The sequence below is a fragment of the Tympanuchus pallidicinctus genome, unplaced genomic scaffold, assembly GCF_026119805.1.
Source record: "Tympanuchus pallidicinctus isolate F22 unplaced genomic scaffold, pur_lepc_1.0 scaffold13, whole genome shotgun sequence".
Lineage (NCBI taxonomy): Eukaryota > Metazoa > Chordata > Aves > Galliformes > Phasianidae > Tympanuchus > Tympanuchus pallidicinctus.
The window spans coordinates 1299318-1371406 of record NW_026294648.1 but is presented as its reverse complement, the minus strand read 5'-3'; the positions used below and the strand labels follow the sequence as shown (position 1 = coordinate 1371406).

Below are 72089 nucleotides of genomic sequence, written 5' to 3'. Positions count from 1 at the left end.
TCTGCGAACTGGACATGACATTGGGTAAGCTACTAGAGCTGCCAAATTGCAGACGATACGTAAAGCTGACAACCTAATCATCTGTGGCATTAAAGATCCTGTGGCACTTGTTGTAAAAGACAAGGAATTAGCCATAGTGAACTGGCCTAATTTCAGTCTGCATAATTACATTCTGCACACCTATGATTCATTGACAGTTTCTTGGAGAGGGGAAAGAAGGCGTTCTTCCCTTGCTGTGACCATTTTCCTAGCACATCTCAGATACAGATGCACTTATCTTGCACTTGTGTCTGATGTAAAACTGTTAAATTTGCAGCACACTTTGAGATTTATTCTAAAAGGCAAGATCATTGCTGCAGACATCTCAAAGGACTGCATACTCTACCCTACCTGCTTTGGTAACTAGGCAAAAAAAAAGAGAAAATTGAGAATTTGATTTCTGATTCCTCCCCTTTCTTTTCCCTGCCTGTTTCTATGCTTTCGAAACATAAGTCATAATGCTGTCTGAACATTTTTTTCGTGGTTTAATAAACATAACATGCTTGCACTTGTTTTGCATTTTAATAGCGATGCAGAGGCAGTAAGACACTTCCACAGATATAAATGCATGCAATTACACAGGTATTTAAGTGCTAACTTTTTGTCAGACACATGCATCAATTAAAATTCTCTCCCGGTTGCTCCCCATGGGCTGCATGGCTCTTTGTCTTCTGGGTGGGCACACACCATCTCTGCAGCTGCAGCTGGTGGGAGCTGTTCCCCTATGCTTGTAGGGGAGCTAGCTCCAACAGAGACTTAACTTGTGGTGCCTGAGAACTGCCTGTGGAAAGGGTCATGCTGTCAATCTGACGGCTTTTAGTTCTTCCCTTTGCTTTCTTACAGATGGCTTCAAGGGTCCGATCCTTAAACCTGCCTACATACCAGCTGTGTTAACCCATGAGTTAACCCTCTTCCAACACAACCCAAGAACTCTGCTCCAGTAGGGGGCTGTGACAGCACTGCACCTTGTGGCTGTGACCGCTGGCAGCATCAGTTCTAAGAGCCAGAATGTACAAATATTGCAAGCACATGAAGTTTGGTTCAGGATTTTAAAGCGCTGAAGTATTGTGGTGGTCTGTCTAGGGTCTGTGCTTGACCCATTTTAAATACTTTCTGTCTATCACAGAAGTAGACCCTCATTAACCTGCCCTGAAGTCCTTAAAAATTACATTAAATCTCACTAGGAAAGACTCAAGTAGCAAAGTGGCCGTTCAGCTTTATGGGACATAGCTGTGCAGTGATAGTATTTCTGATTTTAGTCCACTACCCCTTTTTCTCTCTTGCCAGACTCAGGGTGACATTTCTACCACTTTTTGTTCAGAACCAGATTGCACAACCAGAATTGGTGTTAATTCCAGGGTTTGGCTCCAAGCGCTTTGTAATGAAAAGACTCTTATTAACTTTGGTAACTCACCTACAGTGCTCAGCAGAGTTCTGAACCTAGTATGAGCCACAATATGAATGTGAAAACATCATGTCATGGGCAATCCTGAATTGGCCTGTGTTCACCTTGTGTGCTTCATATGTCAGTACCCATAAATCAGCAGCATGATTTTGTATTCAGCTCTATCATGTTGTTACCCTGATGATCACTATTAAACATTTTTAATAAAATATTTTTTTCAATAAATATTTTGTTATGATTTAAAGAGAAGTTTTCTGCTGCAGCCTTCACTACTGTAGGAAGAATGGACACAAATAACTTAGCTTATATAAGGAACTGCCAGAGGACATGAGGTAGAACACCAGCTCTGTTCAGGAATCCAATTGGGTGCATTTATTGCGTGCTAGCATTAGTCAGTTATTACGTTATTAAATCCTCTCTAATCATTAACTGAATCTTTTCATAAATACCTTTTTGCAAGATGGATCTTACCTAAAAATTTAATTTCTTGGATGTTTACAGGCTTAAGAAAAGTGATTTTATGATAGAAAATCAGAATGACTTCCTTTCTAAATAACCCCAATTCAGAAGAGCAGGCTATATTTTTCCACACAATAATCTGATACGGGAGTTTTGTTTCTCAAGAGGCTTGCTTGGTCTGCTCTTTATAGACATTCAGTCTCTGTAAATACGCTTTTGGTTTCTTTATCAGTAATACTATTAGACCTGAATGCTTTCCTATGCAGTATAACGGAATACAAAAGTGTTTTATATGAAGTTTTAGGCAAGGTAGTTTAATAGATTGAAATGAACATAGACTGAAGGATACTCTTTACAAGCAAACTGCTATTTACAGAGATTTCCTTTTATTGCTTAGTTCTTATATTTTTAGAGAAAATAACATTGTTTACTCTGTTGTTTTTTTCTTTGCCATTGTTTTCCTTTTCTTCCAGCTTGTACTTCACTACAGAGCCATCTGACTCTGTGCTGCCACGGGAAGGACTGTAATGCCATAAATTCAGGGAAGTTAGTGTCCTTTTTTTCATTTTACTCTTGCACAATCATTAGTGCAGATTAGCTCCTTTCGTAAGGGTGTTCTGGCACTAGAGCAGGGCTGTAAAATGTTCCATTTTGGAAAACATACAGCAAAAACATTTTGCATGTTTCACAGCATGGCACCAACTGACACAAGCAAAAATCAGCGCTCCCAGACTTGTAGACACCTGACTGTTGGAGAAGTGAGCCAAACTGTGGGCAGTTATCTATCCTGCTTACAGTAGCTAATGGAAATTCTGGAAAAGTCAAAAAAAAAACACAACACCAAAACACCTGTGCCACAAAAAGCCTGCTGCATGCCTCAGGGGATTTGTAATACAATACAGAGATTTTCATTTTTGAACTGCTGGTTAAATCCACAGCAGGCTAGTGGCGACTGAAGTTTGCTGCCTTCTAAATCTGCAGTGCGCTCTATCTGAAAGCAGCCAGCAGTCTCAGCTCAGCTGCTGGTGCCAGCTCTTTCCACCAGACAAAGGAGAGCTTCCTTCCACAGACACATTTCCAGCCCCAAAATAATTGTCTCCGGAAAATGACCTCCAGGACTCACATCCACTGAAGCTAAGAAGTCCCACTTGAGCACGGGGCAGGCAGGATCACACTCTGTACCCAAGTTCCCCAGCAATGCCAGGCAGCACATCTACATATTGGAAGAGGTTTCCCCTAGCCAGCTGGCAGGGCCAGCCACTTCCCCGTGTTAAGGCAGCCGTGGCCCAGCCCCAGGACGAGGATGGTCCCTCTGGATGCAGCTCCAGAGCAGCACAAGAGGCAAAGCTGCATCCTTAGCCGGGAACTTGCAGCGAGCATCAGCTAGTCCTACTGCATTCGTCATCCAGCGTTGACAAGGGTAACAACTTAATTGACCAGTAAACAACAGAAAGACGATTCAGAAGATACAGGGAGCAGGCGTGCAAAGCTGAGAAAGCCAAGAGCAAGGAGTTGCTGTCCTGACTGCAACCACGTGTTAATCTCGCTTTTGGCTGGTGGCTGTGTGCTGCGCTGCTCTGCTCAGTGTTTTGCATGTTGATTGGCTTGTTATTCACTTCTCCCTCTGTTGGAAGCCAGACTAACCTGTGGGGGAAGTGTTGGAAAACAATTACAGTGTATTGAAATGGCCATACAAGTACAGCACACTGCAATACTCTACATAATTTATTAGGTGTTACTACATTTGCTGGCACTCACATGACAAAGATTTTAGCAAGACCGACAAATAAGACAACATCTGCATTTCTGGGAGGACGCGTGCGATGAAAATTTAAAATTAAACCAAAAATGCACTCACTCCAGTGCAAACACTGCAGTTGTGGTCTGTCTGGACTCTCAGTGTATCATGTTAACGCAGCATGGCTGCCAGGGCATAATAGAAATGTTTGTTACAGCAGCAATTAATTGCTTACTATTTTTGAAAATTAACATTTAATGTACATTTCCAAACCAATCCAGTATTACCCTGAATTTTCATGCATCATTTCTTTGTTTCTGTCCCTATTGTGCACGCAAGGTCAATTAACTGGCAAATACAATTATTTTACAAACATAGCAAGCTGCAGCTATTATAAATAACAACTTATTTGCATGTTTCCTTGTTTCTGAAGAGAATGACAATGTTACAAGACTGAAAAATCTTTGAAAATATAATACAGGGGGACAATAATTTAAGGATTTTTAATTTTAATTCTGCTTAAAGATATATTCTAGTAAATATGCTATTTCTTAGATTAGAATCAGTTAGTAGAAGCCAGTTTGCAGATTCTAGAACTCACTTCATTTGCATCTTGAAAAAGGAAGGGAACTGAAAGCTTTCAAGCTTTATTGTTCAACTCTGTAATTCTGTTGCTCTTTGTAAATGGAAACAGGAAAGAGATATATGTGAATATATCACACATTTCAGCTTAAATGAGCTTTTCAAGTTGTAAATGAATATAATTGTAGTCACCTTCACAGTATTCCTGAAGTTCAAGCTGCGACAGAATTTTGTGAAGGATTTGGGAAAACATGACTCACAAGATTTCAATGCTGGCAGACAAAGACCACTTTCTGATTCTATTTTTGAATCCCAGGGTCTCTTTAGATAAAGAAGATATTCAGCACTGAGGGACAATAGAGAACAGCTGTAAGGATGATTTCTTTCAAAAGGAGAAATCAAAGGGCAGCACTTCTAATGCGCAGTATATATGGCAGTCCCTTTGTCTGAAGATTGAATAACTGGTTGGTACTAGCATGCTGTGCTGAAACTGCATGGCTATAGAGGTTTTCCTAGACATATTTCTTGATGACAACTGCATGCTGTTGGATTCGTTTCAGTGACTGTGAGCCATGCATATTGTGTTCCATTTGCTACTTCACAAGAAAAAAACTATTTAGTGAGCTTATGGCCAGCAGAACAACTCCTTCAGGCTGACTGGGGCACAAGGGGCGATTTGTAGATTCAGACGTGCTGACTTCCAGGCACTTTGAAAAAGCTGCGGTGGGGGAATTTGAGATTTATCCCCCAGCACAATTAATGCATTGGGGGGCTCCTACTGAGACCTACCAACGGGAGCTGACAGCTGCATACAAGGCACTGGAAACACTTTAAAGCTTGCTGCAAAGAAAATAGAGCAGTCTACGCCTGGCAGGGAGGAAAATCGATGACTCGGCACTTGGCAGTGGTGACCAGCAGGATGCTTCTGATGAGTGCTGAGTCATTGATTTCCCTCCCTGATAAGCAGCAGCTGCTCCATTCACACCGCAGAAAGCCTTCTTGCCAGGACTAACTGTGTCAGCAGGCTTTATTGTCGTTGAAGCAAGAGGTATTAGATGACAAGACATCCAATTTCTGTATTTTTGGTCTTGATATCTCTTCTTACGCTTTCAAAGTTGCTTCTCAGCTAGCACACCTAAGAGGACACACACATCAAGTATGAAGTTCAGTAGCACAAGCAGCTTCACAGGCAGGAGTGATATTTGTGTGATGGATATGTGAATGCAGCCCAAGCTTTCACTTCCTTTCCTTACTGGGATGCACACATTTCATGCACTCAGAGACCAGTCAAAGGTTAGGATACCTTCTGAGAAAGCAGGCTACAAGTCAGCAGAGAGCTTAAGGTAGGAAAACTTCCATGTTCAAAGTTAGAGCTGTAAATATTTGGCTAGACTGAGCTCTTCTTACATGTTATGTCTTCAATGTATGCTGTGTTGTAATATGGAATAGCTGAAAAGTGAAGCATAATTGTAGTTTATCATTTTATGAAAATAAAAAGGCAGCAGGTAAAACAGGTGAGACTGCACTGGATGACTGCAATAAAAGCACAGTTGGAGCAGGTTATTACAAATCTCAGCATTTTTATGAGTATGTATTTATTTCTCAACATGTTCTGTTGTTTATTACATTGTTTATATTACTGTCATATATTACTTAATAAGCTAATATTTTTGCATGTCTGTTTGAACTGATCTTTGAGGATGCAGTTTACAGGAGTCAAAAGAAAAGAAGGGGCTGTCAGGAGATAAAAGCTATTTGTACAGACTAAAATGGACTGAAGCATGCTATCTACAGTCACACACATCATGTTGGTCGCAGTGCTGAGTTTCTTCATTTTGGGTTCCCTTCATCACCGAATATACATGACTCTGCCTCTGAGCTCCTCACAGAATAGACCACAGCTCAGGCTTCCTTGCTGGAGCAGTCACACCAACCATTTTCTCTCAGCTCTTTGTTGTAACCAATAAGCCGCATTTTCCTGTTCAGTGCAGCCACACACGGGCTCCCCTCCTTTGGCAGGCGTAAGCCCACTTCTAGTCATTTGTTTTTCTTTGTGGCATCATCTTATGGCTCCAGTGAGCCCTTGCTACAGTTATGCCAACTCACTGTTTTGGTTGATTGTGCTGTGTACATCAGGTACATACAACATCCACTCAGGTTTTAGTGCTGCAAGTGCATGAACTCTGGAACTGAAGATAAAATCACTGCCAGCATCTTTCCTTTGCCTTATCTCCCTACATTTCTGCCAGCCCTCCTCCACTCTCCTATGCCAAGGGGCAGCTGAGGAGGCTCCTCCTTGCACTTACAGTTGCATTAGCAGAGAAGCTTTCAAGGATAACTGCTGCTCCTCGGGGAGGACGGTAACAAGAGCAGGAGAGAGTGCCCTCATTCTTTTATTCCTTTGCACATCTGGGGTCTGAAGTATCTGAGGCTGTGCTAAAAAACTGCTAACTTAAGAAACAAGTCTTTGAAATCCAATTGTCAGCTATAGTGCAGTTAATGAGCCATGTAACATCTTAAATCACACACATATCACTTTCTTCAAAGTTGTTGACCAAGGGTATAAAGAGTACAAAAGAGAAATAGCAAGTGAACTCCAAAGTATGATGTGACCCCTGTCCTGTGCCTGGGTTTCCTCGGCATAATTCACATGAACTGAAAAGAATCTCATAAGCGAACAGTTGAAACTGGTGCTGTTCTTAAAATTCTCTGTTTAATTTTCCAATCGTTTTGGTAAAATATTAACTTTGTGAAATGCAGGCAAGGTTCCGGTACTGACTTATGGTAAGGTTACATCTCAAGTGTTGTGGAGTAAAAGAGAGATCAAATGAAAAACGAAACGACTACGACAGATACGAGATAGTACCATCATCAACTAGAAGCTGAAGAGTGTGGTAATCATCATAGAATTCAGAGAGAATTGACTGTTTAGTGTAAAACATTTAAAGTTCCTGTTAAACTGATCAAGAAGGGAGGAATATGCTACTCATAAATAATGAATGTTCAATACAAATGTTGCAGTTTGGGATGCAGTCCAATTTTTGGATAAAAAAGAAGTTCCATTAAAGAGCGTTCCAATGAACAAGATCCTGCTGTATTTAGATCATATCTGGCTAATAAAATTAAGGGTTTAGTCATAATTAATGGAGATTCAGGCATTTACCTAATTAAAATGAACTAGGTAGAAATAATTGATTATACATTTCTGTTATGAATGAAAATAAACATAAAAACTAGTGTTCTTCCAAAGATAATGTATAACTTTAATGCTTTGATGACAGAAATCTCACATTATTAGAATGTAAGATTCAGCACTGATTGGAAAAAATGTAATGATTACAATTAGTAAGTCAGATCACCTAAAACAGCGAATGAGTTGGTAGAGCTATGACAACTTAAAGTATCTGAGAATGTTCTTTCTATCTCCAACCAATGAGAAACAGAGAAGCAACACTCCTAAAGAGGAGAACTTCCTTCAAGCCGCTATCAAACACAATCTTTTTCAGATGAAAAAAGACAACAAATGACAACACTGCAATGACTGTCACCATTACTGGTACACAGAAAGCCTCAGTGTATGCAAAATAACAATGTTTACATGAACCTAATGATGATGTGATGTTCTGAGAGAGGTGTTAAAGTTTTTCTGAAGGTCTGAAATCAGAAAAAATTCCTTGAAAACAGTCTTTGTTGCAAGACTGTCAATATTTCTTGGGCTTTTTAGACAAGGAGTATTAGAAAGCTTTCTCTTTTTTGGTCTGATGATGGAAAGTATCGCTGCGATGCATCTCTTCCAGCATTCCAGCTTCAACAGAGAACCGAGTGCAGGACGTTGCTTGCTTAGATCACACATCCACAGGGGCTGAAGGGAACTCTGGAGATCCCCCAGTCCAACCCCCAGCTGCAGCAGGCTTCCTACTGCAGGTTGCACAGGAAAGCAACTGAGTGTTTTCAGATGTCTCCAGAGAAGGAGATTCCACAGCCTCTGATGTTCATAAAGACCTGCAGTGGATATGACTACATGGTTAGAACAAAAACAAAAGGAATGCATGAGTCTAGCATTTTGCAAGCCTCCTTTAATGCTTTGTTTGAATCTGGGGGAGGAGATTTGGGTTATTTGATTCCCACCGGTGCAAGAGATAACTTTTGCATTCAGCAGTGGTCAAACTGCAAAATCAGAACGGGAAAAATCTGTTCATAAAATTTCTAGGATCCCAGTTCTGGTATGGCAAACAAGACGCTCTGTTACATACAAGAGCTCTGAAACCAGAATATTATCTCTGTTGCTGTACCTTTGTTACAGTACCTTCATTTATAAGTAGAAGACGCAGAATGGAAAGTAGAAAAATAAATAGGAACCACAGGGAGCACACCAGCCTGCTTCCAGACAGTAACATTTGGAGTTGTCGTACTGTATTGCATGTAACCTTTCTGTTACATCCCTGAAAATTAAAGCAGAATTTTCAAGAACAACACTAAGTAGCCTGCCTTTTGGACACAGAAGATGTTCTTAGCTTATATTCCACTAGCTTTCAAATGCTCAGAGAAACAGCTGTTCAATTTTATGTCATATCACTACACTATTCTTACTGCAAAAGACAGAAACCTTGCACAATCAACATAATTTCCTGGTGTGTGTTCCTATTGCATCCATTCTCACACCGCTAATGGTAACTGCTGCATTAACAGCACTTCTGTTTTGCCAAATATGCTGAAGATTATGTTCTAGAATAGACTCACAGGCAAATCTTCATGAATACAGTGGACCGGAGCTGTGAGGTACTTTCCTTCTTGAGGACATAATTTTATTTGTACTAAAGACATCTGGTCAATATTTATTAAAGCTTGTAGATTGGTTTGATGATACAGAGCTAGAAATATAGCTGATGTAAACTGGTATGGCTATAACATATTCATCAGAGAGATGCCAGATTAACATCAGCACAAAATCTCTCCCTGAAAACTACAGTACAGCAGCACACTAAGCAAGTACGTGCCTTTCAGAAACTGATTTGAACTTGGAATCTTCATTTTCTCTAGATGTAGCCTGGGAATTCTCTGGCCCTTAAGCAAAGCTATTTGAAGCTAATGTCCTAGTGCAGATAAGAACTGAATTTAACTCAATGTGCATTCACTTGATACGCTCCATCCTGTAAAGCCACCTCTTCCCATCCAGCAAGACAAATATGTAGGGCAGACAGTACAGAGTACTATTGCATTTTCTCTCCTTTTTAAAGCGTTCTCCTTTACGTGTGTGCATGCACATATTTCTACCCCTACCCCTCCTCCTTCATCTCATGTCTCTGTGGGCACCAGAAGTGCTTTTCAGATGCAAAGGCAGAGGTATAAAATTGACTACCATTCTAGTCAATTTGCTTCAGTAGCCATTCCGTGCTTAAAGCACTTTATACAGAAGGAAGCTTTATAGACACTATGAACAAAAAAAATATATCCTTTTTAAAAAAATTATTATTATTATTATTATTATTTTTTATTTTTTATTTTTTTTTACAGCTAAGAGGTTCCTGTGAAATCAGGAAGGTTTCAAGAATTCGTGTGAGGACAAAATTTGTCAGGGAACATATAAAATAAAACACAAACAACAAAAAAAAGCCTATTAAGCTCTTGCAATCTGTTTCCCCTTGTTTTTCTTATTAGCACAGGAAACACTCTCTGGAGGAAAATCATTCGTTTTAGAGAAGAAAGTCTTAGCCTAGGAACAAAAGGCAGATTGTACATAGAAGCACTTCTCGCTGCCTCCTACTGTCAGAAACCAAACTATAGTGTTCTTTTAAAATGAGAAAGCCAAGAGCAAAAAAATTACATGGCTGCAACAAGCTAAAGTGTCCCATGTTTGATATATTTGCTATACCATCCACAGATAAGTAGCATTCATTTTGATCTTCTAGTGTTTACTCTTTCAGAAAATTTTTCTGTGGTCTTATATTATTTACTCCTAACCCGTAACTTGAATCAGTGCTGTGCCTTTAAACTTTAAAGATGTCTGGGAGGAAGAAGTTGGTTCTACTTGGTTTGCTGAAGACCAGTCTTGAGGACAAACATACTTGGTTTTCTTTAGATGTTCCCTGCAAAGATGCAGCTGCTGCTTGTGTGTAGGGAAATCCAGCAGCCCCCCATGCAGCCCAGGTGACATCAGGCTGGCACAAGAAATTAATCTTTGTAAGATGCAGAAGACTTATCAGTGCATACAGGGGTGCACAAAGGCTGTGAGGCTACCCTTAAAACAACTCAGACAATGGAAGATTACGATTAATTTCTAGTATCAGAGGGTTTATCTGACTTTCAGATATTATCCGTGCTATTCCCTCTTGTTCGCATACTGGTAAGGAATACCTGTATTTCCATGTTGATTTCAATAATCTTTTATATAAAACGACAGATTTTAGACCTCAGAGTCCTGTAGCCTTGGAAGAATATTTAGGTAAGGTTATATTAAGAAAAAAATATATATGTCAGTATATATGTTGTGCGTGTACGTATATATTTGTGTTTGTTTTTACTGGAATGAGAGAACTAAAATGTCACCTTGGGACTACCTCTCTGTGACCATGCAGCTTGCTGGGACCCCAGGAAATTACTGTCTGAGATGCTAACCAAGGGAACTAGCAAAATACAGCCAAGTGCTAAGATACTTGTGTAATACTAGGCAAGATGTAAAGGGGGGATCTGCATTGCTGTGTAATGTGTAATGTGCCATCCAGAAAGAGCCCACACACTTTGGAAAATGCAGAATGGAGGTTCTTACATCTCAAGGAGATGGTTGGAGCCCTGGGAAACTCTGAATGCTGACTGGAAGCTACTAGTCAAAGTCAGGCCCAGGATGAGAGGGGAAATGAGGCTACTGCTGAGATTCCCAAAGCCTCTCAATATCTTTAGTAACAGATCAGAGAATATTACAAAATATGACAGGAGGGCACTTCAGTCTCGTCCCTACACCTCCGGACATGATGATGAGACCCTTCTAATTCCCGATAGGCATTTTTCTAACCTCAACTTTAAGGAAAAATTGAAAGGTTCAACAGAAATCTGTGGCTAACGGTCTGTATTGTTCAAAAAGCTCCTGCCTGAAGTCTGCTCCAACTTTTTTGCTGTACTTTAATCGCTTATTGTCTGTCCTGTCCACAACATTACTCCCTGTGGATTTGCATCAGATTTTTATGTATTTGAAGACAGCTATCATGTTTCTTTTCAGTTTTTTATAATCTAGTCTCAACAACCACAAGTCTCACAATGTTTCCTTATATGTCAATATACTGCTCTGTTCTGGTCTCCTGTAAAGTGTGAGACTCAAAAATGAACTTTGCTGAGGCCATCCCGGGGCTGTGAAAATGAAGAGTGCTTTATGCCTTTTGCAGGCTGTGCTCCTGTCAGAACATCTCAGAATGACATTTCCCCCTTTTTTTACCATAGCGCAGCATTGCCCATTCATGTTCAAACTGTAATCAACTTCAACCCCGGGTTCCTTTTCCACATGATAATAAATTAGTCAGGTGTTTCTCACATATTTGATGCTATGAATGATTCTTCTTGTCTAAGTGCAGAAACTGGACTTGTCTTTAATTCCTTCCTGCATTTTTTTTCACACTAATTCGTCTCTCTAATTCGTCAAGATTCCTTTGGATTCTACTCATGTTCTCCTCCATTATTTGAGCCTCCAAATCTTCGTGGCATCTTCAAATATAATAAACACACTATTTATTCTATCATTGAATTCACTAATGGAAAGACTGTTAAACCATCAGGCTCAGGACAGACCCTTGTGGAACCACGTTTGGTATGTCCTTCCGTATTTACAGTAAACCTGTATACCATTTCTCTTGGAGATACAGTAGACTGTTCTTTCAGTTGGGTTTTCCAAATTATTCTGCCAACACTCCATAGCAGCTTTTTCTAGATCCTGTTTTTCCAGTTTGTTTAAGACAATGTTAAGTAATAATCTTTAAAAGCAACTGTGGAGTTAGAAAGTATATCTCCAAGAGAAATGGTATACAAAGACTTCTGGATACCTTCTCCAATACCTTAATGCTCTCAAAGAGCACAGCTCCCCAGGTAGTTTGACACCTGTGGAATATCATCTCACTGCTGCCCCTGGCTTTCTCCCAGCTTTGAGCATGCAAGGAAAACACAGAGTTGATACAGAAATTCATGGGGTTTGGACTTTTACTCAGTCTTGAGATCACTGAGTTATGGGGATATGCCACCTCTGAGCTTCCTCCTTCACATCCTGGAAAAAACTCTTTTTATTTGGAGATCCCTCTTCCCACTTGTAATTGCAGAGAGATTCTTCAGGCATGTGCAATAAAAATTATTGCCCCCCAACTAGTTCATCCAATCTAGCCAGTTCCATCAGCTTTAACTCTTTCACCTCCACCAATGCTTGAGAAAGGGAGTATCCAGACCCATACCTGGTGTGCTAACTTGTCCTAGCTGGGGATCAAAGGAAGGAATGTTGGCCTGAATTTCCTCAGTAAAGTGCATTAGACTCTTATCGTTACTTTGATGTTAGTTTTTGTGGTTTAATTATATACTGCAAAGAATTCTTAGGTAAGCCAGAAAGAGCTATCCTTATGACTCAACCATCCACTTTTTGGCCAGTTGACTACAGATTTAATTAACATCCTAGGCATCAGTTCTGCAGGTCTACCTACCCCAGGCAAATCTCCCATCAAAGTGAATGGGAGTTACCATCTGTGAAGGGTTGAGCACAGAGTCAATAGTACAGCACTACAAGTTTGGGCAAACAGTCAATAGCTATGAATTTTTTAGTAATGCTGTTAAAGTGTTCTGAGATTAAAATATTCTTTTTTTATTTAAAGATAGTTGTACTCTCTTTGTCTGATACATTTGAGAGTCATTTGTAAGCAGGATATTGGTGAAAATGTTAAGAAAGGTCAGTTTCATTCAACCTTATTGTTTGTATCCCTTCCTCTATGTTGGGAGATTTGAGCATCTTAGAGGAATCTGGTAAATATGCATATATGTATATAGTGTATACTATACTATAGTATAACGATTCCAGGAAGTCCACAATACTATCAAAGATTTTGGAATTCTCTGCGTATCTGGAGGAGCTGAATCCCATCTAACCTCTTCCTCTCCATGGACAATCTCATGTTGCTGCACCAAAGATGCAGCTTCCACAGTGGTACCGTGTCCCTTCTTTAACTCTGCTCACCTCAAAACCAAGTCAAACCCCCACAGACTCGCAGACCCCCCTGCCAGCTGTGCCTCCCTCCAAGCTGTCTGGGTGACAGGGTGGAGCAGTAACTTTCAGCTTTCTGCATGTCATCCACCAGTAGTGCATATGTAGGACTGAGTGTTTCTTTTAAGAAGCCAGTGGAGTCAGACTGCATACCCTGCCATACCCAGAAACAACATTTAGACTGATAGAAATCAACGTGCTTTGCCAAAAATGCAATCAGCTTACTTATCCAACCACAATGGCCACAAGAAGCAGCAATAAACTGCTTCCTTGGTTCAGGGGAGAGTTTCTGCAGAAACAAAAGATGCCGTTTCATTTTCTGGAGCAACAGATAGAAAAGATTTTCTCTGCTTAGATTATCAAAAAATAAATTAAATTTCGAGTCTAAATTTTTCTTTGCATTGTATTTAATTTTTGAGGGGGTGGTTGATGGGGAAGATCTTAAGGGATCCAGCTCTCTGTGAAGGTGTTCAGTCTAATGCTTTAAGCACTGAACTGTGCTGGGCAGAAATCTATCTTGTACTTGTCACATCTATATTAAATTATCAACTTTTTTCATTTTACAAGGGAAGATGTGAGCAGAACATTACTCAACTGTCAGGACACAGGACTGTGCTGCTGAGCAGAGTACAAGTGAATATATTCTACGAAGCTGCAAATCTAGCACAAAGGTGCCAGCGGAGGGATTTGTGTCACCAGTTTTACCTACTGTGCTTCTTGGAAGGCAGTTCTCAGTAGGTTTTGTTTTCACTGGTTTTTGCTGTGATAATATTTACACCTGATCAACAACCCTTTCTCCTGTATTTGGTGTTAAAAATAAGGCCTGGGAAAATATTTTTAGCTATAGCCAATAAGAAACTGACCAACATAAAGACACTGTGATGACTTGTGCAGATGGTCTGTACCTTGCTATTTTATGAGTGGTACAAAGCAGTTCCTGCAACTCATTTTTTAGTACGTCTTGCAGTATTCTGGCTTATGTCTTCAAAATATAGTCAGTTATAAGAGAATTAAGACACATCCTGAAAACGTTATAGATATCCTACTCATTCTTCCCTAGATGATCAGTGAGAAATTGAGAGAAGCCCACAGAACTTCCTGATATTTTTCTGGTTTTGTCTTGCAAGCAGACCTGGTCAGCAGTGGACTTCGCTGCCATCCATTTTCCCACTTAAAGGAATAAAAATGTAAAAGAATATCTTATATTCCTTTAAAGGATAATTCTGAAAAAACAACTGTTACCAGACTCCTGGGCTCAAACAAGCAAGAAAGCCAGGCTTGAATGGCTGTGCTGTGACAGTGATGGCTGGCTGGCAGGGGATATGCTTGGGGATGGGAAAACAGTGTATCAAGGAAAAATGAATGTGGAAGTTAAGATAATTTCTGTGCCTTCCTTTTCCTTCCAAAATATTTGCACGTCCTGAGCGTCTTACTGCATCTCCCTGTCAGGTAAGTAGTCTCTACATATAAAGAGAAGTTGAATGAAAGCTTGTTTGCATGGGAAAGCTATTGTACAGCAAAGGCAGGATGTAATATTACAGCATGTTAGTAACTTTGCAGTATGTGGATGTACTCTGTACACTGTAAAGCAACCTCCCCTTGTGCTTCTCACTGAGAACACCGGTATTGGATGATGATATTATTCTGCTACTGCTGATTACACCACATGGTGAGTTTGTCACGCAGAAGAGTGCCAGGACACAAGCAGAGGAGTAAAATAAGAGAAAAAGCAAAATTAATTCCACTAAATAAGCAATTGGAAAGTAAAAATACCTACCTTGAGACATTTCACATAAAAATACAGGCAGTTCAAGTCTCAGGTATTCTTTCCAACCCCAGTGCATCATAGTGCACAAAGGGCAGGATGTTAATTGCTTGCCGAAAGCATGCTTAATCTAGAAGCCGCAGGCTCTGTCACCAAAGGTGCAAGAGATGCACACAATGCATTCTCCCAGCTCATTTTCAGTGGGGGAAAACACCAGACCAGCTGCCAAAACAAGAGCAACCCCGTGTCATCAGAAAGCGCTCCGTTGTGTCACTGCTCCCTTTCACTTCCCCCTCACAAAACCCTCTCAGCAGTTGTGCTTCATGTGGCGTTTGGTTGCACACAAGTCTGCTCAGCTCTTGTTTGATCTTATTTGTTTACCTTTGTCATGTTATAAGTGCTAAATCTATTTTCCAGCTCATGACAAGGGCTTTCATTACTTTCTCTTTCCCTTCTAGCATTCTAAGCGTCTTAAATGCTGGCCACAGAAATGCTACTGTTTCCTAGTTTCTGTTTTCTCATTCAACAGCAACATTATACACAGGTTTATGTGTAATTTGAGTTTTAAAATCCACTGGGCTTTTCCAGTCACTTACCATTGTGCTGAATACAGGGACAAGCTTATTTGATTTTATATTAATTTTAATATTAATTTTTAGCTTATTTGAACTGCTTTGGGGAAGTAAAAAGTTAAAGTGACAATACTAATATGAACCCTGCAGAGCAGCATCCCTCGTGGACGCCTTTCATTGCCTATTTGTCATCTAGCTGTATGTAAGGATGGAAGAGCAGTGTTCTGCCTTAAAATGATGACAACTCAACAAGAACTTACCAGAAGTCTGTTTCATGAAAGGCGCATTGTTTTGTAGTGCTGAACATCCCGCACTACTGCTAATTTTGTAAAGAGAGTTAGAGACACTCTGCTCAGCAGGAAAAGGACTGACCCTTGTATTTCTTGCAAGCATAAATATGTATTTTACAAAAATAATTTATAAGACAAACCTAATATCTCTTTGCACCTCTTGTGTTTATTAGTCACCAAATAGCATGTAATTAGTCCTTGTACCTTGGAATGTCCTTAATGAACACCTATGCTCATTTACAGTGTGACTGCTTAATTGCTAATAATCAGCACTCCAGTGAAAACAGAAACTTAATATATTTCAGAGTATATTTCCATGTATTTGTGCATTCCAAATTACTTTTCTGAGGCACATAGTTCTCATCAGGCACCGACTGATTGCTGGGGCAGCAGGATCCAGCTCTGAGACACCCCATGGTTTGCTGCTCAGAAGCAGAATACTCTCTGAAGAACTTTTCCCTGACACCTATCAGTTCAGATCTTTCTAGTCCTTTTTAACACAGTCTGGTAGAGCCACCAAAAAGCAAGAATGCTCTGGAAGCTTCACAGTTAGCCCTCTGCCCAGGAATGGTTTTCTTAGATTCAGCAGCTCTGTCCCAGCTGCTAGAACACAAAGTGCCGAACGAGCTTCATCAGCATGAAGTGCTGCACTAAAGCTTTGTAGACTCCTGTGACGCTCATCCTCGATGCTTGCCTATTTCCAGAACTTGCCCTCATTCCTTTCTTTGCATTTAATCTGCTTTTTTTACTATTACTTTCAGTTTGGCACATCAAAATAAACACTCTGCCCCCACACAAGTGATGTAAGCAGTAAGAACAAGACAGCTGCTTATATTAAGAAGAAAATGAAAAACTAAAAATAGAGATAGCAAACACTGTTAACGAAAGGATTTGATCAAACACAGCGATCTCCCTAAAAGAACATCACTATACACTGATTCTTTAATTCTCCTTGAGAAAAATACAACTTGAGTTGACAAAAATTAGATAGCATGATATAACTCATCTGCAAGCGATTTTCCCTTTGAATTCTGCCCTCCTGGCAGTTTTACTTGTGGTTTTAGAATCAAGTGCTTTCTTAGGTCACTGAACTGGTTTTGGAAAAGGACTGTACTTTTATTCCTCATTTACATGTCTTACACACCTACTTATTTACCTGGCAAAGAACAGGAAGGTTTCACGTAGTTTGGGAAATCCTATAACATTCTGATTAGGAACTTCGCCTGAAGCTGAGACCAAAAGAAACACTGTGAAGGCCAAGCTTCACAAGAGGAGAGAAGTATTTTTTTAATCTGTAAACCTCCAGAAACTGGAAACCATAGGCTGAGAAGATCAGAGAGGCATGGTGTGGTGGGCAGAGAGTGTTGAGGAGGAGAGGGACTTGGCACAACTGCACCTATAGGCACCTGTAAGCACTGAGCACATCCACTTCTCGTGCTAAACCAAACAGGGGTTGTGCTTAAAGCCCCTCCTCAAAGTGTGTTGATTTTGTTGTTTATGTTTGTGACTGTACAGCTGAAACAAGTCCATCAGCTGAAGGATGGGAAAAAGAGACAATGGACCTCTTTAAGTGTCCTGCCGTGCTAATACCAGTCCTGGAAAGGAAGGGAAGGTGTTCTGAAAGGCCCCGCTGTAATAATGGTGTCAGATAGGAAACCTGGGCCAGAAGCATGGCAGGCTGGTGACTGGAGCCTACCCAGAGATGTTGGGGAGGTTCACAGGCACGCAGTCAGTGTATCTGTAGATCCAGTTACAAGCTCATAAATGTTGAACTTTAGGAATGTTACCAGAGCTGTGAAACAGACCTTACCAGTAGTGCTGCGTGGGTACAAACACACCAAACAACTGCCCAGACGTGGGCTATTAGCAGCACTTCTAAAGAGCTGCTTGGTGTCGCCAGGATGAACTGATTAATTCAAGCACCTCCACACTCCTCTGGTTACAAATCTTTCATGAAGTTCAAATCCCACAGCAAAGTATGGATCTGAGCAAACCCAGATTGTCAGGCAGTTCTGGAATGTTTGAACTATGATCTAAATTAATTGGTTTCACACTGCAAGTTGCACAATTACTTCATAATATGTAATCATCTGGCATCCATATGATTTGCTTGACAAAACTGATAATTTTCCAGCACAGAAAGAAAACCAAGAAAACATCAGTTTTGGAAATGAACATCAAGGAGCCACTGCAGCACTCAGTCTGCTGCACGGCATCCTACCTGCACAGCTCCCCACCTGCACAGCTCTACACCTGCATAACTCCATACCTGCACAGCACTATGCCTGCACAGCTCCCCCACCCTCACAGACCCCTTTACCTGCTCAGCTCCCTACCTGCACAGCACCACACATGTTCTCTGTGCAGTTTCCAAACACGGAGCTTGTAACCAAATCTATGGCTGTCTGGATGCAGGCTCAGACAAATTCAGCCCCAAACAACTTCATGAATAGAGTCATAGGTAATGTTTGTGCATAGCACTGATGGTTTCGAGAAGTTTGATACTCAAATTTCACATATGCCCTTCATTCTGAAATAATTAGTGATTATAATTTTGTCCCAGGCTGTGCACTCTCTACTCAGACCCCACACAGAATCCATGACTACACCATCTGCAAATGCATTTGAACAAGGAAGTTTTGGGCACCTGCCAGAAAGAGGAAATTCAGCAGGAAAAAAAAAAAAAAGACATTTACTCCAAGAGGACGAAAATTTGCCTGGTAGCAAAAATAAGCCTAACCTCACATCACACTGCAAATTGGTGCTGTAATGCATGTGGGTTGTTTGCCAGCTCTGACACTAAGTGAGCAGCCTGCTGTTTGTGTGAGCAGGATGGCATCTCTGCCGAAAACAAAAGGACCTTTGAAAATACCAAGTCAAGTTGCCCAGAAGTGCATCTCCCCATTTTTATTTTTTCGGTGAGAAGAATAAATGGTTTAGATAATTAGAAAAGTAGCGTTAAGAGGCTCTGTCCTGGAAGTCGCTGAGAGAAAGCTAAATTTCATTTCTTTTATTGCTATCTCTGATTGTTTCACCTGGCTTTAATTGCTCCTATGTATCTGCAGCACTACTGACTGGTGAACGTCTCCTACATGGACTTCATATATTTTTTCCAGAGAAGGGAAACAGAGGCCTAAAGCTATGATTTTGTCTTCATGTCTGTATGCAACATATCTCAAGGACAGAGCACTGGACTGTAAACAAAAGGGACAGCTGTAAGGTCATGAACATTCCTGGAAGCCTGCTATTCACAAATACAATGCGGAAAGAATATGGAAATCAGGCAGAGTTTCAGCAATATTCATTCTGTGCTGCTTTACATGTTTCTACAAATTCAAGCTATTTCAGATTCTATTAGATCTTTTGTGTTGTATCATTTAATGTATTACAAAGCAGCTTTAGCTAACAGGGAAGAGGTGGGGGAGAAGCACAAATCTCATGGCACCGCATAATGCAACCTTCTTGAGTCAAAATGTTTTTGTCGTTATTGGAACAAAACAAAATAACCCTATCTAAAAGGGGAGTTTCAGGGCTAAGGATAAAGCACCACATGGAGATTACTGAGAAGTTACAAAAGGGAAAGAGAAGAAACATCATCTGTTTGTTTTCTAGGATGTTAGCCATACAGTCTTCTTTTCTGCTTCTGGACTGCCTTTACAGTGACCCATTCATTCTCTAAATAAATAAATATAAATCAGTCTGCAGCCTAGTTTTAACAAGGTTCCATGATTTTGGAAAAGGGCAGAAGCTCTGGGCATTTCTTTTTCCTACAAGGTAATATTTCCAAGGCATGTCTTTCCCTGCGCATTGTGCTTACACAGACTTTCCAGTGGTGCTCCAGTTAAAAAAAATGTCTGCACGTGCAGTTCTAAAAAGTCTTTCAGAGATGTAAATCATTAAAGACACGGGGACTCAAAACCATGTAGACACAGTGAAAAGCAAAATCCCTGTTGGCTGCTGTTCATGACTGAGTTGTGTTACTTTCTCCTTACCCTCATTAAAGTCTGCACAGGAAAATCATTCTCTGTGGTCCCTTTTCTGTATCAAGTGTTCAGCATTCTTCTCCATCCCTTTTGGAACTCTGCTAATCTACCTAAGCACAGAGGCAATGCAAATGGATCTACGTGCAAAACAGCTCCTGTTTTATTTGCTTACTGTGCTTAGCACCATTGCCGCAGAGGACTTGGATTTGCCATGGAGAGCTGCCTTCATCTCCTGCCCAGCACAGCGCTGTGATGGAGCAGAGGCATCCTTCTCTCCAACTCACTCCTAAAACACTGCCTCAGAATGGCACTAAGAGCACTGCTGTGGCATGGGAAAGCTGTCAGTATTTATTCTGATCATAATCCTGGCAGTAATAATGTAGTTAATAAATTCACCTGAATTCTTCACTAGAATCCTTCATTTCCCGTATTTGGTTTTGAAGTGCTCCTGTACACTTTGCAAGAGCTACTCTCTGTGGAAGGGAATGATCCCAGTAGATCCCAGGAATCCTGTGCTGTACGTATTGATTGGCATTTGGAAATATCCTTACGATCATTAAATGAAAACAATTAAAAAGTTATAAATGTCTAAAAAGAACTGGGATGTATTGGCAAGCAATGGCTCTTGGAATTCACACGTTTTCTTGCTGAGTCAATAGAAAAGGATTTTCTCTGCTGATACACACTGCTGCTGAATTTGATGCGAAATCTGAAATGCATTATACTTACATTTGCTTACATTTTTTTATATCAAAAAGATAGATAAATAGCATGGTTTATTTATTTGTAATTGCATGGCTTTGATGCTTCTGATGCTAGGAGATCCTAAATCCAGCTAGCTTCTTTCCATTGAACAACCCCAGCACCAGTGTGCGATGCATGTACCTGAGCAGCACGGAGCTGGGGCTGCCGCCACTCACCCCGCTGCCTGCATGGAGCTGGGCAGTCTTCTTGGCATGTACTCCTGGTCAGAATGTACACTACAAGCACTGGTAGAAACTCCCTCATGCTAACATTCTGTCATGCTACAGCTGTGGCATTTCCACTTAATTCAGCAGAGCAATTCCAGTTTGCAACTCCAGAAGAACCAGACCCTTTTTAGGACTAGAAGGATGAGAGGGAATGGCCTCAAGTTGTCCCAGTGGAACTTCAGGCTGGATATTTGGAAAAAATTATTCTCAGAAAGAGAAGTGAGGTGCTGGAGCAGTCTGCCCAGGGAGCAGGGGAGTCACTGGAGGTGCCCAAGAAACGCATAGATGTTGTACTGAGGGACATGGCTTAGTGGGAAATATTGATGGGAGGTGGATGTTTGGACTGGGTGATGTTGGAGATCTTTTCCAAGTGATTCTACGAGTGTAAAACTTCTAATGAAATTCACATCAAACTGGGATCATGAAGCACTGTATCACTGTGTGGGCTGTCGGAGGAACAAAAGGAGTTTCTGTAACACATGCTGAAAACTGAAACTATCATTAGCAGCGATGTTCTGACTGTGAGGCGTCTCTCAGTGACAACTTTCACAGAGACCAGGAGCAGTGCTGAACGTGGGGCTTCTGTAAGCACTGTGCTGAGCTCTGGAGACTGCTCCTCAGAGCTCTGCTCACACCTCAGAGCAGCGCAGAGCAGAGGGATGTTTGTAATCTCGTGCTTTCCTATTTCCTGCAACTATCCTGCAAAAAGAGCTGAGGGACACAAGCCCATGTATACGTGTACCTGTGTTTGCATTTCTTTCACAGATGTAAATAAAGGTACGTATGCATCCGGATCACTCAGAACTAAAGCAAAATCATGTCTAGAACTAAAAAAATCATTCCAAGTGTTGAATATTTCAGAGTAAAATGTCACTGGAGTTTTAGGAACGAAGGAGTACTGCAGGTAATTTAAATTGCAGCTTGAAAGGAATTATCCTCCAGGAGATTCTTGCCATAGAAGCAGTTTTTTTCTTAAAAATCACTTTGTCTTTAATAATCTCTAAAAATTATGTACCTACAAACATGAAAAAGACTGCTTTAGTGAAGAACTCCACGCACACTGCTCTGCTTCTTAATTTGTACTGCCAATGGGAAAAAGTGTGTTGTTTTGAATTAGAACAGAAATAATGCAAACATGTAAGGCCTGTTGTCAATCTGAACAACAGAAGGCTGCCTTAAAATCATCGAGTAACTCTTGTTAATAAGATCTTCCATAAGACAGATTCTTCCACTTGTATTAGGTCTTTATCAGTTTGAGTACACTCCACTTCCCATATGTACAAGTCTTTCCCATTGCCAAGTGGAAGAGAAAATGATATTAAAAATGGGTATAAAACCACAGAAAGACTGGCAAATTTCACAGCGGCTGCAAAATAATTTAATCTTGAGCTCTTATTAAAGTAAACCACAAGCAGCTTCGGGCACCCTTAGGCTGAGAACCTCCAGCACCACATGTGCTCCATGAGAGCAGTGCTGTGGCACAGGCTGTGGCACTTCTTTATCTGTTTCTATGTATTTGCTGCAGGCGCACAGCAGAACAACAGCTGATGAATAGAAATCTGCATTCCCTCCAGCAGTGCCAGGTTGGTGCCCCGCAGCTGGGACAGGGAGCTTTCCCACCCAGGAGTGGAGTTCCATGCAAAAGCACCTGCACAGACCACCAGCTGCACCTCTCTGTTAATCAGGTGCAGAGCTGTGGTCTCATACAAACAAACTGATTTTAGCTCCAGGCCAACATACTGGTTAATTTGGAATCTCAGCGCAGGTTTTTTTCAGCAAATCTTCTCTATCTATCAGCAGGAATAAAATGCACGCATGCTCCACATGTGACTTTCCACTCACATTTTCAATTTAATAAAAATAGAATCCCTAAGTGTTTGAATGTACAGTTCCCACTTTGTTTCTAAATTTGGGACGTTACTTTAAATTATCGCTGGAAGCATCCCTCACTAAAAGAGAGTGGAAGGAAAAGGACAATGTCTGACTGCAAAGTCGTGATTGTGGAGGAGTTTCCTTTTACTTGATGCTCTGCAGAAAGCGGCTTTGTGGCATTGCAGAATGCCGTGATTTGTTGCCTGCTACTGCAAGGTGAAAGAAAACCTCATCATCTGATCACCACTGTATCTTTACAAGCCCTGAAGATAAAGTATGGAAAATCTATAACCTCAATGTTATGTCTGTTGCTGCTGCACTCTTTATTAATCAATCAATGCCTCTCCACAGAGCTCTTTCAGCCTCCTCCTACGGCAGTAAGACCTGTAATCAGCTCGACAAAAACAGTTCAGAGATGCATCCTTTGTGCTTCTATGTAATTTACATATACTGAAAAAACACCCAGCACGCTATTCATAACATGTTATGGAGTACAGAACGCACCATATTAGAGTGCTATAATCACAGCCATTATTCAAATAGGTTAAAATGCTTTTTACATTCTAGAGTAAATTTCACTGTGAAGACCGAATGGATTAGATCGTTGCTTCCCCATTTCCTTCATAAGCAAAGCACAATTGTTACAATTGTTAAACAGCTCCTTGCCCTTCCTGCTCGTGTACATGAGACGAGCGTGCTGCAGCGCAAATGACTGCTCCAGCGCTCTGTGAACACGTGTACCTGCTACGCAGCAACCTTCCAGCTCACTTTTAATAACCAAAAGGAACTTGCTGTATTTTCTGAAATTGAACAGCAGACATCAGTGGAGCAAAAAGCATTTCCTGCTGCATCGATAGGAGCTTTTGCTGCTGCCATTATCACACCGTTTCAGGCACCTCAGCATCCCATGGCACGTATTGATTTGCTCGGCTTTCCCTCAGCACAGTCCTCCAGTGGCCCAGCTCACCTGCGTTTAGTCCAATCATTTTCACCCCCTACTGTTTTAATTCAGATTTAAGAGTGTTAGGATTGCAGCTACTGACTATAAATAGGATTTGGCTTTGCTCTTTTGTAGGTAAATCATCTGGAGGGAAGGGGCAAGGAGCCTTCATTTTGCCAGCTCATCTGTCCCTCGAGGAGAAGGCCAGCCCCACGCTGCAGCGCCTGCAGCTTCCAGCTTACCAGCACTCTGGGGCAGCCACAGAAAGGCTCTCAAAGAAAGTCATCTGTTAAGTACTCAAGCGAAGATTTATTTATAAAACCTTTGATGGGAGGCCAGTGAGGTGGATACAAAGGATAAGAGCACCAGGGAGGAGGTCATGTTCCAGGCACTCTACTTGCATTCAGTGCAGGGCCACGGTTCACGGAGGGCTGGGTGCTCAGTGCTCTAGAAACAGCAGCAGAGCAGCAGCTAGCTTGGTTACAGGTCTGTCGTCCGATCCTTATAGAATCATCATGAAGCAACGACACGTTACTCTTTGTAACACGTTTTATACTTACATAAGCTTTTCTGAAAACATCAGTATGGTAAGAAGTTACTTCTGTCCCATAAACAACTCAGTCCAGCTCTGTTAGAGAATGAGATAGCATCTCAATTACTGAAAGATCATGTTAACACATTACAGGAGATGCACATTTTATGTGAAAACTATAATATGAAAATATGTTATGGTCACTACATGCACAATGATCTCTGCAGACAGTCCTTGGTTAGGCTTCTTGATAATGGTAAAACCCAGGATTTCTCTAAAGAGAGGTCTCAGTTTTATACAGATCTCTGGTTCCTGTCAGTTTCTACTTTCAGCTCATTAGAACACTCCTTGATTAAGAAAGAAAGCAAAAAAATCTAGAACAGTACCAAAGTGACTGTAAGAACAGAGAGAGCTTCTCTGTCTGTCTTCTATCACACCTATCATGATAGTATCTAAGAAGATGTTAAGCGAATTTGGATGGTTAGAGGATGATTTTCAGTGACTGATTTTTCCTTTGAGAAATTCACAACAGAGTACATTCTTATCTTGAATATGAATTCTTAGGAACCATCATTGGCTACAAATGAAATAAAGTACTTCCATTTCCATTTCTCCATCTTGAGAATGATGCTGTTAACTAGGTTAGTTCAAATCAAGAGTAAAGGCATGAGTCACAAAGCTGGAGATTAGTTCTCCAGAAACTTCACTTGCCTGCATCACTTATTAGCCAGAAAACAGTGTTGTTGCAGATTTTTCAAACTTCTTTCTTATTCCAAATGCTACCTACCAGTGTTATGATCTTTTTGATTTTCAGGGATGCAGAGTATTAAAGGCACACTGGCACACTGCAGACAGAACTCTTCCACCCAAGAAGGGTCAGAAATTCAGAAAGTGAGCAAAGAGGGAGAGCATTATCTCTACATCAGTGCTGAACATCCCTTTGTTACTTTAAGGTCTTAATCTCAGTCCTGACCGGAATAGAGCAGAATTTTGTGAAATCCAGATCTCTGCTTTGCAGTCTGAGTCCATATTTACTGATGCAAATCAGTATCCGAGTTCTGATTCAGCTTCATTTCAACTTGGTCTATATCCCTGATTTCCTGACAGGACATCTTGGACTGTATAAGGGGAAGTGTGGCACTAAGACTTTCCCTGAGGGTGAGCTATATTGGATGTAACATGCTCCATATATTTGCATTCAGCAGCATGGCATGAAACACACAACTGTATTAGCAAATCTCATTGGACAAGTCTGGAAACCACAACAGATGCTGGCAATCACAGAGACAGTGTTGAAGCTCAGCTCACAAATTATCCTCACCCTCTGTGCTGTTATGTTGCTTTCTGACAGAAGACTGACCTTTAACGTGCTTCTTTGGACAGACACAGTCAGAAGATCTTTTCTGTTTGTCTGCTATCAAATACGTGGTTTTTAATGTGTGTGTTTTAATTTGTGCAGTATTTTAACAAAGATATCTTTAACTCCGTAGTCCCAATTTTATTGGAATCCTGGTTATTTTTGAACAAATACTTTGATGGAAGATTAAAATACTCAGTTCTGCAAGAGGGAAGTGTTCAGGCTGGTGGAGGTGTGGAGTACATCAGTGTCCCTTCTGTCTCCAGCCAGGCAGAACCAGGACTTCCTCTGCTTGGATAAAGGTTCTCAAACACTCACAAGCTCAGTTCTCCGTAGGTGCAAAGCATCTGCCAGAAGGAAGGGGGAGAATGAGAAAACCCTCTTGATGCTGTGTGAAGGGCAGCTAACTGCTTCCACAGCAAACACTGATGACAGAAGGCAAACATGCATCAGAAATATGAGCAGTGGGTGATTTAGGAATTAAATAAACATCGCCTCTCTCACTTACGTGACTAACAAAGCAGCCTATTCTGCAGAAAATAAAGCATGCTGCAGACTGTGCTCAGTCCCCAGGAAGTTAGCTGGGAATTTCAGATTTAAAATCTATTATTATGTTCTTCTGCAAAGTATCAGTATGTTTGTGCAGCCACTCTCAGGTCAACGTGACTACAACTGGGACATGGCACCACAAATGTGCCTCTTCACTGCTTTTACTTATTAATTTGAAATTGTAGTATATGTCTGCAGGGTCATATGGCATCTACAGGCAGAGTGCTGACTGGTTTGCTGGCACCTGCTGCCAGCCGCCGTTGGAGCTCTCTTTTTGTCTTGCTCATTTCTCCATTCTTCTCTCCCTGCCTCTTCGAACTCCCCCTTTCTTCCTCACTCCCTCCCTAGCCCTCACCTCTTCTCTTTCTCTATCAGGAGCAAATGCTAACAGAATTTATATTCAGCAGCTTGTCACATGGCAGACATCTATTTTTCACTTGTCAAATTGGCCAAAACTGAAGCAAAAGCATGTTAGCATGGTGATCAGAGCACGCATACACTCTGGCTCAAACCTTCTCCAAAAGATGGGTGCAACAGACATGCATGGAAGCTATTTATTTAAACACAAATATTCAGCTGTGGATGCATGCTCATTAAGGATTAAACAAAACCAAACAAACCAATTAGAACAAGCCACATGATGGGTGGTTTCCAAGCATGTTGGAAAATCAATAGCCATATAACAATGTCTCCCCTTTTTAACAAATCTGTCCATAAAAAGAAAACTGAAAACTGCTAATTCTTTATCCTTCACTAAGGAGCTAAAAATTTACACGTGCTGCCTGCTTGAACAGGACCTACCATGCTTAATATATTCTGGGTTATATTTTTAACTACCTTGATAATGGGCAGCCATTCCCCAAGGTAAAAATTTACATTAAGAAGCAGAGACACTAAGCCAAACACATTTTTACTCCTGTGGTTAAGTACTAATAGTAGGAGTGATCTTTCCTTGAATGCAATACATGTATGTGTATTTTATCTCCAGTGAAAGATCAGTACGCAATGCAATAGTGCCAAGGAAGCCAAATGACACTCCTCTCCTTCTGATGCACAATACTTCCTCTTCCATTATTGATTCTTCCACAAAAGTGGTCTGTACAGAGCGTAACATGCTCTTTAGATTACGCTCTCCAACGCTGGAGGCAGCGTGAAACCTGTAAGCACGAGGTTCCCAGCTGCATAAGCAATCATACCCCTCTTACTGCCCCATACAAGAATGAAACAGCTGTATTAGCCTTGGCAGAAAATTATATCAGACACAACTGTACTTGATTTATGTAGGGGAACCACGGACATTAAGGTAGACAAGAATTTCTAGAAGCCAGGATGGTCAGAGTCACTTATCTTTGGCTGCTGTTATGAGCAGCCGGAGTAATGGATGATGAAGCAGCAGCAGCATGGGACTGGATGCACTCCCCCACTGTCACACAGTACAGTAACTTCATTTAAGGGAAGGCAGTTATTTTTTTCCCTCTTCTACCACAGGCGCAGAGATCAGTTAAGGCATTTTCTTAAGAAATCAGGAGAGATTTTCGTATTTTGAGATACACAAATAAGAAACGTAATGACTTCAGCTTCACTGGCCGAGGTCTGCATGGCTGAGACAGTCTGGAGCCTTTCAAGGACCCCATGCTCTCTGTGTTTTGCTGTACCCTTTCCTTGGAACCCCTCTGCAGCTGCTCTGCTGTCTGTCCCCACTGCTGCACAACCAGCTCTGAGGGACACAGCATGGTCACTGCAGAGGAGGCTAATAAATCCACGAAGCCAAACTTTCCAGTGCGTCTCGCCATCTCTTCATGTCTTATGAATGCTTTCAGCCTACAGTTCTCTTTGATATTACCAGCGTCTCCAGCAACACAGGGAAACAAAGGATTAAACTTGAAGAACTCACACAAAAAAGCATTTAGGACTGCTCATCTAACGATGAAAGTGATGGTATTGACTCTCTTATATGACTGTAGACCGAAGCTAAAATGATACAGTGCCATTTTTAGGCTATAATTTTGTGAACTCTGTAAAGGCTATAAAATCAACAGACATAGAAGTCTTTGAAAACGAAACATGCTGAAAAGAGGTGTGTTCAAAGCTCAAAGATTCTATCAGTGCAGAGGCTCCACTTCCATTGCATGCTGCTTCCATCCACTGAAACTCTTCTACATCTGAAAACGAAATTAAGTTATAATAGTTAATATCTGGGGGGATCATAGGGGGGGGGGGGGGGGGGAGGAGGGGAAGGAGAAAGGGAGGAAGGGAGGAAGAGAAAAAGAAAACAAAGCAAATTTCAAAAGAGCTTTTAATTCTTCTTTTTGGAGGACTAAAATAAATCAGAGATAAATCCCAGAAATTAATCAACCATAATAAACCACCACCGAGTGGGCAAAAGCACTTGGGAGCCTCAGCTGCACTCAGAGCGTATATGGGACTCGATGGATGAGTAAGCCTGTCCCACAAGACAACTCCTTTGTTCCCTCACACAAAGCACACTATGCAGGATTCAGGACTGGGTTCCAGTATTTTAAAAGTGGTAAACTGTGTGAAATGCCTGGAATGCCATGCTGGGATAGGGGGTCCTGCTGTGCCTGGCCCTGCAGTCTGCACTGTGGCTGTAACAGCATTCATTTGCAGGAACAAGGCATTTTAAGACTGAACAAGTGCAGTATGGTTTGAGAGCCTTAAGTAGAAAGCATTACATAAATGCAGTGGATTTGACAATGAGGAAGATGAAGCCTAAAGGATTCTTTTCAGTTGTTTTAAACTATTGGCAAGAACGACTTTTAAAAACCATTTTATAGAATTTAAACATACACTGGGAGGGGGCTAAAGTTTCTAATTCCTTTTTGATTGCTTGTTTTTATCAAGTTTAGTTCACTTGCAAGAATGGGAGAGCAATAGAACTGTGTGCCAAGAGCAGTCATGGCCTATTGTAGAGGTGTGTGAACCCCACCAGTTTACAAGCTGCAAAAGCTTCCATTCAGAGAGGAAGGCAACCTGCCACACACTGCAAAAGCAATCCATTTTGATAAAATGCATGCCTTTGTGAATCGTAAGCAGACTTTCTACAAAACTGTCTCTCTTTTCTCCAGATTCCCTGCAGACGTGTGCAATTTTCACTGCCTGTCAGTTTATCAAAAAGACCAGAGCATCAAATTTCAGCTCTGGATTGTCAGGTCTGATCCCTATTTCCTTTCAAATTCCAAAATACTGACACATTGATTGGAGTTCATAGTGTCAGACAACAGCACTTAAGAGACATTTTTGCTAAAATATAGCTTCAGATCTATCTTTTATGTTGTTTTTTTGTGTGGGTTTTTTTTTTTTTCCCCTCCTGCAGCCTCAAGAGCATTGATCTGGGACTGATTTCTATATGATTTTCACAAAGTAGCAGGCAATTCACTCAAACAAAACAGTTCTTTTGTATAACCTTTTAAAAGGGGGCCCATCAAAGGGGACTGACCTAGCTTGTTTGGTTTGCCCAGCCATCCCCCTCACCCTGCCACGAATTGCCCGTCCCTTTAAGTTCCCAGATGCCAGCAAGGAAGATCTGAAACGAGATCACAGCTACAGAGCACTCAGTGCATTGCAAAGTTGTGGCATATTAGTATCATGCAAAAGCTGGGACTCCATAGCAGGAAACATTTATGTACATACAGGTACCCTGGTACTGCTGGGCGTTATCTGCTAAGTTTCTGTAGTGAACACATCATCACAGTGGATCTACACTTTCAGCTGTTATCTCAGAAGATTATTTTGAATCGCAGGCTCCTCTTTAACTTACTCATCTCTGAGCTATCCAAACAGTCATCCTGCCTCCTCAACAACTGTCCTCTTTCACTGCAGACTGTCAGATTGTGTTGAAAGCTGCACGTGCCTGTATTTCAGAAGTAGCAACAGTGTTAGGGGGGGAATGCAGTAGTTGTATTAATTGTGTCACAGTAGATTTTGAAGCACTCCAGTTCATAAGTGTGTACATTGTGATGTAGCATAAATGGTTAATTTGATTCTGACTCAAGTGTGGAAGTCAGAGAATGCTGGAATATTTCTGCAATTGCACGCTGTGCTCACTTCTCCTTTTGGAAAAGTGTAATGTATTTATTTTTTAAGCATTCTCTCTCTCAGCACACGGAGCCATGTGTGTAGCATCCAGCTGTGACCCAGAGTGGAAGACTTGCTGCTACCTCGCCCTTCAGGAGACACACTTTGAATCCTGCATACTTAAAGCAAGCATCCCTTAAGGGGAGCTTCTCTACAAACAGCATACAACTGTGTTTTTTAAAAGCATGTGTGTATGTGTTTATATGCACATACAACAATATTGGTAGAATAAGCACTTGTTTATCAGATGGCCACTGAGGGAGCAGAAGGGGGAACTGTCGCCAAATCTCTGCTCGCAGCTTGGCTCTTCATTACAAAGACAAAAACTCAAGGATACTTTTGAGCTGTCGTTGCACAGAAGAAGAGATGAAGAAAGAAGCACTACCTGCACTGACTGAGTGAACACCTAATGGACTTTCTTAAAAAAAATTAAAGGGAAGAGGAATAAGAGTAAATGGGAAATTTTGCAGTGATGGGAAGTCAACCAGGTGCTTCAAAAGAAGAAGCAATAGCTAGTGTAATGCAACATATATCAGCTATCCTGATATTAAATCAAAAACAGATATACCAATTTATGTACAAGCTAGCCACCTCCTTCAAGAAAGCAGCGTGAAAATTACATGAATTTTCTTATGTTTACTCCTAAAGCTTCTCATGTCTGAGCAGTGAAACATCCTCACTCTTTCTTGCCTCTGCATGTTCTGCACTATTCCTTGTAGTTCATTCTCTATTTGCATTAACCCCAGAGAGCTTCAAAAAGTAATTTTTAAACTGATACTATGAAAACAGTCTAGGGGGAAAAAAAAGAAATAAAAACAAACAAACAAACAAAAACATTCTTTGTAACCAATAAAATTGCAAGTCTCCAAAGCAGAAACACTTTTGTCAGCCATCTGAATGAAGAAAAATATTCCACATGCAACTCAAATGCACCATGCAGATATGGGAGCAGATAAGCAATAAACTGAAGAGTAGGCTGAGAAATCACTGCTCCAGCAACTTGTAGAGGCTGTGAGACCCAGGGCTGTGCACAAGGGCACCACATTCTGAAACACAAACTGACCTATATTTCCAGCAGGAGCTGAGGCTGCCATTTGCTCATCTTACTGAAGGAGACGTCTGTCTTCAGGCTTCTATATGACACTGGTTATAGAACAGTCAAATAACAATGAAATCATGAGAAGTTAATATCTAATTATGTGCATATATGAAAACTTTCTTTTTAATAAACTGTATATTGTGTATCCCAGAATCAAAGAATGGCTTGGGTTGGAAGGAACCTCATTGCCTGTATGGCATAAACACACATATAGCTACAGCCACGTTAACTAGCTGAAAGAAAAGCTCTGTTTTTCATTTTCAGGCATGAGGGAAGTTGTGAAAGCTATCACAGATAGAACAAGGAACAAATCCCTTGTACTTTTTTCTCTGCTTTTTGTTGTAAAGCTTCTAAAATACCGTGATTGTGTCTGAATATGGAATGGAAAAACAGATGACAATACAGGATGTGTGATCTCTGTCACTCTGTTCTTGCTTTATTTCTGAGCACTGTTTTTACTTCAGTAAATCAGCTGGTAAGCACTTTCCCCGAAAGGTAAGAATACATTTGGCTAAATGAAAGACTTCCTATCTGCAAACCATTACTTTTAATTCCACAGCAAGATCAGGGTAGAAGCCTTGCTTCCGTATCGGAATTAATTAGTTACTTAATACCAAAATTAAATCAAGACACAGAGAAGTTGAGTGACTTGGTAATGGTCATTAATTTAGCTCAACAGCAGAGGCAATGAGGGAGACAGGCCTGTCCTTTGGCTCCTCCTGTTCCCACTGCAACACAGTTCACTTCGTGTTGTCCTGTCCTGTACAAATGGAATCCAGCAACTACTACTTAGAAGATTTCTTACCGCAATTAACTGGCATTGGTATTTCAGCTGTGAGAGGATTCCACCACTTACCTTTCATGGAACAAATTAGAGCTTGTAATTATCCACACTGCAGAAATTCCAAATAAAAATTCATTTCTGAAAATCTGAAACATTTCTAACAGGAGGCAGGCAGCAGGAAGTGAACCTTCGCAATTTCTTAACTGCCGGTATCAGGTCTCTAGAACCAGAAACTTGTTTGGAGTTTGAAATCTCTCAGGCTGCAAGTGTCCCCAGGGGCAGAATAATCTTGTATATGGAGGTGTATGAGCACACATCCGTGACCTGGGACATGAGCCCTTTAAAGAGCATAAACCAGCTGGGCATGAGGCAGCTGAGGAGTTACGTGACTTTACTCTTGGGGAGAAGGAGCAGAAAAGAAAGCATGGAGTAAAACTACATCCTGAACTTTGCTGCCCTCACCACAGTGAGAACGAGCTCTTCCTTGCTTCTCCAGCTGCCCTGAAGTGCTCTGTACATCCAGGCTTCCTCTGTCACCCATAAAGCACTGTCATGGCAAAGCGCTGGACTCGGTGCCAGCTGGCAGACCCATTTGTTCTCCTCCAGTGCAGAGAAATCATATTTGAATTGCTTTCCAATCATATTGTTGGTAAAGGCTACCACAGTTTCAAGTGGATTAAGATTTTGCTTATGCGACATTGAAAGTAGAGCAGGATCAAACAAACCCATAGCACAGGTTTCTGTTTACTAGAAAAGTAAGGCTTGCTAGCAGAAGAGCAGCAGTAATGCTATGTCAGCTGTCCATCTGAACCAACCGCTATTTGGCAGCAGTGCCTTACAGAAAATGGCCACTGAGCAGGGAACTGGGCACAGTGCCATCCAAACAGATGGGCAGGGGTCTCAGGCAGCCAAGAGACCGTGTATGTGTGTCAAGTGAGGGTACTTAGGGCAGGACTCCCAGCTGGCAATACCCACATGGCCATCCATTCTAAGCTCGCACTTCAACAAAGAAACACGCCATTGTTAATCCAGCTCAGGGCTGGATTAACTCAGAAGGAAAAAGAGCATCTTCCAGAACCACGGAGGATGCAGGAGGGCAGGGTGTCAGGGCCAGGGAAAGATTTCTCCCCCTCTGTCTTTCACTGCAATGCTATCATGGACAACAGATCCATCAGCAAGTGAATCCCACAGCAGCAGGGTAAAACCATTCTGAGGGCCAGAGAACACAGAAAATACAGAGTTATTGTCTTCAAATGATGAAAAATTACTTTCTCTTTTTAGCATACACAACTAAGGTTACTCTTACCACCCCCCATAGTTAAGTAGTAACTATCTGAAGCACCAGTAATTGCCCCTTTTGGTTATACAATACTGTGAATAACTGCTAAGCATAATGTGCTACAGGCACTCCTCATAAAACGTTCAGCTTTATGGAAATGGAATTTCTATGAGATATTCCAAGTCAGAGGTGTGGAACAAAAATTTAAATTCATGTGAAAACCCATATTACATTAAAAGTGAATGTTTTTGGTCCAATTTTAACCTAATTCAAGCTCCAAGTAAATCACAAAACAGTCAATAGCACTGCACTGGGGTAAGTGAGGGCAGAATGTCCATCTTTAGTAACTAAAGTACCAAAGTGATTGATTACCTTTAATTTGGTGTTAGTGTGTTTGTTAGCCCACTGAAAAGAATACCACAAATAACCAGAATGCACAGAACAAACTCCATAGCCAGGAATAGTCATACTTAGATAATAACATTTAGTACTTCTAGGTCATTTGAGATTTTAAGCAATTTTTATCACACTTCTCAAAGGCAAAAGGCATTATCGTCACATCGCAGATAAGGAACCACCACCACAAGCTACTTTAAGGGCTTGCTTACTTTGGATGAAAGAAGTGGCAATGGTTTCGGAATGACAAGGAAGTTTCTGGCTCCTGATTCTGTAGCCAAATGACTACACCTTAGCAAAGCTTTCAGGGGTAGAAGGATTAATTTTATGATTGCTAGAATTGTAGCTCATGTAATTTATGCTATAGAAGAAACACTCAACTTGAAAGTTTAGAAACTGCAAGATTTGATTCACAGTGGCATTTATAGGGTTTGGAACAATGGGCTTCGGGGTCAGAGAGACTGGATGCTATGGAGGGTGGAAAGGAAGCAGAGCAGAAGAGTGCACAGCCTCTTCAGATCTTCGTAGGCTTTTGCGTATGTGAAATATACACAGCTTTGCAACAAAGGTTGTCAGGAGTAGGTTTGAGATTGAGTGCAAGTATATCAAATGTCTTTAATATCAATTGTCTTCATGAGGTTATGCTGTATTTTGTATTGTTCTGTTCCATGTGGGATTCTGTGAATCACGATGTTCATGTACATAACTCATCACTTTCACAGAGTTCCCCAGCATTTCTCTGGGGTTTTGTTGCATGCTCTCAGGGAAGAAGAACGCACCTCAAAAATAAATGATATTCCACTCTTCCATCTGATCACCAAAAATCATCCTAAATTTGATGTTGGCTTTTGTGAACAGTTCCAGTCCAGTACAGTGGGAGCTAGACTTGTGTGCTCTGCTCATGTATTTCTGTAGCTATGTCTGTATACCGATGACTAGTTAACATTTTCAACAGCATGCCACAGGAATATCTCTAGCACATCTGCATTGTTTCACCAATGCCAGTCATCCTACAGAAGCAGTCTTCAGACAAACAGGAAGCCTGAAGGAGAGGAATGCCTTTAACGCAAGGACAATCCCACCCTCTTAAAATGTGGATTGATGAGCTGAGGAATACAGAATGCTTTTGGATTTGCCTGTCTATAAGTGGCTCTGTGTGTAGAACATAACATAACGTTTGTGAAGCTCTCAAAAATTAGAAAAGCATGTTGCTCTGTATCTCATTTCTATGTAAAATTAATGAAAATAAAGCAATGCACTTCCCATGCATAATGAATAATCATGCCAAACCATATCAACTTTTTCAGACTTTTCCTCTAGAGGGCTTTTAAATGAGGTCAACAGCAACCGTATCTTTTCATTTGATCTAAGAGTGAGCAGCACAGAGTAACAGAGCTTGTCCATGCAAAGCACAGTAACAAGCTCTTCTTGATTTTGACGATGAAAAGTAGAATACTAAATGCCACTCTTGTATTAGTACCAGATATGGATTTTGCAGACTCTCTTTTAGACAGAAGACAGCAATGTAAGTAGAGATACACAGTCATCATTAACAATGCTGAAAAGATCAATGCTAGCGAAGCACAAGAATGACAACCCCGTATGTCAGATGCAGCAGGACCGGCAGCACGTGCCTCCAGAGGAGACTCTTATTGTACAGAGGAGTTTCAAAGAATTGGGTAAATGCTCCCATTTTACATTAGCAGCTGATAATTAGCATGCTGCTGTAACAGAAGGCAGCACTAGCTCAGCCATGCTATGAGGACAGCCGCTCATGTTTTGGAGAACTGGGAAGTCAGGGTGCCCTCCCACTACTGAATGGAGCCCCGCACTGCACTTGGGGAGCCGCTGTGCCCGGACACTTCTGTGTGGGGTTCACTGTAGGTGCTTTATGAGCAGATGCAACCTTAGTAAGAATTGATCTCCTACACCACTGAGGCTAGCATTGAAAGACAATGTCTTCACTTACAGATGTTCTTAATAATGGCTGATCGTATGTTCTTATTACTATTTGTACTATTACTATTTGAATTATCATTAAATAATTTGTCAGTAAAACTCACAACATCTAATTTTTATCAAAAGAATAGTGCACCAGACCTTGCCAGACACATCCCAACTCCTTTCTAATGGAGCACTTGCAATATAGCTAGATGAAATGGGTGGCACAGGAAAGGAAGAACCTCCCTTCCCTCCCTTCCTCCCTTCCTCCCTTCCTCCCTTCCTCCCTTCCTCCCTTCCTCCCTTCCTCCCTTCCTCCCTTCCTCCCTTCCTCCCTTCCTCCCTTCCTCCCTTCCTCCCTTCCTCCCTTCCTTCCTTCCTTCCTTCCTTCCTTCCTTCCTTCCTTCCTTCCTTCCTTCCTTCCTTCCTTCCTTCCTTCCTTCCTTCCTTCCTTCCTTCCTTCCTTCCTTCCTTCCTTCCTTCCCTCCTTCCCTCCTTCCCTCCTTCCCTCCTTCCCTCCTTCCCTCCTTCCCTCCTTCCCTCCTTCCCTCCTTCCCTCCCTCCTTCCTTCCCTCCTTCCCTCCCTCCCCTTCCCCTTCCCCTTCCCCCTTCCCCTTCCTCTTCCCCCTTCCCCTTTCCTTTCCCTTTCCTTTTCCCTTTCCCATTCCCATTCCCTTTCTCTTTCTCTTTCTCTTTCTCTTTCTCTTTCTCTTTCTCTTTCTCTTTCTCTTTCTCTTTCTCTTTCTCTTTCTCTTTCTCTTTCTCTTGGAACAGCTTTTGTCATTTTTTATTATCATTATCAGCATTTAAAATGCTTTCCTTTTCAACATAATTCTTACTTTACAAGGACATTCTAGTTCTGTAGTCAGGAAGCTTTTCAATTTAAACTGGCAACTAACATGATTTTTCATCAACCAGTACATTACAGCCAAATTAAAAATAAAATGCCTACATTTCTCAACTTCCTTTTTGTGTTCTATGAAGAGACATCATTGGGATATTTGTCCACAGCATCCCCTTGCAAACAGAGAGACATGATCCTACATCCAGGCCATCAGAAGTTGCAAACACTGATACAGCTGCTTGCCCCTGAACATAAGTAGCCATAAATCATAAATCACTTCACAGTTACCTCTTATCAAAGATTAATCTCCAGTTTAAATGGTATTAAAAGAAAGAAGCAGCATTTCTCCCCCTGCAACGCTGGGCCATGGAGCGAGAGCCCCACAGACCTTGTCAGACTTCATTTTTCACATTTGCCCACATAATTCAGAAAAGTTGCTAAAAGGAAATGTTTACTGTGACTGCAACTCAGGCACTTATTCAAATTAGAAGAAAAACTAACAAATACAAGCAGGAAATAAAACTAACTCAGCCCATGAGGCGTTGGGCTTTTTCAGGCCAGGAATGACCTGAAAAACACAGCCAGGGTGGCAGATCACAACACTGCCATGGTGCTACTCAAATGGTAATTCCATAATTCTAATACTTGATTCCATTGTTTGCTTTATATATGTTTTTAAGGCAGAAGTTAGTAACTAGTGATCCATCTGTAGCAACAGTGACACTAAACAGGCAGAGAAGAATTTGGGAGAAGAAAAGATAATCTAAAATTCCTGGAGAAGAAGCTGCAACTGTGCAAATCATTCACAAGCTCAATACGTCTGGATGGAATTTGGGAAAATCGGATTAAGCTCTCAAAGTGAGCAGAACCCACTGGGAAGGTGGAATGGCCAGCCTAAGTGATCACTAATTTGGGCTCTCCAAGGTAATTTACGTTATAGCAATTAAAGTTGAGATTCCCTTGCTATTCTATTTATGAACACTATTAACCTACGACCTTTCTCTGAAGTTTACATCCAACTGTTTTCAATTTTTTTTCCCGAGCAAAAGGAAAGCAGTTGCTGAGGAAGTTATTTCTCACAATAATTAATTGTGTTTGGAGCCTGAGAGTGAATACGTACTTTAAGACTATCTGGCTGTCGTGTCGTGCTGTGTAATTATATTACAGATATGTCTTTGGGATCCTTCTGCTGAGCTGTTGCTAATACCCTTGGTTTTATTTGTATTGATTTTGCTTTAAGTGCAAAGGTGCCAGATGTTCTTCATTCAGTTGAATATAAAATGATGAGCAAAATCCTGCTGCAAACTTTAGTGGTGCCAACAGAGAACATGCTTTGACCCTACATTAATATTTGGCTTTTGTTAAGTCAATTTTAATGACATTTCAATAGGCAAATGCAGTAATAACTCTTATGCTACGGATAAGCACACTTTAAAGGCAAGCGGCAGAAGCGGAGCAGTGTGGCATCTGCCTCTCTGAACACATCTCCTCTTGTGTCTTATTCAGCCAGTCGCTAACAATTTCATTCTGATCCACAGCTGAATGACTGGAAGAAAGGCCGTTGTTTCTTATACCTAGTCTGGAAAATTAGGTTTTAACAACTATATTGCACACTGCTATAGCGTGCTATGATTCAGAGGGTGCTGTTTTCATGGGACAGACAGTTAATGCTGGCAGCAATTATTCATTTCCAGGGTGCTCATCATGTGTAATATGATGGCTTAAAGAACACAAAGTAGCATAAGTAGCACAGTGAATAGTGCAGGGAAAAAATACTCCCAAAGAAAGGAGTTAAACTGGGAATCCTCTGCTTCGGGGAGCTGAAGGTGTACAACACAGATGCTAATTTCTGGAGGAAGGGGCAGGTGCTAGGATCAATGAAGAGCACGATCCTTTCAAAACTGGGGGAAACACTGCGCCGAGAATTAATGAGTGTGCTGGCCACTGGGGAATGAAATAACACTGTAAACTTCAGTAAACAACAACGCTCCAGGACTGGATTTAATCTGTAATAAACTAGGCTGTCGAATTCTACTGCCCTTTTGTGGGACCAGCCATGGAGAAGACACGTGCTCTGCAGCAGGTATCAATAGCTGTATCTGTGGAGGAATACAGAAATACGTGCAACCTATAAGAATAGCAGAGAGATGAGCACAGTGCTGGAGCCATTGCCTTGCTGTTGTGAGATGTACGACAGAATGTCTTGTATTTGGCTCCAGAATGATATTCATGCAGATATCTCATGGATTATTTTCAGAAATAACTTACTATGAGATTTCTACATAAAATAAAGATCTAGTACAAGAAGCCAAGCATCCTTCAAGTTTGTATTTTCCCCTGAGCACCTGGATTTGCTTTTCCAAATTTACATCACTAAAAATAAACCGCATGATCATTTCCACCGTTGTTACAAAGACAAGACCATCTGCCACCTCAAGATACCTACGTGAGATTGGCAGTTTTCTGGGAAAACAGTATACTCCTATCACTTTTGGTGTCATGTGGGATAGACGCCAGCAGCTTAGCCACCAGCATTTCTGAGACAAAAAGTATTGTGCACCTATTGCTTTAATGCACCCTATATGTTTGTCTCCTCCAAACTGCAAGTAAGTTCTTAGTCAGTGCATTAGGTATGTTTAAAAAAGTGTAAAACTTTGTTTAATGAAAGTTATCTACAATTTCAAATTATGATGAAAGCACTTTCCTTTTGATTAGTGTGTATAGACCATATGGCATGTGTGTGGTCATCTAACTATTGCTCTCTCCTAACAGAGGGTTTGTTTTCACAGAGGATAAATTTCTTAAGAGTGAACGACGCTCAGGAGAAGATACAGAGAAGATCTGTGTCCTGAAGCAAAACTGAGGTATGGAGTCAAAGTGTTCTTATGTGAGATCTGATGCGGCATCTTCTGAAGAGGAACGCTTAGGGCATGTGCTCAGAGACCTGAGACACTGTACTTCTGATACACTCAGCAACAACCTACTTCCTAGGCTAATCTTTTCCCTCCACTGAAGCACAAGGCGTTGCTGTTGGCAGAAGAACAGCTACCATCTCCAGGGCATGACTTGAAACACAGATCTTCAGACTTCAAATAATTCTCGCTCTTCCTCTCACACAAATTCATTACAGAATGTATTGGACTAAAAACTACATAACTGTTTAAGTTCTGTACTTGTGTATTAGTTTGAGATACATTCAAACAAAACCCAGAATGGTATAAAACATGACTTCTAACTTTTCAGGGTTTCATTAATTCTAACAAACTAATTAAGTGTTCTCATGAAATTTATGTAAAATATATAGAAAAAATCCAAAGTGCAAGTTATTACACTTCATAATGTTCTATAAACAATGAACTCTTGATTATAAAATAGATACAAATATGTAAACTCATTGGGTAAAAGCACTGATCAGTAAATTACCAATTGGCTTAGTTGCCAATTTGCCAAAGAGTGGTAGCAGTAATTATGACCTTCCACTTGACAGAAAACTCTAGCTTGTTTTGTTCACCTCTGGCCAGAGGAGTTGTCCCAGAAGTTCTTTTCCAGCCACAGGAGATTCCACTGGTCTCCAGCAGAGATAAATCTCAGCTCTCGCTGTCCCACCTCTGACAGTGTTGGCAGAGCTCAAGCTCACTTCTTCCTCTCCTTCTCTCCTTCTTCCTTCTTGCCTACGAGAAGTAGTACATAGAATATGCATGTAGGCATAGTATATCATATCAATGTACAGCAAATATACAGTACATATATACTATCTAGTATATAGTATCAAAGTACAGCATGTAGTGCACATGCATAACATGTATAATCAACAAATAAAATATCCTTTTATGGCCTGCTATGACATTGTAAACATGACAATGGACAAGGGGAGAGCCACTGATGTCACCTATCAGGACATCAGTGAGGTGTTTGACATTGTCCCCCACAACATCTTTCTCTCCAAACTGGAAAGATTTGATGGGTTGGACTGTTCAGTGGATGAAGAACTGGTTGTGATATTGTATTCAGAGAGGGATGGTCCATGGCTCATTGTCCAGATGGAGATTGGTGACCATGGTGTCTCTCAAGGGTCAATCAATACCATTTAACACTTTCGTCAGTGACATCGACAGTGTCATCAGAAAGTCTGCAGGTGACACCAGAATGTACAGCACCATCAACATGCTTGAGGGACAAGATGTCATCCAGAGAGACCCAGACAGGCTGAGAAGTGGGCCCAGGAGAACCCCATGAGGTTCAACTAAGCCAAGTGCAAGGTCTGGCACCTGGGTCATGGCAGCCCTCACTACCAGGGCAAGCTGGGGGGTGTAAGGATGGAGCACAGCCCTACCAGAAAGGACCTGGGGTGGATGGCAGCTGGAATGAGCAGCACTGTGCCCTCACAGCCCAGAAAGCCAACCGGATCCTGGGAGCATCCAAAGCAGCACAGCCAGCAGGGCGAGGAGGGGATCTGCCCTTCTGCTCCGTGCTGTGAGACCTCACCTGGAGCGCTGCGTCCAGATGGGGAGTGCTCAGCACAGGAGAGACACGGAGCTGTTGGAGCATCCAGAGGAGGGCACAAAAACGATGTGAGGGATGGAACACCTCCCTGCGAGGACAGGCTGAGAGCTGGGCTGTGCTGCACGGAGAAGGGAAGGCTGTGGGGAGAGCTGAGAGCGGCCTGTTGGTATCTAAAAGGATTATAAGAAGAGGACAGAGAGGCGGTGGGTGCCACATTCCTGGAGACCCCAAGGTCAGGCTGGATGGGGCTCTGAGCACCCGATGGAGCTGTGGAAGTCCCTGTTCATTGCGTGGGAGTTGGAGTAGGTGGTCTTTAAGAGTCCCTTCCAACTGAAACAATTATATTATTTTATGAAATAGCTGAACTGCTAAGGTTATTCTTAAAAGCATTTCTGTTAAAATGTATCTGCTTCACAGGTTATGTCACAATTTATTTTTATTTGTTACATTGGAAGCATCAAACAGCCAGACTTGGCATTTGCAAGTAGCCATACCTTGAACAAGAACAGCACCATTTAGATCTCAACAACAGCACTGGCTGAGAGTATGGAAACATCTTACTCTGTAGATTCTCCTTTCCAAAACCATTCCAGGATTTGAATCCATTCTAAAAGATGCTTCGGAAATGCACATAAACCCCATCAGTCCTGTTGGGCTGAAAGAAACCTATTTTTTTTCTCTGCTTGATTTCAGACTGTGCATACCCCATAGTATCATTATTAGGTATCAACAACAAGTGTGATTTTCTTCCTTGGTGTGAAAAGAACATGCAATCACTTAGTTTCCAAACTAGAATATAGGCTAGAGAAAGAATCTATCTGTTAGGTAGTTTCTCATCTATAATTTCCACTCATTCCCTGCTGGCATTATTTCTGATCTCCTCTCTATCCCCTCAGTAACATATGAGGGAGCATTAAGCTAACCAAATTAAAATAAATAAAGAGAGAAAGAGAGGAAGGAAGAGAGGAAGAGAGGAAGGAAGAGAGGAAGAGAGGAAGAGAGGAAGAGAGGAAGAGAGGAAGAGAGGAAGGAAGAGAGGAAGAGAGGAAGAGAGGAAGAGAGGAAGAGAGGAAGAGAGGAAGAGAGGAAGAGAGGAAGAGAGGAAGGAAGGAAGGAAGGAAGGAAGGAAGGAAGGAAGGAAGGAAGGAAGGAAGGAAGGAAGGAAGGAAGGAAGGAAGGAAGGAAGGAAGGAAGGAAGGAAGGAAGGAAGGAAGGAAGGAAGGAAGGAAGGAAGGAAGGAAGGAAGGAAGGGTTGAGGAGCATTCTGCATTTCAAAAATGTTAACAAAAACCAAAACCACAATCTTCCTGCCCCCAGCTTTTCATTGACCACTCACTAACATTCAGTACAAAACAAATTTTAGTGCACTAGGAATGAGAAGTAATTTTATTAACTACATTGTGTATCCTACCAGTGTTCTACAGATGAACCATCTTGTCATAAGCACTATAGAGAGTGCATTAAATTCACTGTTTTCTGTTTCTTCATTTGTAGTTTTGTTAAACACAAGAAAAAGAATTATCTAAAGCCACAGCCTAAATTTATCCCCAGATTTTGCACCAATTTTTAGCAGAGCTAGAGATCAATTTGGAATTCAAGTGAATTCAAGTGAAGGACAAATTTTATCTGAAATGCCATGTACAAAGACTTTTCCCTCATCTCCCTGTTCTCCTGAGAAAGCAGCTCTGATGTTTTTGCATTCAAAATGAAAACTTCTGACTGTGTCAACAGAAACGATTGTTGATATCAAAACTAGTGGTGAATAAGTTAGCTTTTCTGATTTCACAACTGGAAGCAGACACATTAAAATTTGAACTGCTACCCAAATCCAAAGCACGCTGTTAACCACCTCAGTTCCAGGGTGCTCCCTTTGGACGGAGCCCACACGTACAGCCTTCCCCAGCACCTTCTGGGAACTGCGTGTGGCATCCCAGCTTATCCACTTCAGAGTGATGCAGAGCAAAGGATAATGGAACAACATAACTAGAAAATGTCTCATTTTGCATTCTAATGAAAGTCTGAGAGATGAGCCAGCACAATCTCCTTCTCTAATTTTACTTACCAGCCTGCCCTTGAAAGCGCCTCAGAATCACTTAGTGCAGAAAGATCTTGAAATCTGAAGACCAAGTGCCCCATTTAGCGATAGCTAATTAGTCTACACATTGTGCAATGCAAAAATATAATTGACTCTGTGTGTAAAACTATCTGAGGGGAGCCAGGGCATTTGCATGCTAATACAAGGCACTGTTTGTAAAGATAGACCCTGCCATTATAAACGGGATATCAAAAAGGTGCCAATTACGAGGAAGGGGTGTGCTGCAGGATAAACCAATCGCCTTGTGCAACTAACTGATGGTTCTACGCGCCATACAATCCAAAAATATAATTGACCCTGTCTGTAAAGCTATTTTTGGGAACAAGAAATCATTAGCATGCAAAAACCAAGTGCTGGTTACAAAGCAGGGAGTCTGACCACTGCGACCATCTGCCTCCTGTGTGAGTCAGCTACGCTTTCTGGAGAAAGAAACAAAAATCCCTCTTTTTTTCTACTGCTGTCCAAAATAAAACCAGGGCTCATGAGGTTTTATGTATAGGGCATTTGCAGTACTCTGTAGAAGAGAAATATCTTTCAAAGGATTCCTCTGTTCGGATGGGAACCCTGCTGGCAAGGATCTCTGCCACTGGGAGCTTTGTGTCTTTGTATGCTGCTTTGAGTTGACAATGATTCTTTTCTAGGGGTGTTCCTTATTTCCACCTGGAGAAAGGGTTCCACAAACACACATGCAGAAAGCCCTTTAGTCAGGCAACACACTAACTTTTTCCATTAACAAACAATAAACATGAGCAGTTAAAGATGTAATCAACGCAGTCCCCGTCCCCAAGAACAGCAACAGTGTGACAGATGCTGCAGCTTACACGTTCCCAACCCACTGTGAATTATCAGCTACACCACAAAGTACCCGAGCTTTCTGTCTTCAGCATGCAAAAAGGTGTTCAAAAACACCTGCACTACTGATGTCAATAGCACTTAGGTATTTCCACCACCCAAAACATCTCATGCCTACAGTCATCTCTTTTGTCAAAATTTCTTCTGAATTGAGACATTACTAAGAAAAATCTCACTCTTCACAACTTTCTTACCCTTGGGGTAAACTGCTGAGAAATTGTGCTGGGGCTGCAGCATTTTCAACATTCCTGGCAAATGCTTCTGTTTACTTTCCTCATACCATATATTCTGGTGGTAAAACAACCCGAATGTGTTTTGATACATGAATGCTGTGAATAGCTACTGAAAGACGGTGAAAGTATAAATGGAAGTGAATCAGCACTTTTTGCAGAGATCCACACGTGTCTCAGCCTGAGTCCTTTCCCGTGCATTTTGCCATAGAGCAGATCAGTGTAAGAAAGTTTATGACATGTGCATCATTTATTACCTGGCTTCAGGGTTTTCCCAAAGCGCATTGCTCATCTGAAATGGATTCTGCAGTCTGCACAAGGGAACTGCAGCTCTTGGGCTTTGATCCGCAGGCATCAGGAAAATCCTTGGTGAAAAAAAACAATGAATAAACTTCTTGTATAAGAGCTTATATGTGTATACAGAGGTAAGTTCCTATCAGTAAATATTATTTCACTAAACCCAAACATCCGTCTACTGTGGAGTGTAAGTAATTTTCTTCCATCACATTCTGCCTAGTCATTTTTCTTTGCTCTTTGTGAGCAATTTTTATGTAGGTGTATCCTAGATTTAATACATAATAACTATCTTCTCCCTTCCCTTCCCTTCCCTTCCCTTCCCTTCCCTTCCCTTCCCTTCCCTTCCCTTCCCTTCCCTTCCCTTCCCTTCCCTTCCCTTCCCTTCCCTTCCCTTCCCTTCCCTTCCCTTCCCTTCCCTTCCCTTCCCTTCCCTTCCCTTCCCTTCCCTTCCCTTCCCTTCCCTTCCCTTCCCTTCCCTTCCCTCCCCTTCCTTTCCCTTCCCTTCCCTTCTCTCCTACTCTACTCTACTCTATCCCATCCCATCCCATCCCATCCCATCCCATCCCATCCCATCCCATCCCATCCCATCCCATTCTGTTATTCTATTCAGTTCACTAGGTCTCCACTTTAACCATACCCTGAATTAATTTGATTTAATAGCATTTCAGAACAAGCATGTATCTGTGGGTTCTCCTTGGAATGCTTTTTTACTTTTCTGTCTAGCTAAATGCAGACTGAGTTGGCAGGAAAAAAAATTAAAAACAAACAAACAAACCAGAAAATAATTTAAAACAAAAAAAAAGAAAGAAAAAAAAGAGGAAGTCATCGGTGAGGATTTTCTTCAGAGAATATTCACTAACTAGAAGGTGTCTTTTCTGACACTGTTGCTAATGATAGATTTTTTTAAATATTTTTTTAATTATAAAAAGTCTGAAAGAGCTTTCTTTATTCATTATCCATCCTCTCTCCAACATGGCCATATTTTGATTACTTGTGTCAGGAGAAAGAGAAGATGAAGCAGAAGTTTGCCTTAAATTACATTGCAATGATGTATTAATCAACGTTATTCACCAGAGCAACTGTCCAGCTTTCCCCCACCATGCAGGAGTCACAAAATAAAGCAAGATTTTACAGATGACAAACATGCAGCTGTCCCCAGAGCTTCACGGTAAGCGGCTTTTGTTTTTTCCCCTTTCTTTACTTCACTTTCCTTCTAGTCTACTGAGATGCACTGGAACGTATTTTCCTGCTCTGTGGTTTTGGGTGGATTTTTTTTTTTGCAGTCACACTCTGTGTTAGCCCCAGTCATTTCTATTCATAACTTTATCAAGTAAGTAAACAACTGCAGCAATAAAGATAGCTTCACTTGCATTGCCACACCTGACACACAAGCTGAGAGCGGTGGATGTCACCTTCTCACCCAAAAGACAAAGTGGACGGAGGGACAGTGCAACATTCATCTCTTTTGTGGCTGTTAAGACACACTGCTGCTTTCCTTTCCCTGTGGTTTCTGCTGCTTTCTGGTACCAATAGACAGAACAGAACAGCACATCCAGGAAAGTCCAGGACTGGATGTTGCAGAATAAATGTCAGGTTCCTGATGATGTAACCAGCCTTTTTCTGAAAACCAATGTGGGTTCTTAGCAGCCACTACATTTATTTTGGGAGATCGTTGAAACGAGGAAGTGGTTGGGAGCGGAATACAGGGAACTGGTCACTGCTACTTTCCTCACATACTTGTGTCTCCTCCTATTGCAACAGCATCTGTAGCTGGTGCATCTTCACCATCCATATCTGGTGTTGGAGTAAGTTTCAGCTTCAGGAGTTTACAAATATTATTAGAGTTCATATCTCACACAGACATTACATTTACAAGAATTATTAGCTCTGCTACAAAACTTGCTTTAGAATTCAGTCTGCTTCCCAACCTACGTTGCAGTCAGCTTTAAAATTCTGGTTACTGTGTTCTGAACTTCAACTACTTTTTTACAGTGCCATTTAATAACTAAGTGAATAAATAAATAAATCAGCAGGACTGTAACGTCTTCAATAACAACAAATCTAAGGAAATACTTTTAGTGAGCAGGAGCCCGTTCTGAGAAGCTGGTAGGCTCTCCCTGGTCAGAGTGACCCATGTGCATTACAGTGCATTCCCAGATCACCTTAAATAATGCCAAACAAACCAGCACAGTTAGCAATAAATAAAACACTTGTGCAATCTAAAAAGTATGAGTAGAATGACAACTGGCAAAGAATTAATCTTCTTCCTGCCTTAAACCCACTGCCCTGTTGAGACGAATGCTATTGGAGTTTTAACATAATGGAAAGCAAGGTAAAAATTCTCATCAGACTCTCTGCGGCATCCGCTTCACTGGTTCAACCAAGGTAAAATGTTAGTCTTCAGTTTTTAGGGTTTTGCAGGGACTCGCAGATGCTCAGCTACTGTCTCACAGAAGCAGAGTCAGTACCATCAGTATTACTTCTACTTTATGAAAGCAAAGAGCCAGGCCTGCTACCATTCCCTGCATAGCCATGGTAGAAACAGTCCCCCTTAGACACTGCTGCCCCCAGCACAACTACTCTTGGATATCTTCTGGTTGACCAGCACTCACTCCATTTGAGGTGGGCTTTACCAGTATTGTAGAGAGTTAATTTTTTGTATCAGACTGTCACACAGTAGTAAGTCAAATGCTGTACAAAAGCCTAAGTGCACTGCATTTATACACACAATAAACCCCATCATTTTATCACCACAGTTTTACAATCTGGACTTCCAAAGCTGCTGAATACTCTTCTATTTCTTAACATTCCATGCCTAAGTTTTCAACCTTGAGCAGTAACTGAAAAAAATGGAAATTAAATAATTTACCAGTTTCAGATTCTAACCAGTAAATTGCTGTGAATTTGTAACCGTACCATCATTTTCATTGTACTACATTGGCCATTTAGGTGAATGATAACCCAGGAGACAACACCATGCAGGGCTAGCAAACAAATAAATCATTTAGATTGCGCACTGCTTTCAACTGAAAAAGGGGCAGTAAATCTGTCCTGCCATTGCCTTCTCTTTTGTTGAATCTTCAGGATGGTGCAGTCTTCTCATTGAAACAAATAAAAAAAAAATTCTACAGGTTTAATTTATCGTCTGGGTTTTGAGCATAATGGCTAAGGCTGACCAATACAAGTCAGTGTGCTAGAAGAATAGGTTCAGACATTTAAGATCATGCCAGATAAAACATACGTCTAGTTTTAAGTGGACAAAGAGAAAATTCTGGTTACAGCATGGCACCATCTAACGGCTTTGGCTTTAACTGCAAGATTCCTAAAAAGCTCCAACTTGTGAAGGTGCAAACTGCCCTAATATCAGTATTCTGCTCACCTACCTCTCCATGTATCATAGGTAGACAGGAAAAGAAGAAAAGGAATTAATATCAATTTAAAATATTAATCTGGACTGACACTTAGATGACTTCTGTTGAAGATTTTAGTTCCAAGATAAATATTTAAACACAAACAATATTTATGTATAAAAACAATTTAGTGTTTGTATATAAATACAAACACATAAATATCAGAAGTCCATGTTTGCAGAGATTATCACATTTTTCTTTCCAATTAAAAATATCTGGCACATCATAACGTTACATTTCTTTGAAAAGGTTGACCAGAAAGACAAGACTTTGTACAATTCATTGTCAACTTCTGTTTTGATTTTGTTTATTTGGAGTGAGTTAGAGGTAGGTAGAAGATAACCAAGACTCTTGGTTTGCATGGTAAGACTCATTTGCTTGCATGTTTTCATTGCACATGTGGAAATGCTAACATGCACATTCCTTGTAAGAATGCCAAATATTTATAATCTTTTAAATACATTCAGAAATAAAACAGTAAGAGATACAACTATGCAATGAATAAATACGACAGGCAGAAATCTTTGTCTGGATATGAAGTGTAGTTAAAGAACATGACCCTTCTTGGAGTTGTTCAAGGGAAATTTAGATGTTTGTACTGAGTGCCATGATTGAATGGGAAAAATCGGTGATAGGTGGGCAGTTGGACTGGATGATTTTGGAGGTCTTTTCCAACCTTGGTGTTTCTGTGATTCTTTTCTATAATTCTGACTGCCATTCAGATGTTAACAGAAAAACAAGTCGTGTTAAAAGTGAAAGGGTCCATTAACTTTACCATTCCATCAATTCAAGGCATTTAAAACCCATTTAAAAACAAGAGCGTACTTCTTTCCCAGGAACAGGCAGCCCAGGGCAGAGCTGGCCATCCTCCCACCCACCACAGCCATGCGTTGGCTCTGGGATTCCCTACATCTTTTATTGCTGCCTTTGGAATGAAACTGAAAACCTCAGCACAGAATTGCTCTGAGTTCATCTGTAAGTCTTCTGCTTATTCTCCAAATTTCCTGAGAACCAGCAAAGCTCCCTCTCTGGTAAATATTTAGTCATCTGAGCCTAGCCAGGAAGTGCACAACTGGAAAGACTTGCTGCTGAATCTGCTGTGAACTCCATGGCATCAAAGACAAGCTAAACATAATGAAAATGTTTCAAATGACTGTGGTGAAATTTGGACACAGTTGGTGTAATCCATATTACACAGATCTTCTCATCTGCAAAAATAGCCCCGTGAAAAGAATGGCAAAAATTTAAAGGCAGATCCATGAAGTAATTCAACAGTTCTCACATACTGAAAATACACTGAAAAGTGCCAGGAAACAAGAAAATAATTTTTTAAGAGAGTGAATAAAAGTACCAAATGAAGTGATGTATTAGAAATAGATCTGATTAATCCTTTTCTTTCTTCTCTGGAGAAACTTTCACATGTTCCGCTCATGCACAGATAATCAGTTATTTTTATGATTACTGCTGGATTAGATCCTATTCATATCAGTAAGGCAAAAGCATTTCCTGACTCAGCTATAATTCTGCTGTCCCCTCTTATGAGCATAGCCTGAATCTGTTCAGAAGTGCAGATGGTTCTGAATCACGTTTTCAGAAACAAGACGTTCACGACTCTGCGTGCTTTGGCAGAGCCTCAACACAACATGACGGGGCATTTCTATTAGATCTCTGTTGAAGACAGCATTGTAAAAGTGGATCCCAAGGCCTGTGCTTCAGGGCTGCAATAATGCATTTGTCCAACTAGCAAAAGTCCTGTGCACAGACAGGGAGCCTCTATTCACTGCTGAGAACATCACTACTGTGTCAGACACTGAGTAGTTATGATCACAGTCAGTTACTTGGACAGCATAGTATGTAAATACCACAGCCTTCATAGAAAAGATCTAAGCTTCAAATGTTGCTGCTTGTAAGTTTATTGTACTAGAAGTGCCAGTAGGAGGAGAAAAAAAGAATCAATCACACAATCATATATTATAACTTTTCATTTATACATATGCTTTGTTTAGAGGCCCATTCTGGCAGTCAGAAGCAAAAGCCCTCTCGCACAATGTAGATCTAAATGCAGACATAGTTCTTGTTTACAAGGATAGTTACAAAAGCAAGAAACAGAAAGAACAGCCTGAGGCAGTGACAGGTTATTTCCAGCTGGAAAGCCCATGCACATCAGCTAGATTACTTTACTAGGTAAGAAGAGTGGTGCATTTACCATGGCTGTACCAGGTCACAACCAAAGGCTGCGGTGGGCTTTGAGCTGGGGAAACAACTGAGCACTGAAGCAACATAAATTAATGGTTCAGACTGAAGGACATCACAAAGAGTAAAGGGCAGCAATTTAAACATCACTTAATGGAAGGACAGAAGAGGAAGAGTAGAGCAAAGTAAGATTGTCAGAGAAGTGAACTGTGCTACTTTTGTGTAGAAATATGGTCCAGTTAAAGTTCTGAAAATGACTACAGTCTACTGAGGAAGTTCCCGATTAATTTATGCTTATGGCCTAAAACATCCCAAAATATACCTCTAGCCATATTTTTTAAAATACATCAATTTTTCCCATCATTGCCACTGATCACTTCATCATGTGTTTTCTGTTGAAAAAAAAAAGGGGGGTTAAATAGCAACTAATTACATATTTTCAAGCTGCAGCCTCCACACACAGATATTCTGGCTAGTTTGACAGCGATTCCAAAACCCGGGTGATTCTGCATTGCTCAAACCACATCATAGTCATACATAAGGGAACATGGAGCCAGAATGAAAGCACTTCCTGCACTCTTGCTTCACTCTACTGTGCCCTACAGCTTTGTTTGGCAAAGGTAAATTGCAATTCTTATTCCTCTTCATGCTGACCTCCCATCGCTCAGATTATTATTCTTTTTCCTCTGTGAAAGCAGCATTGCTGTATTCTGCTTTCTGTACTTCCTTCTGGACAGGGCAGTGCAGAGCTACAGGTAGAGCACAGCTTCCTGCCAGTATGTGATGGGTAGTTCAGTGCTTCTATAGCACAAAGTTGCTATAGGTCACTGCCTAGGCAGACAGTAAAACACTGCTTGAAAAAGCACATTGGGCTGACTTTCAATCCTTCCAAGATTAGCAACATTGAAATCCACAAGAAAAAGATTACTGAGTTCCCTTTTCCTCTGTCCCTCCTTCAGATGGTAAGCACATGGTCCTCAGTTCTTCTCAAGTCCACAAGAGGCTTTCCCTCTCCTCTCATCTACCTAGTGTCACTATAGCTCATCTTTACTTGCCTTTCTCTTCCCAAATCAGAGTCATAATGTGGTCAAAAATGCAGCTATTAAAGAACTTTGCTAGTTAACGAAAATGGAGCTGAGCAGTTGCAGCTGCATAGTGATACCCTGAAACTACACAAAGGTGTTATGACAGAGATATGGAATAAAACCTGGGAGATTAGCAATAGATCCTTAGTTTGCATTCCTCAAAATCTGAATCTCTTCCTCTGTACCACATTCCTCAAATAGTCGATCCCTGCCAGCTTTTATTTGTGTGACCCTGTATGGCTGAGAAAGAGGGGGATGGAATGCAGACTCCAAAAATAGGGCAGAAGACAGAAGCAGCATAAAAGCAGAAGTGGGAGATAGGCAGCAATCGCGACAGAAATTCAGCTATCTTTGTTCATTTTGGAGGAAGATAACAGTAAATCATCTGCCAGTCTCTAGCAAAAATACTCAAGTAGTAATTCTCAAATGGAAGGAAAGCAACTCTACCAAAGTCATGCAAGCGAAAAAAGACTGATAAATACAGAACCTTGAGGACTAATGTATGCAGTAATGAGAGTAACTGCACTACTGGATAAGTGTATCTTTTTATATGAGAGGAAATAACAGTGTTTGGCAATGGCTAAATATCAGGCTAGCATTAAAATAAGGGGAAAAGATTCACCATTTTGTACACATAGAAGAAAACACCTCAGATACAGATTCAGTGGCTTTATAGATTGCTTAGTGTTGAGTGGAAATGTATGTAAGGAAATTTCCTTCTGCTGACTTTGAAATTTGCCTCTAGTGAAATTCTTCCTTTCCCTTGAATCCATCCACGAAGCATGGTAGCAAGGAGCAGGCCTTTTGGCAAATAGCACGTTTCCCTTTCTGCATAAATTAGGCTCATCTACCTGAGCAATCTGCAGCCAAAGGCTGAATAACCCAGTTTTGCAAATATTATCCACTCTGCACTTTAAATCATAATCTCTGCCCTTTCCAGTTCTTTAGAAACATGTCACATCCTATTGAATGTTAAGGAGAGAGACGGAAATTTGCAAATCGCTGCTCACGTTGAGAGGAAATCAGAGTTTAGTGGGATATGTGGAGCACAAATTTCTGAGAACCTGTGTGCTGCTCCCAGCTCCCAGCTTCCAAAATAGCTTTATGAAACCTGACTCGGTTTGCCCAGTGCCTCAATCTGCCAGTCCCAGCAGTGACCCAACAGTACGATCCTCACATTGACACCTGCACAGCTCACACTGACACCAGCACATCTCCTGAGAGCTCAGCGCTCCTGGGCTCGTCAGACACTTGTCCCACTACTTTTCTGCTAAATTTGTATTGCTTGCTATTTTTAAGTATTCTATGATATTCTGTGACATTATAAATTGATCATTTCACCATTTAAACAAGAAATTTTTTTTTCCTTGATATGAGAAGATGTCATTTGAATGCATGTACATGCAAATTTGATACCCTTCCTAGAACTGAACACACATCATATGTAACCAGCCAGGACAACAGCAGCTTAGCAGCAGCTGCTACCTGCTGCTTCTCCTCTCTGCATTTCACACGGAGGTCTTACCTCAGCCAACCCTGTGCACCTTCTCCAGGTGGGCTACCTTGATAGACCTCCCTATTTCCTCAGCACTTGCTCCACACGAAGCTCTTCAGGTCACCTTCTTCGTTTGGCTCTCCTGATACTGATGTAACAGAACTAATTCCTTGGACTGGGCTAGTTAAAGTGACTTTAGCATGGATTGATGCTACAGTGAAGACAGGAAAGCTGAAAGAATTGCAGAAATGGTCACAACTCAACTGTCTCTGAATGAAATAGCAAACAAGGCACTGAGAATACTTAGTGCTTACAAACACTATGTTCCTAAGACTCATTTCTGGTGGCATAATTTTCAGACAGTCAATACATTTGAGGAAATTATTGCAGTCAATTAAAGTTTTAGATTTGTTTTACACTACTTAGGAAGAGTATGCAAAGTTATGTCTTAATGAAAATCCTGGGAGAAGAGCTGACATATGTATTTAATAAATAAACCATTTGCAATTGTTAGCTGAAAGGCAAAAGAAAGCATTTTATAGGAGGGAAAGAAGTGTGAAAATACTGAGAAAATTGTTTCTAGACTCTAGACTTGTTCAGTAGCGTCTCATGGCATGAGACATTCTGAATAAAATGGAGTGTACTAAGAAAGGGCAATCTTCTATGTAATATATATACAAAGCTAGTTTGTGCATGTTACAGTGGTGTCTGCTTCAGATTACTCTGTGCTTCCTCCCCTCTAATTTCCCCACTGTCTCTATACCAGCATGATCAGGGAAGATAAAGGAGGCAGAAGGTGAAGGGGAAAGGGGCATAAAGAAGGCCATACCATCAACTCTTAAAATTCACGAAAACTTAAGTTTCACTTTTTCACAGTCTTTGAATGATAGGTCAGCTCCAGCACTAAGAGGGTTCTGCTCTACTTGTGCTGGGACAGCTGTGCGGATGCCCAACAGACTGTGTGAGGATGGCTGTAGCTGTGTAATACTGGGAAAAGGGGGAAGATTATTAATTATTTTCCATAACCTTTTTGTCATTTGCTCCCAATGGGACGATTTTGCCACAACACAATGCGGGGTTTGCACTCCCCATTATGAGAGCCTGGAAGAAGCTAACGTGCCTTTGGGTACCTCATCAGCCTCTCCCAGAGGCAAGCGGCAGACTTCAAAGGAGGAACAAAAAGGAAGAGCTCTGCTTAATTAGTGCTTGGCTCCGAAGGGGAGCAGGCCTGTGGAAGACACAAGGATGGCTGCTCCCTGTCAGAGTCCCTTGGAGAAGCAGGCCTGCCAAAAGACGTTTGCTTTTCTGGCTGCCAACATTCAACTTCCGCTCGCCCAAGTACCGTCTGTGTGGAAATTTTTCTGTGTTCGCGGAAAGGGACAAAGGTCTGCTGCCAACACATCCCAGAAGCAAAATGAAATGGAACCCTTCTGCACACGTAGGTCAAGTCTTGCATACAGCATAGGATAGAGGTTGAATATCTTGAATTTATACGTTGGATATATGCTGAATAGCAGGCCCTGCCCTCCAACGTCCCCAGATGCCACAAGGCCACAGCAATTCATTCAGCCTGAATGCTTTATGCGTATGTGCACACATACATTTAACTAAAACCGCATCCTCTTTCTGTTACAACAAGTTTTAATTGTTCTCTCCATTACATTTTTCTCTCCCCAGCTGCATCTCTGATCAAGAGCAGTATAACGTGCACCAGGATCAACAGAATAGAGATCTCCAAGACCAACACTTTCTCATAGAAGCCTTTTATTTTCTTGCTTGTGTCTTGCTGTGGTGGAAACAAAGTAGATTGATTTGTTGTAGCACCCAGGAGAATACAAGGCATGAACAGCTGAGAGGGGACAGAAGCTTTGGAGACACTGCAATAACAGAAAGAAGAGCTTAAGAAGCGCGTCTTTACAGACGGCTTCACATCCTGTGTTACGAAACCTACTCACGTCAAGAGGACACCACTTTGTTTTCAAAGACCAAATGAAGCACAGTCAGATTTATTATATGCTTCAAAAAGAAGAGATACACTCTCTGAATAAAGAATCCATGCTCAAATGCACAGCAAAATGAATGTACGATCTTCCTGTTTCACATTCTTCATCCTGAGCATGAAGTATACACACAAGCCTTTCTATGCAGGTTAACTCACAGACAGAAAAATAAAACTCGTGTTAATAACAGAAAATGAGGAAAGCTCAAATCCTTCAAGGCTTTAAAAACAAACAGTTAAATTTGCTGTTCACCACAGGGTAACTAAGAAGAAAAAAAATGAAGGATGGAGAAACTGAGACAGAGTCTGTTTCTTCTTTATCTTAAGACTAAGCAAGTAGGGCACGATCAAAGTATTATAAATAAAAAAAGAACAAAAGACAAATGAGTCTAAATGAGTCTGAAGTAATATTTGCTATAAGCTTTAGGCAGTCAAGGGCCTTCTGTAGAAACAGCCAGCTTCTGGGTTTTAAAACCCAATGAATCAACCTAATTTATAACCATATGGTCTTTGTGTTAAAACAGGAAGGAAGGAAAAAAAGTATCATAGCATGAAGAGGGCTAGAGGAAAGACAGAGCTGGGGGAGCACTGTTCAAACCGAACACGTTATTCAGTTTTCATTTAGCACAGATAAAAGTTCAACATGAAGACTGTCATTAAAACATAGCCTAAAAGTAAATGGAAAAGGCAATCTCTTATTCGGTATGAGCTTCAGCTGTTTCAAAAGGATATCCTTATCGTTAAAATATTCACTAGTGTCTATTATGAATTAACTTTTAGCTTTATTCATTGCTTACACAGAGTAAGTAGCAGAAAAAAAAATAGAGTGAGAATGTAGGAAATTAAGATGGCCATTTATCATCTTTCCCCGGAAGTCTTCTGAAGACCTACACGAAACGTAAAGCTAAAACCTCTGAATTTAAGGACGCGTGCTGCTAATTAAGCAAAATTAATATATTTTCCATAGTTCTGCGACATGAGATTTCATTAAAAACTAGGGCTTTGCTCTCCTAGTTCTGTGTTAGGAGGAAATCCACTTTATTTAACAGATGGGAATCTTTCAGAACTTGACACAGGGCAAACAAGTTAAAGATCTCTGGTTCACTGAAAGAGTCCTTCAGGGTCACCCGGAAAGTTCTGCAAAACCTGGAACACTAAATGTGTTCAAACACCCAGCAGAGCTGCGGCTCCAGTCATCAGAACGCATCTAAAGCCTCAGCACAGTCAGTTGTTACAGCACAGGTTCCAAAACTCCTGTTGAACGATCTGCTGCCAGCACAGACTGTTTGCTGAAGGCCGCGTGCACTCTGCATGCACTCTGCACACAAACATTTCCATCAGAAGAAGAAGAGCACAGGGCTGCTCCTGGTAGCACCTCTGGAAGTACAGGCCTAGGTGCATCCTGCTCCCTGCTCTGTAAGATTTCTTAGCATCGGAGCAAAAGAAATAGTAAACAATTTGAAAATTCAGCCCTTCTAATCAACTGCAAGCACTGTTAACAGCAAAACTTATAATCGCCTTCCTAGGGCAGTCTTGCTGGCATTTCACCCCCCGTGTTCTTTGAAAAAGACAAACATACACAAAGTATCAATAAATAGAAAAAGCAGAAAGATCAAAAAGAGACACAAGACACCAGTATCAGCAGAGACCAGTGAGAAAATCTGAAACACTTATTTGGTTAAAAAATTCAGACAAATGTGAATTGGATGAGGCTCTGAGCACCTGAAGGAGCTGCAGGAATATGTGTTCATTGCAGGGGAGTTGGACCAGCTGGTCTTTAAGAGTCCCTTCCAACTCAAACAATTCTGTGGCTCTAACAACTTCCTCCTAATGGCCTTATAGATGCCTACTGCTTCAGATGTTATAAAATTGTTTAAGTATTTCTTACCATTCAAATACATATTTAAATGCATTTAGAACACCTATTCAGACACCAGACACAGTATATCTGTATTCTCCCTAAATATAGCGAATAACTATTACAATACAACAATAAAACTATCACAAAGAATTCCTTCTGCAGTTTATTTGATGCCACAGCCCATTTCCAATAAACAAAGGTTAACAAAATTCTAAAAGGACCCAACAGAAACACTGCTGTTTCACAGCCTTCAATCCCAAATCCTGCCTTTGAAAATCTGGGATAGCAGTCATCGCAGTGTGCTCTTATAAAGAACAAACCCAGTCTCCAATTACAGAGGTGAGTCATCTCCCAGCTCAAGTGACCCGTCTTGCACAAATCACTGCTGTCCTAGGGAAGCAAAACCTTTCAGACATCAAGCTCAAAATACTTGCAATATTTAACCCAGGACACAACTATCTTACATTGCAAGTCTGAGAGAACACACGGGAAAAAGGACATCACTAACCTGCAATTGCTGCGTGACTATGACCTCACACAGCTAAATGCAATGAGTAGCAAGCTGGCAGCCCCAGTCTTTTTTTCAGGGGGAATCATTATTCAGATCCTTCTCTACATATTGAGTATTTCTTCAGGCTTCTTTGTCAAATCTTCAGCCAATTAGCTCTGCAAATCTCATTATAATTCAGAGAACTGTTCATCCCAGTTGGTCAGATTGGCTAACATGAAGACATAAACCTGAGTATCAACATTTTACTGAGGATATCACAACACTTCTGCCTTGATTCCTCCTGTTACTAACCTATGCATCCAGAAAGGGAGGAGTGGTAAAGGTGGGTTTATGTTACTTGTACTGCAGGTGTTGAGAACCAGTTCATAACTGCTTAGGAGAGCTGTGCCATTTCTCAGAAGCCTCTTTACGAGCAAGGAAGGGAGAAGCCTGAGGGGTTGTGCAGGCACCATCACAGCTCCTGTCCAGAGCTGAACACACCTTCCACATTTATTTCATCCCATCTCAAATCTTACTGCCAGTTCTCCAACAGAATCCTCAGATTCTAGCAACCATTCTCCATCTACTTTACAGTATTCAATGGCCTTTCATGCCCTTACTTCCCTACTACATTCCATACATTTACTGGAAAGTCCAGACGATGAGCTGAAATACAACTTTACAAGTGATAAAAATGAGGAAGGTTATTAGGAAACTCATTCTGAGTTACTGTAATTGCAATAGAGCTGGGTAAAAGTAAATAAAATGAAAACGGGCTGTTAAGGAACATCATGTATAACACAATACCTTAAACAGGGACATCATATATCACATAATACCTTAAATAATGGTCCATACTGCAAAAGACAACAACTGCCATCGGTTTGCTACTGTAAAAAGTCTGGTTCTGTCATCTTGGTGAAGTTAACATAAGGCATACAGGGTCAGTATGTCAGGATATGTTCCTATAATACCTCCTTACCATATCCCAAAAGCTATTTCCCCTCTCCATTCAAAATAATCCATGTTTTCCACAAATAATCGTAATTCTTAACTGTAAAATGGTGACTTAGTCAATGAACCTGTATTTCACGTTAAAAATACTTCCTTTAATAAAGCACGTGTCTCCTTTGTGATCTCAAGGAAAACAAGTGTAGAAGAGTGTGAACATTAACAGTCAGCAAAAGACTGAGAGCTTTCTGATGATGAATTACACCTGTGAAGTGGGCTACTCCAATATTGTTATTTCTGGAATTTCAAGTATGAACTCTGCAAACAGACAGACTACAAATTTCTATTCACTGGCAAAAAATGTCTGCTACTTTGGTACCAAGTACAACAGGATATTATTGTTTACATATAGTCTTTACCTCCTAATTAGGGGAAAATCTGCCAAGTTATGTCCCTACTAAAGGGAATTTTAGAAATGGATGGAGGCACAGTGTTAGTGTGCAGTGGATTTTTTTCACTTTGAAGAAAAATGTCATCCTTGGAAAATATACTTCAGTGCAGAATAGATTTATTGGCCTTTTTCATTGGATCTTAATTTGATGACAAAACATTAAATGAATGTTGTGTTATATTGAATGCAGTTTTGACAATGGGTTCATTCACCCATTGTAGTTGCTAAGAAAACGTCCTTGTATCCCTGTGTTAAAATGGCTTACAATTTCAAAGAATCATCTCGAAAGGTGATTAATTTATACATTAGCTTAAAGAAATCTTTTCATACTCATTTGAAGCTTTTTTCCTTAAAAATAATCGAAACACATTTGTGCACTGCAACACTATTGGGCGCCTCTGCAAAATCACAGTGCATAAATTACAAAGCAAGCCTTTTCTCAGTAAGCACAGAGCTGAGCACGAATCATAATAATATGCTCTTAATCCCCAAAAGCAGAGCAGAGCTAAATGCATCTTCAAAATGTTCAAGAACTGCTACCTTTTTGTTTTGCTTTGTTTTAACTATACTGCAGCAAGCTTAAATCTCTATCATTGCATTGCTCCAGGCAGTGTGTCTCTGCATACATGCTTTCATCCTTTCGATTTATGTGAGAGGAGTTCTTCACAGCGTGTGTGGTTTGGTTCTAACTGTACTTACATTGCATCGTTCCCTCCTGCAACTGCTTTCACTTGAGGTCCAACAGCAACTTTCTTGTTATAACATCCTCAGGTAATACTACGATGCTTTATATGTTTACTGAGTCTCATTACTTAATTGTCATGACTGTATCAATGTTAATCTCTGAAACTTTCAGGCATGGAGCATTCAGCCCCATAGTGAGTGTCTGAATGCTAGTGCTGCAGAACGGTAGGCTCTACTGTATTACAAAAGAATGCAGTAATCAAAGTGACTTTGGTTATAAATCTTGATTGAAATGATCCGTCATTGCTGGTCAATTTAATATATTCATTACATTATTTCGGTAAAAAGATTCCTAGAAATATCCAGTTGCTTAGTCATTCTTAAGCTGGCTTAAGAACTTCTTCTGTACGCTTTATCACCCCATGACATAGCAAATTCACAACGCTTTTTTGTTTTTAATCTATGCATTTTGTATTTTTAACACTGCCTTTTTCCTAGCAACATAGGAAATTATTTGATCACAAAGATTAAAGAGCAAAACACGACCTGGGAATAAATATCCTAATATGATCAGCATATCACAGGTCTGCCTCGCTCTTCATTCACAAAAACCAAACTCATCACTAATGAGGGATCACTAATGAGTTCAGAACTTGCAATGCCAGCCCCTGAAGTAAGATAAGACTTGGTTTATATTCTGGCCAAAGCACAAGCCAAAAGTAGGTCTGTGCCAAGGCATCAGACACTGCCCAACTGTCTCCTGTGACTCCACCACTCCTGGCCCTATGGCAGGTTACAGAAGTGCAGGAATAGCAGTAATGCTGCCTTGGGCTCCAGGAGGAAGTTTTTCACACAGAGGGAGGTGAGGCACTGGAACAGGTTGCCCAAGCAGGCTGTGGATGCCCCATCCCTGGAGGCATTCAAGGCCAGGCTGGACGTGGCTCTGGGCAGCCTGGTCTGCTGGTTGGCGGCCCTGCACACAGCAGGGGGTTGAAAGCAGATGATCACTGTGGGCCTTTCCAACCCAGGCCATTCTATGATTCTATGATCTGTTAGACCTGTAGTTTGCCTCTTGCAGAAAGCATTAACACCCTTTGTACCCCTTGTACATGGTCTATTTATGTGGTAGTCAGCTCCCAGATGGATGGAACCATTAAGATCAAACCTGTTGTTCATAACAATATGAAAAAAGAAGGGAATTTTCTTATCTGCAGATACATTACTTTAAGGCTGTGGCAGGAGATGTATATCTCAATCAAAAAAACATCACCATTTTTTTCCTCCCCACAATGGATGAAATCCTTGTATGTGATTTTTATGATGCTTGGGAAATGGATGAAAAATCACAAAAGTTGCCAAATGTGTAACTGGAAAAACTGCTTTGGAGTGGGAGAGGGAGCTCAGAAATAAGCAGCTGCTGTGTTATCAAAAGCTTTTACAAAAATTAATTAAGTCTCATTACTGAAACTGACGGCTTCTGGGAGTTATTTTCCTGCAGACACTATAAGATGTTCAGCTTAACTTTCTAAAGTGCACCTCATGTCCTCTGAACAGGAATCATCAACAAGAGCACAAGGCATCTGAGGCTGCACGGAGTGCACACTTTTGAAAGCATGACGTAGCGAGAAACTGAAGCTCCAACTATTTGTGGGTTCCATTTTCTGATTTCTTTGAATCCAAGTCCAGTTAACCAAAGAATGTTGTCTGGGCTAGAAGTTCAACTTCCATAAGTGTCACTGATATGCAGTGCATTTTCACTGATGGCAATGGCAAAATATCGTGGCATTGAATTGAATCTGAGTGTAATCTTCATTCCACTGCTCAGCTGCATTTGAATGAAGAGATTGCTGCGAAGAGGAAAAAAGAAGGCAAAAGACTCCTAGATATAAGACCAACATTAGGCTACATCTTGTGAGTCATCAGAACACCTGACCAGCAATGCCCCAAAAGGGTCCTGTAAGGCTTCACGTGCCACTACTTGCTTCACAGATGTCACTAAGGAGAGAAAGTTGAACTTGCAGCCCAAATCCTGTCTCTCAAAACGTCCTTCCTCACTCTTGGCCATCTAAACGCCAAGATGGCATCCGGCAGTATGATAAGGAGAAGTTGCTTCTTCAGATACGCTGGCATCCCTCTGGGTTGGAAAAACCCCCAGCACTCCTATCAGATGTAATACATGCTTACAGCAAGAGTGAGGCTTCATTGGTTGAACAGGATTTTGAAATCCTCTGTTTTGACTCCTGGTTTAACGGAACTACAGAATGTAGCCATCTGCATCTGGGCAGTAAGACAGAAAACTTGTACCCACAGTCTGCAAAGCACTGAGCAGATTCAAGCTTCTTGTTTCTGCTGTGGGATTGAAGTCAAATGGCAAATGTAAGTAACTTAAGCATAAATCAGAGTAGTGATTTTTTGAAAATAGAAAATGATTCCTCTCCCAAATAATAGATTACAATTTTGTATTTATGAATCACATGCTTAATTTTCAGGTGTTTCCTGTGGTATCTATGGAGTAAGATACCGTCAGGCATTCACAACAAGTTTTAAAAATACCTTTAAAAAAAAAAAAAGTGATATGAAATGCACAGTAACTCACCAGACAAATTCCAACAATGTAACTGGATTACCTACGTAACTCTTTTTTTCCATGTAAACAGAGACCTATGATTAAAGTCTGAGCTCCCACAGTTTTGATGCATAAAAGTATGCATTACACGCACCGTCTCAGCAGGCACTCATTATGCAGTCACAGCAGAGAAAAAGCAAATGCTTCACTGAACAAGGAGGAAAGGGGAGATTTTTCACTAGTTCTCTTGAAAGGTAGCAACAATGTAGAGAAAAGAGAAATTATTGCATACTTCTTTTTTATCCACAATTTGCAATAAAATTATTCATTGATGATAAACAGCTAAAATGGTACTTCAGCTAAAAATTGTTTCTGGAATCCGTAAGCTTCAAGAATTTCTTGCCATTTGAAGAGTAGCTACATGAGTATATGAAACTAACTAGGAAATGTACAACCCGAGTAAATTATTAATTCCAGTTAAACCAGAAATAACAATCTGCCCTTTAAGGTTTGTGGGTAAATGATAAATGTTCAATGACTCCAGACACAGTTGCTAAAGCCCAGAGTTAACCCAGGAGATATGGTTTTGTTCTTTAATTTTTCTTCTACAGAAGAGGTAAATTAACCCATTGGCTTCAGCTACCATAAATAACACAGATTATGTCAACGTGTACACTTAAAAGAAAGCTACTCTTAGATGACATCATCCGTTCTTTCTCCAAAGCACACAGCATGCATTACCTTTAAGAAGTTTCTCCAGTTGTGTATAAAAACACAGGTTTCATGCACTACATATCCTGCTGCGCTCAACTTTAAAGTATTTGCTTCATTCACCTACTTACAAGAGGAATGCACGCTCAGTATGTCAACAGCTACCAAGACACCCAAGTTAAACACATCTCTGTGCAGCTGCAAGTATCCCAAAAGCTCTGGCTTGCATTGTGCCATTGTGCTGAGCACCAGTCTGGCAAAGACAGAATGAAGTGTGGTTGGCTTCAGCCGCGCTTTCATTCGCTTGGTTCTACCCCTGCATTAAAACCATAAAACTCTGAACGAAGTGTTCCATTGCCTGTTGTGCAGGAAGGGCTAGATCCGAATGAGAAACAGCTGTCACTGTCTCATGGAAATCAAGATTTAATTGATTTTGCCACCTTGCACTGCAATGAATTTTTTCCCTGTTCCAAAAGTACAGATGAAACTAAGCTAAACTCCCAGTGGAACATTCCACAATGCACTGATTAGGACATTGTTTTGTCAAGAAAAATAAAGAAATCCAAAGCACTAATTTGATTAATGCAATAACCATTTATTTATAAAAAAATAAAATAATGAATCCATAGGAGTCTTGAGAACTTCCTGCCCTCACTGGAATACAGACATTAACCCTAGCACCCACCTCAGCCACCTACCAGCACTCCTCCTTGCACCGAGCTCTTGTGAAGCCCTTCCTCCAGTAAATAAACAGTACTGACATGATTGTACTGAAACTTTTCAGAAAGCAACGCTCTCTCTTACAGGGACACGTGGTTTCAACACTTCAATGTATTGAATTATTTTGAGGTGTATTTTCAAAGAGTTGCACCTCTGTCATCCAAACCAGAAAACCTGTTCTTGATAAAGCTGCCTCTTACAGCCCTCTGTCGGTTCTGGAGTTAAGAAATCTGACTGTTGCACACCCAGTTGCACAACTCCTGAGCACCATGACTAGAACTACCTGGCAGTTTGAGGGCTTCCATCATCTGAAAGTAAGACCATTACTAAGAATGTAAAAAACAGGTTTATTCTTCAGCATGGAACTGAGATGGGAGCAAACCAACATTGGACGTCTCCAAAGAAGCAGTTTAAAAATACAGGATAGTGATTTCCTACACATCACAAGAGTGTGATCTGCTGTCCCTACTGATATAAATGAACACTGTTTATATCTGAGGAAAGAATTCATTTTTAAGAATGCAAACCAACACAGATTACCTGCTTAAATTAATGAAGCATGTAATGTATGTCAAGGACACAGACTTTTTCACTCGTTCTAATCTGCAGCAGTTTTCACACATTCTTAAATTAGTCTGGACATTTTGAAGGTTAAAATGCAATGAACTCTGAGAATATTAACATGAAGTTCAATGTGATGAACGTCAGCCATACGCTGGCAGTACGGCATTTCATTTTCGCCAGGGGCAAGGCGAAAAGCATAAAGGAAACTTGTTACATTAAGAGATAAGCAGGAATTAGTAAGCGCTAAAGCTGAAACAGAAGATCACACAATTTTCTGCAGCATTTCCCCAATTCAAGCCTTACAACCAAAGAAGTCAAAGACAGTGCAGTGACTGTAAGACTGAGAAGCATTTAGTAATAAGAGCAGCTAAGACCTAAACTTTGGGGAGTGCTCTCAAAGTCTGCTTCTGGAAGAGCAATACTGCCAGTGCACCAGGAGCAGCCTCTACACTCATTACTACACACTGATTACCCCATAAGTTCTTCCACTTATATCTTCCCACTACAGGTTCATAAATGAGACTAAATCAAATAATCCCTGAGAAAAATAGTAGCTGGTATTGAACTACTGAGTCATTGGGTCAAATGCTGTTATGAAAGTTCAACTAGTAAGTTTTAGACTGCTATATGCCAAGCTTCAGCCCAACCATCTGAAAGAGGCCCTGCTTTCAGCATATAGCCAGTCTGGGATCAGAGATGCCAAAAAATACATGAAGTATGTAACCATGGGCAGTGAGCCAAGCATTTAAATAACCCTACTACCCATTTAAGGGTAACATTTTTAACAGATGCAGTTGGTTACTAACTATACAGCAACTCTCATTCCCTCCAGCCTCCTCGGCCTTGATTTTGTTGAAATGTTGCCATTCTGTTGGCAACCTCCTTTTCATAGCAGTTGTTGAACATGAGGTCTAAGGTGAAAAAACCCCATGGTGTCTGTTGTTGATGGGTTTGACTTTCTGCTGAACAGCAAACCGTTCTGCTGAATGGTTCCCACTGATTCCTCTTCCTACATGCACTGCTTTCTGCATCTTCACCTTTGTTAGAGCTTCGGTTTGGAAAGAACCACTGGAAGTCATTTAGTCCAAACATCCTGCTCCAAATAGGACCAACATTGGCTGGTTTGCTCACAGACTGGCCAGGCAAGTTTTGAGAAACTTCAACAGCTGAGAACCCACAGCCTGCCTGGACAACTTCTTCGAGGTCTGGAGTTTCCTGCTATGAAGTGTTTTCCCCAGCTCTAATCAGAACCTTTCTCACTGCAACCCGTGACCTTCAGTTCTTGCTTATTCCCATCCTTGGCAATCAGTACCACTTTCCACCTTCTTTGATTCTTCTGTATGTTAGAGGTCAATGAGGAGTTCACAATTTATAGCTTGTCCTGTTTTGGCTGGGATAGAGCCTCTCACAAATAAATTCCATCCGCTCTCCTGAAAACACACACATGAGCAGTTGTGTCTTGTGCAAGAATACTGCTATAAAACACAGATGAAAAGTCCATTTGTTTAAATTATTATAAGACAATAATGTTGATTATTGAAATGTACTTCAGGTTAAAGTTGTAGCATGTTTCCAGCAAGCAGTTGCAGAAAATTCTGTCACAGTCTGGCAAAGTATTACAGCACGAACCTAGTCTTAAGCACTTAAGTAGTCCCATTGATCTTCAAAGGGATTATTCACATACTTAAGTTAAGGACATTATTAAATGTTTAGATGGATCACAGTCTAGGTCACTGTTTCAGTGTAAACTTGGCCCAGGTCTATATAATAACATCAGATTTTTTTTTTTCCTAGACTGTACAGTATTTAGAGTTGAATGTTAGTGACTACATAAGTACAGACAAGGCATATTCTTAAAGAAGGGATTTGTTCTATTAGTTCTTTCACATTAGGGATCTGTAAGACACATAGTTCTATCAGATTAGAGCTATAATTATTTGATTATAACATGTACACAGACAGATATGCAAAATACTGTTAGCAAGCATTGAACAAAACACTACAGAACTTGTTATTGACACTACTTGCAAGAGTAACTCAAGACTTAGCTGACTATCTGTATATATTCAATACAGACTGTAGACAGTTTAAAGCAAATATATGCTAACTCTGTAATGATGTCTTAAACTTGAAAGCAGCTAAGCACTGTCAAGTAGACAGAACATAATAAAATCATTAGTGTGTTGCAAGGTGGTTAAAATTACATGATGACTGTGGCTTTGATTAAATGCTAGGGAGGGGCAGGGAGGAAAACCCCATAAAACACAAGATCCCCAGGTCTCACTTCTAACTTCATCATTCTTTGTGCTTAGATTTAGTTCTAGTAGAGATAAAGTCTGTTTTCATTGCCAAAAGCATGGGATCGCTGTAAATAGAAGATGTCTCTATTCTCACTATACATAAATTTTAATCTTGAAAAACAAAATTCAGGAGAAAATGTAAACAGGAAGAGCAGTGTTACAAGTGTCTATTCTTTTCTACGTGGCTTGCTCAAATAACACCATCAACATCAATACATCAATCCAACCATCAATCAAAACAACAACTGAAAAAATCCAGGAACTGAAAGATTTCTTCCGTGGTCCAGATTAAAACGGTTTAAGCTTTCTTATTAAATATATGTATCAAGAATTTCAGTTTGCAATCTACAGTAGGGCTCTAAAGTCCTGAATTTATTTCAGTAAAAAGAAAAGATGGAACACAACATAAGAAAAATACAGCAATAATATGTGGAACACATAATTCAACAGATTCATTCTTAAAGTATTAAAGAAGTCTTTGAGCAAGCGCGCAGTTTACCTACAATAAAGTTCTCTTATTTCATGAAGCAGTTTGCATGCAAGAACTCACCTTGGAAATAAAAAGCAATGCAATTTGAATTAGAAAATATGCATGGTTATAAAAATATCACAACTAAAATCATTATTATCGAAAGAAGGAATCCAGAAATCTTATTTTGATTAAACATAATAAAAACTTCTTAATTATTTCGCTCAAGTAAGAAGAAAATGCTTGGAAGAATTAAAGTGCTTTAAAAAGGACTAATTAAACCCATTCTTACCACTTTGAAGAGAACTGGAAGAGAAGGAAGTGCCAGCATATTATCCACCAAGTCTGGCTTTCTTTGTTCACTATGAGAGCAGAAGTTTCCCCGACTTATTTCAAGAAGAGTGCTTTATTGTATGTATTTTTACCAGCATGTAGCCTAAGTACCATCAAGTACTTTGCATAGATTCCCACCAAGATCTGAGCTCTGTTGATGTTTGGCAGGTTTTGCAAGGTAACATCACATCCATTCATCTTCCCTAAGACATTCTGCCGGTCAGTTTCCAACATAAATAATTCACTGTCAGTCATTTACAGAGATCAAAGGCAGCTGTGTCACGCCAAAAGCACTGTATTTGCACATTAAGTAAAGCATTGTGTCTGGTATAGAAACAGTCTAGTAGAAGCACCTTTTGTGTCAGTCATAAGCAGTTCTCTATTTGCAATTCAGTAACTACTTTGGGCTAATAGATTCTGTTTGTCTATCTAGTGAAACTTCTAAAATTCCTCCTAATGTTGATTTTAAATGCTAAAATTTACCAAGTGGTGATTTGAGAATCGCAGAGAAAGAGGTCTTTTGAAATAATTTTGTTGGAGTAAGTTTTACAAGACAACCTACCTTGACTGGGAAACAGCAAATCTACAACGTTCGCATTTTCCGTTGTCTGGGTGTTTTGTTTGCTCGGTTGGTTTTTGTTTCAGAAAAAGGTAAAATGAAATCTTCGTTCGTACTTTGGTGCTGTCCCTCTCCCTGCAGTCCCTAGGTGAAGAAAATGCCAGCGAAATCCTGCAATTAAACAACTATGAGCAAGTAAATCTCAGCAGTGACATGCAAACCACCAGCGTTGCCTTGCTGCCGTAGTTACAACTTCTAGCAAGGCCACAGTCCACCAGGTCTCTCAAACAGCAATCTCAACCAGAGAGTCTGTAAAAACACAGTACCTCATTATTGTGGAGGGTAAGGAGAGCAGTAACAGTCACTTTTTCCTCTTTTCCCTACAGATGCAAACAGTGCTGGAAGCACCAGTCAGTCAGACCACATGTTGGTTCTGCAACTGCCACCAATAAAAACTTGCAGCTAAATCCCCTGATATTAACTTGCTGATATGAGCAGCTCCAGATATTCAACTGGGGCCATATGTGCAGGATGTGTTAATAACCCCCCCCAAAAAACCATAGTATGTTGAACCAGCAAGTTTTGATTGCTATTACAGCTGGACTTTTATGTGCTAATTAGTTTTGCAAATTCAACGTTTGCACATTTTGTCAGACTCCTACACAGGGCAAACAACCAAAGTCACACTAACAGAACAATCACTTTTGGTTTCCTTGGCTTTCTACCACCCAGTTCCTCACAGAGACTTACTTGTTTTCAGAGCAGCTCGTTGTCTAGGAATCGATGATTCTTTAAGTCATCTGATGAATAATTCTTTAAAATAGATAGATTTTAATAATGTGATAAGGCATTCCATGTTACAGATGCAATGCACAGCAATGCAATAGCTGGCTGCAGGCAGTTCTGCTCTTGGGGCTGTGCGTAGCCCAGGCAGCCTGCAGTGGCAGCTCAGGGGTGCTCCCTTCGAGGCAGCCAAAGCAGATTCCCTGTGCCTGCCTGGCTATGGGCAGCTCTCACCTCAGGCCCTGCACTGGGACTGCCAGCTGTGCACTCCTACTGCCTCCACAGATGGGCTTGGGCTCGGGAAGCCCAAGCTTCTATAGGAAATAGCTTTGCTTGGTTGGAAGCACTCTTCAGTGGCAAACCTCACTATCAAGTGATGTGAAATAGAACCTTCCTTTCCTAAGCCCTGTGCATCCATACCTCCTCTGGGATAAAAGGCAGGTACAGGTCAACAGCACTTCTGATCAGAAGACATTTCTCGCCTTCCAGAGCCTCTGTTTTCTATCTACATTAGGATAAGAGATCTTAGATAAGTAGGAGTGCTAAAAATGTGTTCTGTTCATTAATGCTTGTAGGACAGTTCCATAATTAGGTGTTGGAGGACAAGTAAGGACCGTGAAAGATACTGTTATCATTTTTTTGTTAGATCTAATTTATGTTATTCTCTTTCTTGTGGTTAGATACCAGGTTCCAATCCCAGAACTGTTGTGCTGAGCTCTGCTATCTACTATTTTTGCTCTGTTTTAAATTAATCTACTTTAGTTCTGGTCTAGATTGCCACCATCAGCATTGCTACATATCCCATTAGGCAGCTACAGCAATGATTTATTATTTAATGACAGCAGTGTGGCAGAAGTGCTGGTGTTATGTTTCTTAATATCTACAAAGAGTTCAATAAAACAATCTGCTGAAGGTCTTTTTGTTTCTCTGATGGACAAAGATATTTTCTACAGACAATACAGGAGAGCACACAGTACTAAGCATGAATCTCAGTAGGGAACCTCTGTTCTTTATTCAACTCAGTCAACATTTGTCAGGCATTTCCTGAGATATTAATTACTTCCCCAAATCATCCAAATTAAATACAGTTAATACATTCCAAAAGACTTACCTTCAGCACAGATGCACGGTTTGCAGGAGATTAAACCAGCTGATCAGGTGCAGCAGGCATCTTACTGCATCCTCAAAGCCACAGAACTAGCCACAACAACGCACTGCTGGCACCTAGGCATAATATAAACTTCATATAAACACACACAACACTGCATGCAGAGCACTTTCACATTTTATCTTCAGCCTTGGTGCTGTGTATGTTAAAAGTGCCATAAGGGGTCCTACATTTCCTTTTAAATATCAAGATCCGAGTTTCCAAAGCTGGAGAGCTAATTCACAAAGCCTAGCTTTAAGACAAAATTCTACAAGCAGAAAATAAAACGGTCTGCAGAAAGCTTTTCTTTAACCATTTTATAGTCTGGTTGTTTCCACTGAATTAATTAAAAAAAAAAAAAAAAAGCAAACAACGGGCTGGGAAACAGCTGAACCCCATAGAGTTGACAGGAGTAATAAAATCACTGCTTTCAGCAGCGTGAAAGGGTGCCAAAGCATTGAAAACATCTATTATCACAGTATGATTACAAGGCACTTGGACAGTTCCTTTCCACTGAAATCAGCTGGGAATGCTTGAAGGTAATCTGAACCTGCAGAAGGTAGTCTACGAATCCAGGACAAGAGTGGGTAATAAGAATGGAAAAAACTCTAGATTCAGATCTATAAACTATTTATTTTTTTACATTGTGTACTCAGCTTTGGACTAATGACAATATTCTTGGAGTGGGATTCCTGAGGAAGCTTGCAGAGATCTCTCATGCACTCTAAGTAGACTTAGAGTCTACTGCACTTTCTCTAAGAAATTTACTTAAGAATCAGCTATATCTAATGATGGCTCAATTTTGTAGCCATAAAATCTGGTTGTCTATTGGCAATTCTAAAATATTTCTCACTCATCAACCTAATTTTCTTGGTATATACCAGTGGGACTCATCCACACAAAATGAGAGCAAATTTATGGTCTGGGATTTTGCTTGTTATTCCCATACAAATCTTAGACTATACAGAATGTGGTTAATCCTCAGATGGATGTACAGAAGTGTTGAGCTGACTCAGACAGCTTAGGCATACTGAGCACTGTACTTTACAAACAGATTCACAGAGTGATACAAACACATGCAGACACACACTAGATGTGCTTTCAGAAGGTTCTGTTGACAGCCTTCTTTTAATAGCCATCAGGTTGCTCATTCTTTCCATTTCTCATTACCAGTACTTTAACCATCCAAGGCCAGTAACGTTGTTCAGAATGTATTTACCCAGATGACTACAAAAGCAAAACGGCAACAGAAGCTACAACACAGAAATTGTAATCACAAGCATTTAAACTGCTGAGAATTATGGCTTTTAACTTAACTTTATTAAGACAGATATTTACAAAATGCACAGGGAATTTTTTAAGATTTCATAAGTTTTTTTTTTTTTTTGTTAGTTTTTAAAAAATAAAATTTCAGGCCTTCTTCTCTATAAATTGATCAAAATATGTTAAGATTCCATCAGAGTATTCATAAATGCAAAGCTGATTGGCACACAGGCTGACCACTGGGTACAGAACTGATCACTTCCACCTTCAGGCTACAAATCAAGTTCTGTTCAGGCTGCTTCACATACTTGACTCCATTAAAAACAGCAAAATGCATTTTAAAACCCCAAGCTTTGCATACACACTACTTTTCTTGCTTGCTCTGTTTCCTGATGGTTAATAATGCATATAAAAGGCCAAGGCCTGTGATAGGAAAGAAATAGCTGGGATTTCCCAAAACTGTGTAGACAATTATCAAGATGGATATCTCTATGACAGTGTTTTAGAAAGGTCACCTCAACAAGGCATTGGTGGAAACACTGAGCTGAAGAACAAATCCTCTTCATGCTGATGACTTTGATGAATAGTGTTGTGCAGAATAAGCACAATCTAAAGACAAACATGTCAATAGCATTAAAGTGGTGAAGAAGTGGTACATTTCAAGAGGCAGATAAAATTACATTTAAAAAGAAATTGTATTTAGAAATGTCACATCAGGGGAAAAGAAAACTGCAAGGAAAAAAATGATGCCTTAAAAGACTTGATAGTGCCCTTTAAGAAGTGCGGTAGGGTAAGCTGGTTCTTGGAATGCAATCTGTAATTTTCAGTTACAGCCCTCTGCAAAAAATGGCAATAAACCTTTGCTGGAGTCATCTATGATATGTTCATAAGATATATAGCAACTCTGCATTTGACTGGGAGACAGTTTGTTGCACTGACTCAATTTCTAAATGTAGTATCAGCAGAAATTGTCTAAAAAGGTACACAATTTTTATCACCACAAAAAGCCTTGGCTGCAGTTGTCAAGGATCTTAGCAGATTGAGGCAAATGTCATTATGGTTCCCATGTTATGGCAACAGAATTAAAGGGAAGCACAGTAGGCACTGATAGATGCAGTGCATTTGAACAGCAACTTTGACAGACTCCTTCCTTTTGCTTGCTTACCTGGTTGCATGAGGCATTGACTCCTCGAGAGCAAGCTAGTGATGTAAACAAGTGAGAATCAAGCTCTATAACCCTGATACAGTTTTTCTGAATTTATAACCACACAAAGAAATCTATGCAAACCTTGGCTCTTATTTTGAACATTCCGGAAGAAAAAAATAAAATAAATCCCCCTTTCTGGCTGGTATTGTTGGATAA

General features: G+C 40.7%; 1 long non-coding RNA gene across 1 annotated transcript; it reads right to left on the bottom strand.

Moving 5' to 3' along the window:
- Window positions 1-38361: 38361 nt before the first annotated feature.
- On the bottom strand, window positions 38362-68390 carry LOC128075988 (uncharacterized). The gene is made up of 3 exons (XR_008204185.1): window positions 67537-68390; window positions 44653-44760; window positions 38362-40386 (listed from the first exon to the last, which is right to left on the bottom strand). It is a non-coding gene; the product is annotated as an uncharacterized LOC128075988 (long non-coding RNA).
- Between the last annotated feature and the right edge of the window lie 3699 nt (window positions 68391-72089).